The sequence below is a fragment of the Pinus tabuliformis genome, chromosome 4_2 (assembly GCF_031772625.1).
Source record: "Pinus tabuliformis cultivar Carrire ecotype Pingquan chromosome 4_2, CPIR1, whole genome shotgun sequence".
Taxonomy (NCBI): Eukaryota; Viridiplantae; Streptophyta; class Pinopsida; order Pinales; family Pinaceae; genus Pinus; species Pinus tabuliformis.
In genome coordinates this window covers 680,908,771-680,980,859 of record NC_142304.1, presented here as the reverse complement: position 1 = coordinate 680,980,859, position 72,089 = coordinate 680,908,771, and the positions used below count along the sequence as shown (strand labels likewise).

The window sequence follows — 72,089 nt, the reverse complement described above, 5'->3', positions numbered from 1 at the left end:
AAAGATGTTTTCCGTACGGTTAATGTGGGATTAATTTCTTTTAAAAAAATTTAGGATGTTAATTTTTTGATTAGGATGAAGGAAAGTATGATAAAGCGAATATTATGGAATTGTTTTACAACGGGGTGAACGTGGGATTAATTTGTTTTAGAATTTATTGAAAAAAAAAAAAACCAATTCAATTTTTTAGTAAATCTTATATACTTTGACTATTAAAATAATTTAGGTAGAAGTTGTAGTTTACAATTTTAAATTTAATGATTTATTTCATAAAAAGAATTAGTTTACATTTTTCATTAAATTGTAGAATAAAATAATGAAGAGAAATAAATCTCACAAACTTTTAGGAGGGAAATATTTTCGTGAAACTTTTTGGGGGTAAAATTTTTGGAGGGAAAATTTCATTCTCTAAGCTATATAATATCCTTAGGAGACTCTCCATTTGTATGATTCAACATTTTCTATTTGAAAGGGATGGATTGTCCTAATAGTGAAGTTTCTATTTATATAGCATCAACATCTTCATCACGTAACAACTTTATTCATATGGATGAATATAGCAGGAATTCTTCCACTATGAATAGAAAGTCAATTCTTCCACTTAGTCCTGATCCTAAGGACTATGAGAGTAGCACTGTTGAAAGGGGGAATGGAGAATTTCAATTAAATAAAGAGTCACAGATTCCACTTAGTCCTAATTCGAAGGACTATGAAAGCAGCAATGATGATGAGCTTGATTCCAAATTTCAAAAGAATGTAGTGTCACGGTGTCCACTTAGTCCTAATTCTAAGGACTATGAGAGAAACAATGATGAAGAGCATGATGGTGAAGTTCAAAAATATGGAGTGTCATGATGTCCACTTAGTCCTAATTCTTAGGACTATGAGAGCAACAGTGTTGAAGAGCATGATGACAAATTTCAAAATAATGGAGTGTCACGGTGTCCACTTAGTCCTAATTCTAAGGACTATGAGAGCAACAATGATAGAGAGCGTGATAACGAATTTCAAAAGAATGGAGTGTCAAAGTGTCCACTTAGTCTTAATTCTAAGTACTATGAGAGTAGCAGTGATGAAGAGCTTGAGGATGAATTTCAAAAGTATGGAGTGGCACGATGTCCAGTTAGTCCTAATTCTAAGGACTATGAGAGCAGTAGTGATGAAGAGCGGGATAATGAATTTCAAAAGAATGGAGTGTCACGGTGTCCACTTAGTCCCAATTCTAATGACTATGAGAGCAACAGTGATGAGGAGCGTGATGATGAATTTCAAAAGAATGGAGTGTCACAACGTCCTCTTAGTCCTAATTCTAGGGACTATGAGAGTAGCAGTGATGAAGGACATGATGATGCACTTAGTCCTAATTCTAATGAGTATAAAGGTAGCAGTGACAAAGGATAGGATGTAGCATTTTCAGTAAGTAAACAATCACATTTTTGACATAGTCCTAATTGTATGGACTATGAGAGCAGCATTGAAAATGCACATGAGGAAGAATATCCAATAAACATCGAGTCAAATTTTCCATTCAGTTCGAATTCTAAGGACTATGAGAGTCGCACTGAAGAAGGGGAAGATGAAGAACATCCTCCAAGTCAGTATTTGAAAAGCATAGCTGATCATAGTGTGGATAACATTCCTCTTAATGAATATGAAAATCCTTATACAAATGATGATCCAGTGATGGAGATGTTTCCAAGAAATATTGTATCGAGGAGTAGAAGCGGACCTTTTTGTATCAATGCAAGATGTTCTAGTTATACAAGGGGTAGAGCAAAATATTTGACAAGAGGAATTTCTATCAGTGCACTCATTTCAAGTGAATGTTGCCGAAAAGATTGCTTGAAACATATGGATTTCAAATTTGCATTAGAGAGCAGGAAGAGATATTTGTCAATGAATAAAAGCATGCAAAATTCATATTTTGTTGGGTGCATGCAATCTACATTGTTAGGTTATGATTATTATATTAGGACTTTATTTATCTGTAGAAAAGCTTTCAAAATGTTTCATTCGATTGGGAATTTTTGTCTCTCGAGAATTCAAGAAAATTTGGAAAAGGATCCCACATCTTATTCAGAAGTACGTCATAAAAGACAGTTTGGGCCATTATCAAATACTGCAATGTCATGGATGAAAGATTTCTTTTCAAAGAATGGAGAGTGTATGCCAAATAGAGAGACAATACATATTCGAGATAATTTTTCGAGACGAGAAATCTACAACTTATACAAAGAATATGTAGAAGGTGCTGAGGGACATGGTTGGTTTATTATATATCAATATTTTGTGAAGGTATGGAAGAAAGAATTCAACAATGTCTGTATTCCTAAGAAGACAAGGATGGGGATTTGCAATACATGTGCTTCTCTTAAATAAAAAAGGGACAAATGTGAAGGTTCAGAAAGAGGTAAGCATTCATTACTTTAACTTTTAAAATTGTATAGTCATCAACTATGAAAACATATTTCTTAATGGATTTCTTTTATGTTGTGTAGATTCAATTGTCAAAGAACTTCAGGGGCATCGCAAACAACAAACAAATGAAAGGAAAAAGTTGTACAAGCATCGAAAGAAATGTTATGATAATCTGAATAAATATTTGGGTTTGATAATTGATGGTATGGACTAGAAGAAAACACTTTTACCACATTTTGTTCACACACCCAAAAATTTACAGGAGAAAAATTTTATTCAGTATCACTTGGTTAGTTGTATGGTCTTCAATGGGAAAATGTTGCCAAGGGTGTACTTCACAGCTCCAAATATTCATAATGATGAAAATATGACCATAACCTTAATTCATGATGTGGTTTCTCAATGGTTTGGTAATCTTCCTGGAGTTTTGTATCTATAATTGGACAACACTTGCCGTGAAAGCAAAAATCAAGTTGTTTTTGGATATCTAAACATGCTTGCTGAATTGAGAATTTTTCAGAAGGTAAAGGTTGGTTTCTTTCTTGTTGGGCACACTCAAGACCATATTGATCATATGTTCAGTCGTTTTTTCAGTCACATTGAGGAGGAAGGAAGTTGGGAGCTTGCCATCATTAATTGAATGTATTAAGAAATCATACATGCTAGAGCCTACTTTTGATGTGTTGGAAGAAATTATTGACATGCGAAGGTTTATTCTGGGATAATATGGTGAGGGAAATGCATTGAACCAATTAATGACATTAGCTTCCAACATCAATTTCATATCAAAAAAATTGATGGGAAAACACTAATATGGGGCAAGAAGTATTCAACTACTGTAGAATGGGCACCATCATCAGGTTTGCAATTTTTGAAGTTCATTCCAGATCATCCAATATTTGCATCAAAAATATTGTTATTACAATCAGTTGGTGAAGTTCATAATGCACGCAGAAAAAATAGAGATATAAATTATTCTGATTGCCTAGAAAAATTAAGAAATCTATTAGATATACATATGAGTACTTTGACATTGCTGATTCAGTTTGGTGGGACTCATTTTTCAATAATCAAAGTGATATCATTTCAAAAACAACAAATGAAGATATATCTTTGAAAAATCCATTTATTTGGCCAAAAAATGTGTCTAATGAACATGAGGAAATAAACATTGTTGAACAGCAACAACCTCAATGTATTATTAATTCTTCACAGGTAGAGGAAAGAGAGATGTATATTGGTTCCAGAAGATCTCGTGGACAACGTGAAGCCATGGAGGACCTTTACAGGGGTTCAATACAAGATGTTAAGGAGGGTTGCATGATCGTAGTGCTAGAAGATGGAGATCCCAATGGCTATCCATTCTGGATTGCTAAAGTTATACAGGTCTTTACAGAAAATGAGAATGTTACGAGTGTTGAAGTACATTGGTATGCCACAAATACACACCCATTCAATGGTGTGTATAAGCCAAAGATTGTAGTTGAAAAAAAAATGGCGGAAAGAGAAAAAGAAAGGGTACGAATATAAATCGCCGCCACACAGACATATTAAAATTGAAGGATGTTGACATACTTGTTTATGACTTCAATTTAACAAAGAGAGGAACTCTTCGCTTCAAGCGATAGAGATTCTAAAAAGGTTGTTACCAGAATGAACAATGTTGAGATGGGAGTCTACTAAAACCAGTCGTAGATCTAGAAGAATTTTGAAACTTGAAATGGTGGGCATGCATGTGGACTCAAATGGGGCACTAGTTGATGAAAGAGAAGAATATGGAACATCTTCGTCAGCATCCAGTCACCCATCTAAAGATGCGATTTCTCATGGTGTGCAAGAAAATATGAGTGGTTTTGAATAATTGTTTAAGATAGCTTATATAACTGATGTATGCATCGTATCTTGAAATACATTTTTTTATTTCCATATGATGTTAAATGAGAAGTTCTTTTTATAGACATGTTTGGGCACTGCAAGCCCAAACTCATATGTCCATAAACTAAGGGCTCCTTAAGTCCCTAAAAGTGTTTCTTCAAACCCTAAAGGATCATGTTCAACTGATTACATCATTTCCCAGAAGTTACACCTGAAAAACTACTTAGAACTGGCCAAAATTGGACCATATAGACTAGTCCATGGGCAAGGTGCAAAGCATACTGACTGCCTAACTGGCCAGGTGTGATGCATACTCAAATGGCCTTCTATGGGGTGCGATGAGTGAGAATATATGAATGGCAGAGACAATTTGTAAGGTGGATGATCATGGAATCTTCCAGAAACTTCTCCTGTGACACTTGCCTCTCTGAATTCGCCCAGGGATGAGTAAGAGATCATGAAATCTCCAAGTGGAACCAAGAACTATTAGTGGAATGACACTAATCAAAAACCCAAAGTTGACTCACACCCTTGAAAGACATCTATAAATGGATCCCTCATCTGAGATATCTGGAGGCCGGAATTTTGTATTTCATAAGGAAATGTTGTTAGTTTGTTGAGAAGAGACATTGCATTGTTGGGTGATTTTCTTGTTCATGAGGTGAAGAGGGCTTCTACAACTAGGAGGATGATGCTAGATCAGACAACTGGGTTATAATCCTCTCTTACATTACTATTAATAAATTTATTTGAGCTTTCCTCCATATGATCTTGTACTTGTGAATCTTATTGTTTATGGATGCAATTGTATGATCAATGTGTTTTTGGTTCCTCATTGTTTATGATGTTTTAGATAGAGATTCTTTGATAGTTTGCTATTACTTTGACTCTACAGGTACTCTTTGAAGCAGGACAAGTAGGAGAGGAGTGGAAAATTCTATTAAGGAAAGGAGAAATCAAGCCAGGATCAAAGCGGAAGATCCAAGTTGGTCCTCTTTTCTTCTCTTCCATCTATCACACTTAAAGGAACTCTTGAAAAGCTTTCATTGTTTGTTTATAAGATAGCTACCCATCTTAGTGGGACTAGCAGTTTGAATCAACACTAGTTTTCCCTAAAACAAAATGGCGACTCCACTGGGGACTCGAATAGTTTGTTTTGTTTGTTTATTGTTTGCTTTATAAACTACAGATGGAGCATGAAGTTAGCAAGCTAGCCTTCGAAATGCCTTTGTTATGCAATTGTGAAGTAGATAAACACTGCTTCAGTCAATCTCTGGGTTGGTTTATGAACTAAACATCTGACATAAAAGGCATCCTAAGTGCCCTTGTGGTAGCTCAGAACCTCATCAGATCCTACCCTTATTCTTTGTGTTTACTGTCCATCATTACTCAGCCTAAATCACTAAACTTAGATGGAAGTTTTGAGCAAAAACCAAGCTCAGTTTCGCTCCCTGGCCCATCGCACTGTCTGTAACTATGCAACTTGGATTCATCACACCTCCCATGTGTTGCAAGTGAGATGCATCCCTATTTCCCAGTGTTGCAGGTGTGATGATTGAGTGAACTATGTTTTCTTCTCTGAAATTTGGTTTTTTTCTCTCTGTTTTCAGCTTTATTTAGTAGTTTTGTTGTTCATGATTAGTACCTTCTTGTTCTAACCATATTCCTTCACATTATTGCAGCCTCCATCAATTAGGAATTGTAATTGTTTTTGTGTATTTGTCGATCATTTTCAGTCCTCCTTTGTCAAAAGTAGCCTAACCGAACTGTCGTTTTTGATGCAAGTGAAGTAATTATCATTCTGATTCAAAAGAAGAGTGTCGTAAAGTCTTCCTCTTCTAGATAGTTGATTGTACTTTTGTCATTGTATTTGATTTTGAAATTATTAGTATTTCAAGTGTCGAAAATATTTTTTAATTCGAAATCGAAAAGTGTCGTCTTAGTCTTCCTTTCGTTTTGAAAAGAGAAAATTGTTAGTATTGTCGCTTTGAAAGAAAATAGTTTAGATCTGTACTTAGGTTTCTTTTTGTCATTCACACATTAAGAAAGCGGAAAACAAATACATGCATGTGCATCTACATTTTGACTGCTTGCGAAATTTGATTTAGGAAAGTGCATTTAGTGTGTGCTCTATGCTCTCTGCTGAAAGAAAAATCGTTATCTTCTTTCCTTTGTAGCTAGGATTTTCATTTCTAAAAGAACATAAATGATTGTTTATCATTTTAGATTCCATATTTAGGAATTTCACATCTACATCATGAGGTGAACCTTGAAAGACAAACTTCTAAGTAAGATCAACTCTAAAATAAACCTCAATGAACATAAAAATGCTTTGGAATCTAACACAACAAATCTAGAAGTCTAGGCTAGAGACGTGTTCCGGCATCATAAAACCTGGTAACTATCATTTTCATCGAAGGTTGGGTGATTCCTCCTCTTTGATACGACAAGTGCCAGTACGGGCTTCTGCTCCCCATGCTGTCGAGTATATATTGGGAGACCACAATAGGCTGATATCCTTTATCCTTAGGAAGTCATGTCTGCCGCCCTATCGATCGTAATACACTGAACATAGCATTTGGAAAGATTGACTGCGATACATAAGTCCTTAGTAATTTCTCTATCATTTATCACCAAGGCGTATTTTGCATTTTTACGATCGATTTGGTAAAAACAATGTAAACTTTGAAACGGGAACTATAAACTCAAAACGGTAACTCTGGCCAGAAAACCCAAAATAAACATCAAAAACAGTGCTAAAAATGAAAAGTGTGTATACTGGAACGATGATTTATTTTTTAGGGGTCAATTTTGAACATGTTTTAAAAATGGCAGTGACTACGAAATTTACTATGAAATTTTCATGCAAAATATAGCTTAAAAACGAAAGTGATGATACTGGAACAATGACTTTTTTTTAGTGTCAATTATCAAAATTTTAAAAAAATGCTAGTAAAACCAAATTTTTATGTGCCAAACAAAGTTTTTTATAAGGAAAAAAACACATTAATGTTTTTGGTAGGATATCATTTTTCTTTCCTAAGTATAAATTCAACATTTTTTCAACCATAACATGCTAGATACAAAAGAAAAAAGATTCCAGGAATTGCCCAGCCACTATCCGGGTGGATGGGCGGGGCACTGGGGTGGTGCCAGCCTAGCCGCACCACCCAAGCGGCTAGCCTGCCCACTCGGTTGGTGGCTGGGCAATTACGAGAATCGACCAACCACTAGCTGGGTGGGCGGGCAGGCCGCCGGGGTGGCACAACTTGTGACTGGGTGATTCTCGAAATCCCCCAGCCACCAAGCGGGCAACCGGTGTGGCGCCAACCCAAGCCGCACCACCCAGGCGGCCCGCCCGACCAATGGCTGGGTGATTCCCAAAATCATCCATCCACCAGCCGGGCGAGCGGCTGGTGGCCGGGCAATTCCCGAAATCGCCAAGCCACCAGCCAGGTGGGCAGGCGGGCCGTCGGCGTGGCGCCAGCCCAAGCTGTGCCACCCCAGTGGCCTACCCGCCCGCTTAGCTGGTGGTTGGGTGATTCCCGGATTCGCCCAGCCACTCGCTGGGCGGGCGGGCGGGTGGGCCACCAGGGTGGTGCTAGCCTAGGTCGGGCCACCCCAGCGGCCCACCCGCCTGCCTGGTTGGTGGCTGGGTGATTCGCGCCACCCCGCCTGCCCGGCTGGTTGGTGGTTGGGTGATTTCCGGAATCGCCCAGGCACCAGCCGCCTGCGCCCGCCCGACTCGTGGCAGGGTGATTCTGGGAATCACCCAGGCGGTTGGAATCACCCATCCACCAGCAGCCCACCCGGCTGGTGGCTGGGCGATTCCCAGAATCGCCCAGCCACCTGCCAGGCGGGCGGGCGGGCCACCAGGGTGGCACCAGCCCAGGCCGCGCCACCTCGGCGGCCCGCCCGCACGCCTGGTTGGTGGCTGGGAGATTCCCTCCACCCGGCTGGTGCTTGGGTGATTCCCAAAATCACCCAGCCACCAGCCGGGCAAGGGACTGGTGGTTGGGTGATTCCCGGAATCACCCAGCCACCAGCCGGGTGGGTGAGCGGGCCGCTAGGGTGGCACAGCCTAGGGTGGCACCAGAATCACCGAGCCACCAGCCGGGCAGGGGACTGGTGGACTAGCCGGGCGGGCGAGCGGGCCGCTCGGGTGGCGCAGCCTAGGGTGGCACCACCCTGGTGGCCTACACGCCCACCCGGCTAGTGGCTAGGAGATTCCAGGCCGACCAACACCGACCGCCCATCTGGATGGTGGCTACGTGATTCCCGAAATCACCCAGCCACCAGCTAGGCGGGCAGCTGGTGGCTGGTTGATTCTCGGAATCACTCAGCCACTAGCCGGGCGGGTGACTGGTGGCTGGTTGATTCCGGGAGTCACCCAGCCACCAGCTGGGCGGGCGGTTGTGCGATTGGTGGCTGGTTGATTCCCGAAATCACCCAGCCACCAGCCGCCAGTAATCAACCAGCCACCAGCCGCATCCCCGGCTAGTGGCTGGGTGATTCCGGGAATCAACCAGCGACCAGCCGCCCGCTTGGTTGGTGGCTCCGCCCGGCTGGTGGTTGGGTGATTCTGAGAATCAACGAGCCACCAGTCGTGTAGCTAGTGGCTGGTTGATTCCCGGAATCAACCAGCCACAAGTCGGGCGGCCAGCTGGTGGGGGCGGCCAGTGGCTGTTTGATTCCCGGAATCACCCAACCACCAGTCGGGTGGCACGACCGGTCGGTGGCTGGTTGATTCTGGGAATCAACCAGCCATAACCCGCATGCCCGGTTGGTGGCTGGTTGATTCCCGGAATCAACCAGCCATCAGCCGGGTATAGCCACCAGCCAGGCGAGCGAATGGTGGCTGGTGGCTGGTTGATTTCGGAAATCAACCTACCACCAGTTGGCCACCCGGCTAGAGGCTGGTTGATTCCCGAAATCAACCAGCCACCAGTCGCACCAGATGGCCGCTCGGCTGGTGGCTGGTTAATTCCCGTAATCATCTAGCCACCAGCCGCCCGCGCGGCTGGTGGCTGGTTGATTCCCGGAATCAACCAGCCACCAGCCGCCTGCCCGGCCAGTCGCTGGCTGATTCCAGGAATCATCCAACCACCAGCCGTGCGGGGGAATCAATCAGCCGCCCGGTTGGTGGCTGGCTGATTCCGAGAATCAACCAACCGCCAGCAGGCCGCCCGGTTGGTGCCTGGCTGATTCCGGGAATCAACCAGCCACCAGCCAGGCGCAGCCACCAGCCAAGAGGGTGGCTTATGGCTGGTTGATTCCGGCAATCAACCAGCCATCAGGCGGCTAGTTGGTGGATGGTTGATTCCCGGAATCAACCAGCCACCAGCCGCCTGCCCGACTGGCGGCTAGTTGATTCCGGCAATCAACGAGCGACCAGCCACCCACCCGGCCGGTGGCTGGTTGATTCCCGGAATCAATCAACCACCAGTTGGGCGGGTAGCAGGTGGATTGTTGATTCCTAGAATTAACCAGCCACCCGCCCGGCTGGTGGCTGGTTGATTCTCGGAATCAACCAGCCACCAACCGGCCACCCGGTTGCTGGATGGTTGATTCTCGGAATCAACCAGCTACCAACCGGTCATTGTTGATTCCCAGAATTAACCAGCCACCAGCCACCCGCCCGGCTGGTGGCTGGTTGATTCTCGGAATCAACCAGCCACCAACCGGCCATCCGGTTGCTGGATGGTTGATTCTCGGAATCAACCAGCTACCAACCGATCACCCGGTTGGTGGCTGGTTGATTTCGGGATTCAACCAGCCACCAGCTGGCCGTCCGGCTAGTGGCAGGTTCATTCCGGGAATCAACCAGCCATCAGCCGAGCAGAGCCACCAGCCGGGTGGGCGACTCGTGACTGGTTGATTCAGGGAATGAACCAACAGGCTGGCCGCCGGGTTGGTGGCTGGTAGATTCCCGGAATCAACCAGCCACCAGCCGAGTGGGCGGTTTATGGCTGGTTGATTGCTGGAATCAACCAGGCACCAGTCGCCCGCCTGGCTGGTGGCAGGTTGATTCCAGGAATCAACCTGCCACTAGCCGGGTAGCTAGCTGGTGGCTGGTTGATTCCCAAAATTAACCAGCCACCAACCGGTCTAACCAGCCACCAACCAGGCGACCGGTTGGTGGCTGGTTGATTCCGCGAATCAACCATCCACCAGCCGGGCAAAGCCACCAGCCGGGCGGGCGGCTGGTGGCTGGTTGATTCCAGTAATCAACCAGCCACCAGATGGTCGCCCGACTAGTGGTTGGATGATTCCGGGAATCAACCAGCCACCATTGGTTGATTCCCGGAATCAACCAGCCACCAACCGCCCGCCCGGCCGGTGGCTGGTTGTTTCCCGGAATCATCCAGCCACCAGCCGAGCGGGGGAATCAATCAGCCGCCCGGTTGGTGGCTGGTTTATTCCAGGAATCAAACAGCCACTAGCTGGCCGCCCGGCTGGTGCCTGGTTGATTCTGGGAATAAACCAGCCACCAGCTGCCCGGCCGGCTGGTCCACCAGCCGCCCGCCCGACTGGTGGCTGGTTGATTCCGAGAATCACCCAGACACCAGCCGCCCGCTGGCCGGTGCCTGGTTGATTCCGGGAATCACCAAGTCGCCAGTCAGGCGGGTGGCTGGTGGCTTGTTGATTCCGGGAATCAATGAGCCACCAACTGGCTGCCTGGTTGGTGGCTGGTTGATTCTGGCAATCAACGAGCCACCAGCCGCCCACCCGGCCGATGGCTGGTGGCTCGTTGATTCCCGGAATCAACTAGCCACCAGCTGGGCGGCCAGCTGGTCGCTCGTTGGTGGCTGGTTGATTTCGGGAATCAACGAGCCACCTCTTCGCCGCCCGGCTAGTGGCTAGTTGATTCCGGGAATCAACGAGCCTAGCTGGTTAATTCCGAGAATCAACCAGCCACCAACCGATCGCCCAGTTGGTGGTTGGTTGATTTCGAGATTCAACCAGCCACTAGCTGGCCACCCGGTTAGTGGCAGGTTGATTCCGGGAATCAACCAGCCTCCAGCTTGCCGCCCCGCTGGTGGTTAGTTGATTCTGGGAATCAACCAGCCAACAACTGGCCACCCCGCTGATGGCTGGTTGATTCCGGGAATCAACCAGCGACCAGCTGCGCGGGCAGCTGGTGGCTGGTTGATTCCCGGAATCAACCTGCCACTAGCCGGGTGACCAACTGATGGTTGGTTGATTCCCAGAATCAACCAGCGACCAACTGGACGACCGTTTGGTGGCTGGTTGATTCCGGGAATCGATCAGCCATCAATCGGTTGGCTGGTTGGTGGCTAGTTGATTTCGGGAATCAACCAGCCACCTGCCGGGCAGAGCCACCTGCCGGGCAGAGCCACCAGCCGAGCAGGCGGCTGGTGGCTAGTTGATTCTGGGAATCAACCAGCCGGAATCAACCAGCCACCAACCGCCCGCCAGGCCGGTGGCTCATTGATTCCCGGAATCATCCAGCCACCAGCCGTGCAGGGGAATCAACCAGCTGCCCGGTTGGTGGCTGGTTGGGCGGCTGGTTGATTCCGAGAATCAACTAGCCACCAGCTGGCCGCCCGGCCACCAGCCAGGCGGAGCCACCTGCCGCCCGCCCTCCCAGTGGCCGATTGATTTCGGAAATCAACCAGCCACAATTCGAGCGGGAGGCGGATGCACCAGCCGCCCGCCCGGCTAGTGGCTGGGTGATTTGGTTGGTTTATTCCAGGAATCAACGAGCCACCGGCCGGGCGGGCGGTTGTTGTCTCATTGATTCCCGGAATCAACCAACCACCAGCCGGGCGGCCAGCTGGTGGCTCGTTAATTCCCAGAATCAACCAGCCAGCAGCCACCCACCCGGCTGTTCGCTGGTTGATTCCCGGAATCAAACAGCCACCAACAGGCCACCCGGCTGGTGGCTGGTTGATTCCGGGAATCAACCAGCCACCAACCGCTCGCCCAGTTGGTGGCTAGTTGATTCTGGGATTCAACCAGCCACCAGCTGGCCGCCCGGCTAGTGGCAAGTTGATTCCGGGAATCAACCAGCCACCAGCCGGGTGGGCGGCTGGTGGCTGGTTGATTCCGGGAATCAACCAGCCACCAGGGAATCAACCAGCCACCAGCCGCTCGCCCGGATGGTGGCTTGGTGATTCCGGGAATCAACCAGCCACCAGCCGGCCGCCCGGCTGGTGGCTGGTTGATTCCCGGAATCACTGCCCCGCTGGTGGCTGGTTGATTCCCGGAATCAACCAGCCACCAGCCGGGCGGCTAGTTGTTGGCTGGTTGATTCCCGGAATCAACCTCCCACAAGCCGTGCGGCTAGCTAGTGGCTGGTTGATTTCGGGAATCAAGAAGCCACCAACTGGGTGGGGGTTGGTGGCTAGTTGATTCCGGGAACCAACTAGCCACCAGCTAGCTGACCGGCTGGTGGCTGGTTGATTCTGGGAATCAACCAACCACGAGCCGCCCGCCCGGCTGGTGGCTGGGTGTTTCCCCGAATCAACCAGCCACCAGCCGGGCGCCCAGCTGGTTGATTCTCGGAATCAACCAGCCACCAGCCACCCGCCCGACTGGGGGCTCCGCCCAGCTGGTCGCTGGTTGATTCCTGGAATTAACTAGGCACCAGTCAGGCGTCCAGTTGATGGCTGGATGATTCTTGGAATCAACCAGCCACCAACCGGTCACTGGTAGGTGGCTAGGTGATTCCCCCGCCCGGTTGGTGGCTGGGTGATTTCGGAAATCACCCAACCACTAGCCAAATGGCCAGCTGGTGGCTGGTTAATTCCGGGAATCAACCAGCCAGTAGTTGGGCGGCAGCCCCCAGTTAGTCGCCCAACTGGTGGCTGGGTCGATTCCCGGAATCACCGAGCCACCAACCGGGCAGCCGACTAGTGGCTGGTTGATTCCTAGAATCAACCAGCCACTAGCTGGCCGCCCGGCTGGTGGCTGGTTGACTCCCGGAATCATCCAGCCACCAACCGGGCCGGCGGGCTGGCTGCTAGGGTGGCGCAGCCTAGGGTGGCACCACCCTGGTGGCCCACCCGCCCGCCCGGCTGGTGGCTAGGAGATTACGGGCCGCCCCACCTCGGCCGCTCGTCTAGCTGGATGCTGGGAGATTCCGGGCCGCCCCACCCCGGTCGCCCGTCTGGCTGGTGGCTGGGTGATTCCGGGAATCACCCAGCCACCAGCTAGGCGGGCAGCTGGTGGCTGGTTGATTCCCGGAATCACTCAGCCACTAGCCGGGCGGGTGACTGGTGGCTGGTTGATTTCGGAAGTCACCCAGCCACCAGCCGGGCGGGCCACTGTGCGGCTGGTGGCTGTTTGATTCCAGGAATCACCCAGCCACCAGCCACCCGTAATCAACCAGCCACCAACCGCCTGCCCGGCTAGTGGCTAGGTGATTCCGGGAATAAACCAGCGACCAGCCGCCCGCCTGGTTGGTGGCTCCTCCCGGCTGGTGGTTGGGTAATTCTGAGAATCAATGAGCCACGAGGCGGACAGCTAGTGGTTGTTTGATTCTCGGAATCAACCAGCCACAAGATGGGCGGCCAACTGGTGGCTGGATGATTCCCGGAATCAGCGAGGCACCAGTCGGGTGGGCGATCGATGGCTGGTTGATTCCCGGAATCACCCAGCCACCAGTCGGGTGGAGCGACCAGTTGGTGGCTGGCTGATTCCAGGAATCAACCAGCCATCAGTCGGGCGGGCGGCCGGTGGCTGGTTGATTCCCAGAATCATCCAGCCACTAGCCGCACCAGATGGCCGCCCAGCTGGTGGCTGGTTGATTCCCGGAATCATCCAGTCACCAGCCGCCCGCCCGGTCGGTTGCTGGTTGATTCCCGGAATCAACGAACCACCAGCCGCCTGCCCAGTCGGTGGCTAGTTGATCCCCGGAATCATCCAGCCACCAGCCGTGCGGGGGAGTCAATCAGCCGCCCGGTTGGTGGCTGGCTAATTCCGGGAATCAACCAACCACCAGCTGGCCGCCCGGCTGGTGCCTGGTTGATTCCGGGAATCAACCAGCGACCAGCGAGGCGGAGCCGCCAGCCGGGAGGGTGGCTGGTGGCTGGTTGATTCCAGGAATCAACAGCCACCAACCGCCTGCCCGGCCGGTGGCTGGTTGATTCCGGGAATCACCCAGCCACCAGTCGGGCGGGTGGCTGGTGGTTGGATGATTCCCGGAATCAACCAGCCACCGGCCGGGCAGGCGGCTGGTGGCTCGTTAATTCCCGGAATCAACCAGCCACCAGCCGGGCGGGTGGCAGGTGGCTTGTTGATCCTGGAATCAACCAGCCACCAGCCACCCGCCCGGCTGGTGGATTCTCGGAAGAAACCAGCCACCAACCGACCACCCTGTTGCTGGATGGTTGATTCCCAGAATCAACCAGCCGCCAATCGGTCGCCCAGTTGGTCGCTGGTTGATTCCGGGATTCAACCAGCCACCAGCTGGCTGCCCGGCTAGTGGCAGGTTGATTCCGGGAATCAACCAGCCACCAGCCGGGTGGGCGGCTGGTGGCTGGTTGATTCCGGGAATCAACCAGCCACAGGCTGGCCGCCCGGTTGGTGGCTGGTTGATTCTTGGAATCAACTGGCCACCAACCGGGCGGGCGGTTGATGGCTGGTTGATTCTTGGAATCAACCAGGCACCAGCTGCCCACCCGGCAGGTGGCTCCGCCCAGCTGGTGGCTGGTTGATTCCCGGAATCAACCTGCCACTAGCCGGGCGGCCAGCTAGTGGATGGTTGATTCTCGGAATCAACCAGCCACCAACCGGGCAACCAGTTGGTGGCTAGTTGATTCTGGGAATTAACCAGCCACCAGCCGGGCGGGCGGCTAGTGGCTAGTTGATTCCGGGAATCAACCAGCCACCAGATGGCCGCCCGGCCTGTGGCTGGAAGATTCCGAGAATCAACCAGCCGCCGGTGGTTGATTCGTGGAATCAATCAGCCACCAGCCGCCCACCCAGCCGATGGCTGGTTGATTCCCGGAATCATCCAGCCACCAGCCGGGCGGGGGAATCAATCAGCCGCCTGGTTGGTGGTTGGTTGATTCCTGGAATCAACTAGCCACCAGTTGGCCGCCCGGCTGGTGCCTAGTTGATTCCGGGAATAAACCAGCGACTAGCTGGCCGGCTGGCTAGTCCAACAGCCACCCGCTTGGCTGGTGGCTGGTTGATTCCGGGAATCACACAGCCACCAGCCGCCCGCTGGCCGGTGGCTGGTTGATTTCGGGAACCAACGAGCCACCAGCCGCTCGCCCAGCCAGTGGTTGGTTGATTCCGGGTGTTACGCAGTAATTTGTCACTATCTCCCTGTCAGTCTCCCTACTGTGTCATGAAATCAAATGCACCATGCTCATGCTCTCTGAACTGGCCAAATGACCCACTTTGCCAAAGTTTATTTCATCAGCGCGACTGTTATTAAAATAACCGCGCTGACTGGCGGTTGAGAGTGTAACTGATGCGCTACCAGCGCGGAAGCACACGGGTTTTCCGCGCTGGTCGAATTTCATGAGCCAGCGCATCCTATGAAAGTATTAAGCCACGCTGACATAGCCTGCTCCGTTATTAAGATGCGCTGTCAGCGCTACAGTTCAGTTATATACCCGCGCTGATCCAGTTTGGGCGAATTTGTTCCAACAGCCAGCCTTCCAGATGACTCCAGACTTGGTTGTTGGCCTTGTGGGTATCGCCCTCCCTTCTATGGCATGTCTGTTCGTCATTTGAAACCACCTTCCTTGAAGATAAGCTCATCCTCCCACCATTCATGGAGACTCCTTCTCCTATTTAAGCTTCTACCATTGCCATGAGCAGCTAGTTTGGATAGTGTGGAATTCATAGTGCTTAGAGTGCTGCTGCTAGTAGGTAGTTGGTGTGACAAGTGTGGATTTGCTAGAGGAAGCTTAAGAAAGGTTGTGAGTATTGCTTGTGTGAGAGAGAGCTTTGTCTTGGGAGAATCTACCTCCAAGGGTGAATGCTTAAGAGACTTGCTGGCTGGACCCTCTAGAGAAGGACTCAGCGTCAGAACTTTGGTTGTACCTTTCTGTGTTATTGATTAATAATAGATGACTACTGTTATGGTTCCATTATCATTCGTCTTTGTAATGGTTAATGTGAATTACATCATTTCTTACTGATGTATAATTGCTTTTATTAGATTTCACGCTTGTGTTTGTCTTTTTCTTCGTGTGTGCAGGTATCTATTCACGGAGATCGTGGAGGATCTTGACCGGCCTGAGCGAAGGAGCGAGAGCCGCGTCTCTTCATCAAACAATAGTGTTGGAATCCAAGTAGGTGTTCATTGCCTCTCTTTTATTTGCAATTAGGAACTTGCACAGTAGCATTGATTGATTGTTGCTAGACCCATTCTGGGCTAGTAGGGATCGCCTCTATCCGTAGAGGGGATTTACCTCTCCAACAATTTTGCGACTCCGCTGGGGAGCTGGCCTTTGTCTCTTTTCGTTCATTCTTGTTCTTTAGTTTGATTGTTTCTCTCTGTTCAAAAATTGGGGATTTACCTCTCCAACAATTTGGCGACCATACTGGGGATTAGTTCTCTGCTTTTAGACTTCCTGGTTCAGTCTGGGAGGTTTATTAATTGTTTGAAGAGTTCTTGCCTTGGTTTGGGAGTTTTTGGCTTGATTCTGCCTGTTTTTTAGCCTCAGTGCGGTTTATATCAAAACAATCGCACTGATAGCACATAACTGTCTCTTTGATCCCGTTGTCATCGCGTTTTTACGCAAAGCAGTCGCAACGGTTCTGAAATCGAACCAGCGGGCTTAATTCGTGTGCTTCCACGCTGACAGCGCTTTGTTGCTACGCATGACCTCTGGTCAGCGCATTGTTGCTGAGTGTTACCCGCGCTGATCCTGTAAAATTGAATTTGTTTCAATTTTGCCTCCTGAACCTATTGGTTTGACTATCTCCTGCTCTTTCTACTTGGTTTATGACTTGATATTTATTGTTTGAATTGTGAAACACTTGCTTGCGAAGTCTTGTCGGACGAATCTTGTTTTTGTGTCCCGTCACCTAGTGCCATCATCCCGTTTTCACTAGGTTGTCCTTCTTTTATCACTCGTTCACAAAGATTCGTTGCTGCTTGCCTTTGCTTTTGCGAAAACCTTCCTCTTTTTACTTTCCTTGCTTGGTTGTTTAGGTGATTGTCGTTGAACCAGTCCTCGGATTGTTTCACTACCCAGACACAAATCACAGTTGCTTGGGTTCAATCAGCTCTTTTCACGCTTGTTGTGTTTGTCATTGAGTGATTTTATTTCTCTTTACTCGGTGTTGCTGTCTCTCAAAATTCATTTTAAGTGCACGGTGCCATTGAAAAAGAAATTAAACTAATGTCTTTTGCATTCAATAGTTAATGAAAAGAAGAGCATTTCATTGATTTGTGTTCTCAAAAGAAAATTTTCATTTCCTTGTCATTAGCTGCATTAGATTGTTTTATTGATTGAGTTCATTTTGTTTGATTGAAAACTCTTAACCCTCTCATAGTTAGAATTCATCGAACGAAATGGTATTCTTTGGCATGTAGTTTGCATCTAGGTAATTGTGAGAGATCACACGATAAGGCCTGAAACCGAAACTTAATTCAAGATCAACCATAAAATAAACTGAATAAACCTAAAAACGCATTGGAACTTAACGCAAACATCTAGGGGTCTAGGTTAGAGACGTGTTCTGGCGTCTTTAAACATAGTCACTATTGTTTCACATTACGGTTGGGTGATTCCTCCTTCTGTGACTCGATAGTGGTCTAACACGGACTGTGCTCCCACATACCGTCGCGTATATAGGGAGACCCCACTAGGCTTTTATACTTGATCCATAGGAAGCCAAGTTTGCCGCCCTGCGAACCGTAACGCACCGAACACAGCATTCGGGAAGATTGACTGCAGTACGGAAAGTCCTTGGTTCTCATACGATTGCCAAGGTGTATAAGCAGTTTTACGGATTGCTTGGTAAACCCTTTACCTAGAATCTCCAGAGCAGTCACTTTTGATCCTTTTCGGACTCCCTAAAAGAAAAGGTGCCAGTGAGCGTCTTGTCACTTCGTGCTCATTAAACATTCGAAGGAGACTAGAGTCATCTTTTCGTCCTTTTCTCGACTCTTGAAACATGAAAAGGTCAAGTTTAGTTCCTGTGTCCTAAAAATTTATTCGGCCGCGTCAACATTACCTGGTTAAATCTTGTGTTAGTTTGAATAGGTTTCTTTTTGTTTGCCATGGCAACTTTTCCAGGGTTCACCAACCCAAGTTCCCCTCCTGACGGGAATCCTGGTCATTTCCCTCCTCTCGGGAATGTTGGTGCTCCTTATATGGCAACGTTATCCCTTCCAGGGTTAACTGTCGGGTTGCTTGTTTGGTTGTTTTCAACCTCTTTGGTCCCTACCGTGTTGGCTGTTAGTCCATCAGTCCCTCCACCTGAACAACATCATGTTGATCCTAAGGTGGACCCCTCTCCTTCGACACCTACTTCTACGTCTTCCTCTTGTACTTTGCCTGGTGAAAGTCTCGATTCGACTAACCAGGTGGCTAAGAAGAAGAAGAAGAAGACCAAGAAGAAGAAGTCTCCTAAGGGAAAGGCTACAAGTATAACTCTTGCTCCTCCGAGTACGCGTGAAGTCGGGCCACCTTCTGCTCCCCCACGGAACGTTAAGTTTCCTTGTCAATTATGCAAGGAGGACCATCTTCTTCGCGATTGTCCTGGCATTCCCAGGGTATTAGAAATATGGTCTCGCGATCTGGCCCACCCCTCATCGTCCTCTGAAGCTCATGGCGATGCTACCTTATTAGTTGGGAATGGTAAGGGAAAAGGGAAGATTCGAATCCCTTGTAGACTTTGTGAAGGCACTCATCCACTTCACCTTTGTCATCTCATGGATAAAGCCTCCAGTGTCTTGGAAAGTCTCCCAGCTCCCTCACCCCAACTTCCCATTGGATATCAATGTCTTTCTGCAGTTGCAGATCATCCGCCTCCCGACAGTGAGATTGGTTCACATTCTTCTCTTGTCCAGGCCCCTCTTCCTGAACCCGGTTGTGTCCAGACTGTTCCAGACCAACCACTGGTCGGAAAGAGTGTCAACTCGAGTCCGCCGCTCGCTCACTCTGTTTCGGAAGAGAATCATGCTCATGTTCTTCTCGTCTCTTCAGATTCTCCGGAGTCCCGAAATGACTCTCCTAACCCAGCCGCTCCCGAAGGTTCTCCTTCGTTTCCTTTAGCACATGGGGGCAATCATATGATTCCCCCACCAAGTGGTCTGGTCGCTTCCTTTGATTGGAATCGCCTGATCGCCGACCGCCTTCCATCCCATGTGCCTTTCCAGATTACAGTACTTGCCTGTGATAAGGCAGTACCTGGCACTGTTCTGGATGAAGGTGCATCGGTCAGTCTTATGCCGTACACTACTTGGCAAGCTTTAGGTTCCCTGCAGCTTGGGCCGGTCACGCAAAATCTGTTGGCCTTCGACGGAGGAGCCTGTCCATCTCTAGGAGTTCTCCCGAAGTTCCCTATTACTTTGGGAGGAAAAACCATCTATATAGACATCTTGGTTACCCAAGGTGTTTTAGACTTTAGTCTTCTCCTTGGTCGCGACTATGTTTACGCCATGGGGGCACTTGTCTCTTCGCTTTTCCGTGTGGTTTACTTTCCACACGATGGAAGAATTGTGATTATCGATCAATTGTCGTTCGTTAGTCCCCCAATGCCTCCTGCGCAGTTATCGTCCCCTCCTAGTTTTTATCCACCAGTTGTATCTGCCCCACCAAAGGTCAACTACGTGGCCACCTACCCTATGCCTGTATCCAGTGATGACACCGTCGTACATAGTGTCTTGGGGGCATTAGGTCCTAACTTCCAAGATGTGGTCCTTTCACCGGGAGTAACACTCTTGGAAGCACCGAATTCCTATTCATTATGATGCAGTTCGGTCGGAGCATAGTTCCTTTCCGGTGTCAAGCTACTTAAAAAATGAAACTAGGCTTGGTCGGAGCATAGTTCCTTTCCTATGTCAAGCTCCTTAAAAAATGAAACTAGGTTTGGTGGAGCATAGTTCCTTTCCGGTGTCAAGCTCCTTAAAAAATGAAACTAGGTTTGGCGGAGCATAGTTCATTTTCCTATGTCAAGCTCCCTAAAAAATGAAATTGGGTCTGGTTGGAGCACAGTTCCTTGTCTTGTGTCAAGCTCGTTAAAAAATGAAACAAAGTGTCCCGAGCATAGTTCCTGATCTTGTGTCAAGCTCATTAAAAAATGAAACAAGGGTTATGAGGATAATTCTTTTACTGTGTCAACCTCATTAAAAAATGAAACACCTCCCTTTCCAAATCAAGTCTTTCGATTAAGATCTCGTAAAATACAAGTCGATTCCTTCATCGATCTCGAGAGTGAACCTTCATTCCATCCACTTTGTTGAATGCAATGAAGCTTGGGGGGGGCATGTACCTCGATTTGCGTTATTATGCTGGGGGCATGCGAACTTATAACAAGCATAGTTTTTCGTTTCAAGCTTGTGTAAACATGAAACCGAATCCAAGCAGAGTTCTCCATGGTTCAAGCTTGTGTAAAAATGAACCCATACTCGATTTACATCTCGTGATTGCCATTTTTATCTGCTGAATTCTGCTAGATGAGCCTTGGTTGTTTTCATTCCATCGCCACCATCTCTTTGGGCCGATCATATGCTTTCACTTGGTTGTTTATCCTTTCCTAAGGAACCGCAGCGATGAGTGGTTTTATTAGCCAGCCTCTTGACCATTACATGTTTTGAGCAGTTCCACCATTGCTGGAACCAGTTGCTACCCTTTATACCACTCGTTCCTCTAGAACGAGTCGCCTTTAAGCTCTTTTCTGACTCATAAAACGTGAAAAGATTGTCGAGTAATTTTCCCTTTTTGACTCGTTAAAGAGAATAAAAATGGAGGTCTGCTTTCAGCTCTTTTCCGACCATTTAAAGACGAAAAGATAGCCGATTCTCCCTCTCAACTCGTTAAAAAAAGCGAGAGGCGGTCGCCTTTAAAGCTCTTTTTTCAACTGTTTAACTTAAAAAGATTGTCGGGTGTTTGTCGTTTCACACACGTTCTTGGCTCCAAAACGACGTACTTCTAACCGCTTTTTTACTTTTTCGGGTCGAAGTTACTACTTACGAAAAGTACTCCTCGATCATACTGGTCAGGCGGTTCTTTCGAGCATTGTTTTATACTTTTTCAGGCTCGAGAGACACAACTTTACGAAAAAGGACCCCCTGGAGTTTTCTTTTCCGCTGTCTTTTCAGACTCTCTAAATAGGAGAAGACGTCGAGTTCTTCCTTTGTCAGACTCGTTAAAACTTAATGACATCGGACATCGTCGAAATGATGCTTCCCAAGCATATGTTATCCCCGTCAAGCTTGTCCTCCAAAAATAATCAGGGTACCTGCCAGAAATGGTGGGGAAAATGAAACCATAATAATGGTCGTGTCGGCAGTATGTCGCTCTTGAACATGGCACTCGTCTGCATTCGTGTCTGGGTGGGAATTTCTCATCTTGTTTTACACTAGCCTCCATGGGTTCGGGTTATCCTATTTGACCTCTCATCTGCTCATTGCCTTGTCACCATGACCTCTACTCATTTGATGTCAGATACTGCCAAATCCACTGTCGTGTCGCCGGTATGTTCAAGAGAAGTTGGCCTCTGCAAGCTTACCACCTCCCTCTGATGTCTCACACAAAATATTTTATCTCTGTCTCGCGTCGATGATGTGGGAAACATTATGGCCCACCTTCGATCAAGAGGTTACTTCTTGTCGAGTTTAGCTCATTATCCAGGAAAGTGACCTAGAGACTCCCTTTAGATGCGTTAGAGCCTGCATGCCTCAATGGCAGGTTCTTCGTGTTCGACGTGAGGTTTTCATCATTGGCCTCCGCTCGGATGATTCTGCGGGTGTTCGACACCAGCTCATTGATTCACACGCCATAGATTGTACCTATAAGTACCTTGAGGACCATTGTCATTATTGGTGATACCTCTCGCGTCTGTTATCAGTTTTCATTATTGGCTGGTAATCAGACGATGTTCATGCATGTTCGACTTTAGCTCATGTATTCACATGCTTGGACTTGTACTTTGTTCGGATTGGGATGGAGCGCAAGACTCTGGTTTTTGCCTGTTACGAACCAGGCTGCGATTTTGTGGATTATTATTACATGATTCATTGATGGATGACTGCGCCCATACCTGAGTCTTTGGATGGCTGCGACCATACCTTTTTATCATCATGGTCTCTTCAGCTGGGTGGCTGCGTCCATACCACAGACCTTCTTTATATGTCTGCGCCCATGCCTAGACTACATGAAATCGAGATATCAGTTGTACATACGTGTAGGTCCATCCTGGTGGTGTTCCAGTTCAGCAGTTTTGTAAAGCATTTCACCCCTCCCACTCTCTCGGGCTTCATGCTTTAGGGGGCATCTGTTACGCAGTAATTTGTCACTGTCTCCCTGTCAGTCTCCCTACTGTGTCATGAAATCAAATGCACCATGCTCATGCTCTCTGAACTGGCCAAATGACCCACTTTGCCAAAGTTTATTTCATCAACGCGACTGTTATTAAAATAACCGCGCTGACTGGCGGTTGATAGTGTAACTGATGCGCTGCCAGCGCGGAAGCACACGGGTTTTCTGCGCTGGTCTAATTTCATGAGCCAACGCATCCTATGAAAGTATTAAGCCGCGTTGACACAGCCCGCTCTGTTATTAAGATGCGCTGTCAGCGCTACAGTTCAGTTATATATCCGCGCTGATCCAGTTTGGGCGAATTTGTTCCAACAGCCAGCCTTCCAGATGACTCCAGACTTGGTTGTTGGCCTTGTGGGTATCGCCCTCCCTTCTATGGCATGTCTGTTCGTCATTTGAAACCACCTTCCTTGAAGATAAGCTCATCCTCCCACCATTCATGGAGACTCCTTCTCCTATTTAAGCTTCTACCATTGCCATGAGCAGCTAGTTTGGATAGTGTGGAATTCATAGTGCTTAGAGTGTTGCTGCTAGTAGGTAGTTGGTGTGACAAGTGTGGATTTGCTAGAGGAAGCTTAAGGAAGGTTGTGAGTATTGCTTGTGTGAGAGAGAGCTTTGTCTTGGGAGAATCTACCTCCAAGGGTGAATGCTTAAGAGACTTGCTGGCTGGACCCTCTAGAGAAGGACTCAGCATCAGAACTTTGGTTGTACCTTTCTCTGTTATTGATTAATAATAGATGACTACTGTTATGGTTCCATTCTCATTCGTCTTTGTAACGGTTAATGTGAATTACATCCTTTCTGACTGATATATAATTGCTTTTATTAGATTTCACGCTTGTGTTTGTCTTTCTCTTCGTGTGTGTAGGTATCTATTCACGGAGATCGTGGAGGATCGTGACCGGCCAGAGCGAAGGAGCGAGAGCTGTGTTTCTTCATCAAACAATAGCGTTGGAATCCAAGTAGGTGTTCATTGCCTCTCTTTTATTTTCAATTAGGAACTTGCACAGTAGCATTGATTGATTGTTGCTAGACCCATTCTGGGCTAGTAGGGATCGCCTCTATCCGTAGAGGGGATTTAGCTCTCCAACACCGGGAATCACCCAGCCACCAGCCGGGTGGGCGGCTGGTGGCTTGTTGATTCCGGGAATCAACGAGCCACCAACTGGCTGCCCGGATGGTGCCTGGTTGATTCCGGGAATCAACCAGCCACCAGCCGCCCGCCCAGCCAGTGGCTGATGGCTCGTTGATTCCCAGAATCAACCAGCCACCAGCCACCCACCCGGCTGGTGGCTAGTTGATTCCCGGAATCAACCAGCCATCAACTAGCCACCCGGTTGATGGCTGGTTGATTCTCGTAATCAGCCACCCACCAACTGATCGCTCTGTTGGTGGTTGGCTGATTCCGAGATTCAACTAGCCACCAGCTGGCCGCCTGGCTAGTGGCAGGTTGATTCAGGGAATCAACCAGCCACCAGCCGCTCACCCCGCCGGTGGCTGGTTGATTCTGGGAATCAACCAGCCACCAGCCGCCCGCCCCGCTGGTGGCTGGTTGATTCCCGGAATCAACCTGCCACTAGCTGGGTGACCAACTGGTGGTTGGTTGATTCCCAGAATCAACCAGCCACCAACTAGACGACTGTTTGGTGGCTGGTTGATTCCGGGAATCAACCAGCCAACAACCGGGTGGCCGGTTGGTGGCTGGTTGATTCCAGGAATCAACCAGCCACCAACCGACCACTCGGTTGATGGCTGGTTGATTCCGGGAATCAACCAGCCACCAACCGGGTGGCCGGTTGATTCCGGGAATCAACCAGCCACCTGATGGGCAGAGCCACCAGCCAAGCGGGCGGTTGGTGGCTGATTGGTTCCGGGAAACAACCTGCTGGAATCAACCAGCCACCAACCGCTCGCCCGGCCGGTGGCTCATTGATTCCCAGAATCATCCAGCCACCAGCCGGGTGGGGGAATCAATCAGCCGCCTGGTTGGTGGCTGGTTGATTCCAGGAATCAACCAGCCACCAGCTGGCCGCCCGGTTGGTGCCTAGTTGATTCCGGAAATCAACTAGCCACCAGCTGGGCGGGCGGCTGGTTGATTCCGGTAATCAACCAGCCACTAGCCGCCTGCCTAGCTGGTGGCTGGCTGATTCCGAGAATCACCCAGCCAGCAGCCGGGCAGGCACCTGGTGCACCAGTCGCCCGCTCGGCTAGTGGCTAGGTGATTTAGCTGGTCTTTCCAGGAATCAACCAGCCACCGGCCAGGCGGGCGGCTGGTGGCTCGTTGATTCCCAGAATCAACCAACCACCATCCGGTCGCCCGGTTGGTGGCTCGCTGATTCCGGGTTTCAACCAGCCACCAGCTGGCCACCCGGCTAGAGGCAGGTTGATTCCGGGAATCAACCAGCCACCAGCAGGGCGGAGCCACCAGCCGGGTGGGCGGCTGGTGGTTGGCTGATTCCGGGAATCAACCAGCCACCATCTGGCCACCCGGTTGGCGGCTGGCTAATTCCAGGAATCGACCAGCCACCAGCTGCCCGCCCGGCTGGTGGCTGGGTGATTCCGGGAATCAACCAGCCACCAGCCGCGCGGGTGGCTCGTGGTTGGTTGATTCCTGGAATCACTGCCCCCTAGTGGCTGGTTGATTCCGAGAATGAACCAGCCACCAGCCGGGCGGCCAGCTGGTGGCTGGTTGATTCCCGGAATCAACCAGCCGCCCGCTCAGCTGGTGGCTGGTTGATTCCCGGAATCAACCTGCCACCAGTAGTGCGGCTAGCTAGAGGCTGGTTGATTCCCGGAATCAACCACCCACCAACTGGTTGATTCCCGGAATCAACTAACCACCAACCGCCCACCTAGTTGGTGGCTCCGCCCGGCTGCCACCATCTAGGTGTAGGTTGATTCCAGGAATCAACCAGCCACCAGCTGGGTGGGCGGCTCGTGGTTGGCTGATTCCGGGAATCAACCAGCCACCAACTGGCCACCCGGTTGGTGGCTGGCTAATTCCGGGAATCGACCAATCACCAGCTGCCTGCCCGGCTGGTGGCTGGGTGATTCCGGGAATCAACCAGCCACCAGTCGCGCGGGTGGCTCGTGGCTGGTTGATTCCCGGAATCACTGCCCCCTGGTGGCTGGTTGATTCCCGGAATCACTGCCCCCTGGTGGCTGGTTGATTCCGGGAATGAACCAGCCACCAGCCGGGCGGCCAGCCGGTGGCTGGTTGATTCCCGGAATCAACCAGCCGCCCACTCAACTGGTGGCTGGTTGATTCCCGGAATCAACCTGCCACTAGTAGTGTGGCTAGCTAGTGGCTGGTTGATTCCGGGAATCAACCAGCCACCAACCGGTTGATTCTCGGAATCAACTAGCCACCAACCGCCCACCTAGTTGGTGGCTCCGCCCGGCTGGTGGCTGGTTGATTCACGGCCGGTTGGTGGCTGGTTGATTCCCGGAATCAACCAGCCACCAACCGAGCGGAGCCACCAACTAGGTGGGCAGTTGGTGGCTAGTTGATTCCGGGAATCAACTAGCCACCAGCCGTCTGTTCGGCTGGGGGCTCCGCCCGGCTGGTGGCTGGTTGATTCCCGGAATCAACCAGGCACCAGTCGGGCGGCCAGCTGGTGGCTGGTTGATTCCTAGAATCAACCAGCCACCAACCGGCTACCTAGTTGGTGGCTGGGTGATTCCCCCTCCCGGTTGGTGGCTGGGTGATTCCGGGAATCGCCCAGCCACCATCCGGACGGCCAGCTGGTGGCTGGTTGATTCCGAGAATCAACCAGCCACTAGTTGGGCTGCAGCCACCAGCTATTCGCCCAACTGGTGGCTGGTTGATTCCTGAAATCACCCAGCCACAAGCTGGGCAGCTGACTGGTGTCTGGTTGATTCCGGGAATCAACCAGCCACTAGCCGGCCGTCCGGATGGTGGCTAGTTGATTCCCAGAATCACCCAGCCACCAGCCGGGCGGGCGGGTGGTGGCTGGTGCGGCCGGCTGGTGGCTGGTTGATTCCGGGATTCAACCAGCCAGCAGTTGAGTGGCCAACTGGTGGTGGTGGCTAGTTGATTCCTGAATAAACCTGTCACCAGCTGGCCGCCCGGCTGGTGGCTGGTTGATTCCCGGAATCACCCAACTACCAGCCGCCAGCGGGCTGGCGGCTAGTCCCTGGTTGATTTCCAGAATCATCCAGCCGCTGGGCTGGTGGCTGGTTGATTCCCAGAATTACCCAGCCACCTGCCAGGCGGCTGGTGGCTAATTGATTCTGGGAATCAACCAACCACCAGCTGGCCGCTTGGCTGGTGGCTGGTTGATTCCCGGAATCATCCAGCCACCAGCCGGGCAGGCGGCTGGTGGGTGGTTGATTCCGGAAATGAACGAGCCACCAGCCGCCCGCCCAGCTGGTGGCTGGGTGATTCCGGGAATCAACCACCCACTAGCCGAGCGGGCGGCTGGTGGGTGGTTGATTCCCGGCTGGCTGGTGGCTGGTTGATTCCCGGAATCAACCAGTGTCCGGTTGGTGGCTGGTTAATTCCTGGAATCGCCCAGCCACTAGCCGCCGGCCCTGCTGGTGGCTAGATGATTATGGGAATGAACCAACCACCAGCCGCCCGCTCGGCTGGTGGGAATCACCCAGCGACCATTCGCCTGCCCGGCTGGTGACTGGTTGATTGCCGGAATCAAAAGCAAAAGTAGAGATAGTTAACATTTATCAAAAACCACAATTATTGATTAACTATCTGATAGACATTTGTTAGATGAAGAAGATTGGGTTCTGGATTTATTTTCTGGCTCAGGTCAGTTTTATTATATGGAATTGAATTTCAATATGTTATTTTTTAATTAATATGTTATTGTACTAATTTAGTTCATTATTTCTTTTGTGCTTGATAATTAGGTATAACGCTAGCATGTTGCCTTCAAAAAGGAAGAAATTGCATTGCAATTGAAAAAGATCCAGTACAGTGCAATTTCATTCAGCAAAGAATTAATGTTCTTCAATTTCTTCCAGATGCAATGCAAGAAATTGGGTTGAATAAAGGGGACTTTAGTGAATCACGTGTGGCAAAAAAGGCAAATGAACCCCAACCACCATTACATGGAATGTTTGGAAAGACATACATTGAGAGATTCGCAGACATCAAAGACCCATTAGAAGAGGAAAGTGAGCAAAAGGAAACAGAAAATATTGTGGAAGAAGACAATGATGAAACTCTAGAGGACGAAGAGTTTGGATTACGTGAAATTGTTGATTAAATTTAAGTTATGCTTGTAAATGAAGCTTTGCAATGTTTTGACTTTGACATTTTATGAGAATAATAAACACTCAATTAGGGTTGTTATACGTTCAATATTTGTAATATGTGATTTTCACATTGATTTTTAAGTTAATCATTATTTTTTGAAAAAAAAAGTGATAAATATTATTTTTTGGACATGAAATTCATAAAAAAAGCTATTATTTAACTGTTTTTGGTTAAAATTATCGTATAAAAATTGTGATTTTGACATGTCAATTCTAGCAAAAAATTATCAAAACATGTAATTTTTTAGTTATATTTATGTTAAAAATGGTTATTTTTATGTCCATTGTTAAAAAATATTGTTTTTTAGAAACAATTATTTCATGTGAATTCAAAAATTAATTAAGGATGTATAAATATGTAGAATATCGAAAATTTTAAATATCGACCTCCTAATTTAAAAATGCAAAACAATAAAAACCTCACTAAAAAAAAAGTTAAAATTAAAATAAAAACAAGAAAATGTGAAGAAAATGGCCACATCAAAAATGATCAAATTTACAAAATAATTATTTACATTTTATACATTAGAAAATTTAAAGCCAAAACACAGGTCTTTTAAAAAAAGGTGGTGATGCAGAATATTCGCTTTTTAAAATCAGCATAAAAATCACTACCATTCTAAAACGATTCTAAAACGTAATGTACATAAAAAAATTAAAGTGCCAAAAAGTATGTTCTAAAAAAGACATGTTCGTTCTGCATCACCCCTTTTCAAAATCAGGTCGCTTTTTTGCTATCTCTACGAAACGGGTAACAGTATCAGTTCCCATTTCAAATTTTACATTGTTTAAACCCTTTGTCTAGACTTCCGGAGCAGTGACTTTCATTCCTTTTGGACTCCTTAAAAGAAAAGGTCTATCTGAGCACTTGTCACTTTAGGCTCATTAAAAATTGAAGGCGACTACAGTCACCTATAGCTTTTTCTCGACTCTTGAAAATTCAAAAAGAAAATTGCATCCAAGTGTCTTTAAAATTTATTTTAAATGGGATAACATCATTGTTCCTACGTTGATCTGAGATTGAGATAATGGAGTCTACCAATCAAGGAATCCCCCTTGGAGGGAATCCTAGTCCTTTCTCCTCTTTGGGAGATATTGGTTCTCCATATATGGCTACATTGTCCCTTCCAGGAATCACAATCGGCCTACCGGTAATTCCTCAATAATGTAATCAACAACCAGATGATAGTAAAGTTACCTCTTCACCTTCTACTTCGTTTGTTTCTCCTTCCCCTTCTTCCTCTTCGCTTGGTGAAACTAGTGACACTAAAAACCAAGTAACTGAGAAGAAAAAGAAAGGGAAGGAGAAGAAGAAGAAGCTAGATAAATAAGGGAACACCAAAGCATCGTCTGGAAAAAATCCAAACACTAAAGTTTCCAAACCAAAAATTCCATGTGAAATTTGCAAGGAAAACCATTACCATCGAGATTTCCCTTGCATCCCGCAGATCTTGAGAGAATGGTCTCCCTGGTTGCACCATTTAGTGTCATCAACTCCTGACACTCAGGTTTACAGTGCAACATCAACTAGTGAAAATGAAGTCAATCAACAGAAAGGAAAAGCTAGAGTTCCATGTTGGTTATGTGAGGGTGATCATACTCTTCACCGTGGTCCTTTTCTAGACAAAGCCAAAAGCATTTTGGATAAACACCCTGCTTCACCATGACAGCTTCCACCTAGATACAAGAAACTCTTGCCAAGTCCTTCACTAGTTGAAAACCCGATTGACATAACTCAATTGTCGATCGAATCACCTATCATTGAAAGTGAACCTTCTGAGTCCATACCGGATCAAAGTCAACTGGTCAAGATGGCAGTCGACCCAGTCTTACCTTCAGAAAATCCACCTTCAGATGATATAGTTTCCAAAGAGGATGAGAACGACACCGTTCAAATTATTTTTGTCGATATGGAGTCTAATGAACTTGGGGACAATTCGGCCATTCCTTCTGTTATCACTCAGGTTCTTCCCTTTGACTCCCAAGGGAATACGGCCGAGGTAACCACTAACCAATCTTTGGGTCATAGGTTCTAGCCTACCTATGACCAGAGAGGGCTCTCTCTTTATGTTTTAACTTTGTTTGTTTAATATGTTAGGCTAGCTATGATGCTCAAGGTTTTGTTTTATGGAATTCGCTGGATGATGACTTCAGTGAAGATTTATATGTGTTTACCAGAGTGTTCTAGGCCATTGGGCATGGAGTCAGTGGTCCTTTAGCTATTTGATATGCTGTGTCGATATAGTAGTGATGTTGTAGAGCTAGATAAATGTCTGAGAAACAATGCTTTGAAACTAAGATTAAGTGTGATGTAACCAGGCTATGAAAGGAAATTAAGAATCTTCCAACGAACTGGTATGGAGAAACAGTGAGAATATTATTTAGAAGCAATGAAGAATTTCTACATAACATTCATACTTGTAGAATTAATGAAAACATGATAAATTAAGAATTCATGTCCATGATTAACTCTGAAGAAAACATTTACAGCAGTAAAGATTGAGCACAAGGTGTAACCAAACATATCCTGCACTATTCCTTTTCTCTACTGCTAGATTAATGAGATATGTGTATGATTCAATAAACATGAGAAGACAAAACAGAGATTGAGAAAAACTTATTATTTCATCAGACAACACAAGAATTCTGCAACAGCACGCATGGATCAGCAAGACATCAAAGTTTCAGGAAATCATTGAGCTATTCCAGCCCTTTGCATTAGATAATCTGAAAGTATACAATACATTTGCCTCAGAGTGAAAATCACCAACCCCTCATACATTATTAGGGGAGGTATATATACATAATTTACATAAGAAAATATCCTGCTGATGAGTAAATGCTTCATTAATGTTATGCCAACTCCTGGAGCGTTGCAGCTGAGGGAGTAAATGCTGTAGTAACTCCTCAATGCCTTAGCTGTCAGAATGGTCAGAAGATATTGACTTTGTGGCTGCTGGAGTTTGTTGAGGATACGCTGTCAAAAATTGCGTATATCTTATCTTTTGTTGGCTGCCTTTATCTTTGTCCATATGGCGAGTCACCTTTCGGCTGCCTTTAATGCTGCTTATAATGCTACCTTTATTCTGCTGCTTGACTTTTGCTGAGCTGTAGCTGACTGGGATGGAGCAACTGAGGCTATTGTGGCAAAATTTGAAGCATTGCCTGCCACCAATCCTCCTTGGGCATTTGGTGTCTTCGAATCTTCACTAAAGTTTCATCTGCCTCTGTATATCTGTAAAAATCTGGAGGAATTTCAAAAAGGTGGTTTACTTCATTTGCAATAAAAAACAGACCTTCAAGTTTATTGTATAGGCTTTGTCCTGTTGGAGGCCCTGTTTCCTCAGAGGTACTGCCAGATGCAGTAATTTGATTTTCCACAAAGGTGGACATCCTGTTTGCATATTGCTCACGGGAGAGCATTCTTCCTGTGCTGTTTAATAGGCTGGGCAGTCCCTTTGTTTGCAGTACTCCCATTTTGGCCTTGTACTCATCCACCTCAGCCTGAATTTCATAACACTTCCTCTCCACAGTTTGCACATAATTTCTGAGAGTGAGTACCTTTTTAGCTGTAAGGCCAACCTCTGTTATGTTAACAATATTGATGGCTGCCAGTTCTTCCTTTGTTTGCCTATTCAAAAAATCTATCATTCTATTTGCGAGCTCAGGCCTATTTCCCAACACTATTCTGGCCCTTTGGATCTCTGTTTGTGCTTGGCCAGTTAAGTCCATCTGCTCATGTACAGTTTTAATTGACTTCCATTGTTTAGTGATGGATTGGTCAATTTTGGCCCACAAGATTCTTTTTATTTCAGCCATGGTACTTTCTAGATTCAGCTCCTTCTCCAAGGCCTTTATCTTTTCTTTGAGGGCCTTTGTTTCTCTTCCTTGCTCTGCCACAGTCATTTTTGATTTGTCATATTTGGCATCTAAATCTGCCAACTTTTCCTTGGCCTGTTTTATCTCATTGACCTGGAGCTCCATTTCTTTAATGGCCTTAGTCAATTCTTCCATGCTTGTGCTGGGATCTGGAGCTGTTGTTTTTGCAGGGGCCATTGCTGCCTCTGTAGTTGTTGCAGTGGTTGAAGTGGTTGGAGGAGCCTGGGATATGGATTCTCCCTGCTTATCTTGTAGTAAGCCATCAAGCTCTTTCTCCAAATCAAGGACCTTTTGGTTGAGTTGCATTATAAGTTCCAGCTGCTCATCAGCCTGCTTTTCCTTCTGTAGTTCTACTGTCTGAGGGTGCTCTGTGGGCAGCAGCTTCAACCTTTTCTTCAGTGCATTGAGGTCATCTTTGTTTTTCTTCAGGAGGGCCCTTACGCCCTTTGGATCCTTAGGATCATGTCCTAGGTCGACAATGATGTCCTCCAGTGATTTTATTCTGTTGTCCTTGGCCATGGAGGACATTCTTTCAAAATCCAACTGAATGTTGGTATTTTTCAGTGATTCTTTCAATTCATGGGCCATGGTTGCCCTGTCCACCAATGTGGCATAGACCATTTCTCCAGTTTGCTTGTGGAGTTCTATTTGGTCCATGGGATGGATGTCTTTGGCCATGACCTCCACCCTAGTCCTCACAAAACCTGCAGCTGATTTTGGATGTGGCACTGTAGGCTTGAAATGACTGAGGATCATTTTCTCCTCTTTCAGGTCATAAACCGACATCAATATTTCTTGTTGGGCAGGTGTTGCATTCAGAAACTGTTTATAGAATTCCACCCTCAGCAAGTCATTTTGTGCCTTTATTTGCTTGAAAGAAGCCTTAGTGCTTTTGGGCTTCTTGCTCTGCTGAGTGGAGGATGACACCTCCAAGCCAAGTGGTAAACCCTGCTCCTGCTGAAAGGAGCTTGTACCTGTATGCTGGCTGCCTTCTCCATCTTTCCTTGAGCTGTCAAGGACTTCTTCACTGACCTCTTCCACCTCCGGAGAATCAACCCTTTGCCTCTTGGACTCCGGTTGCTGGGAGGATCCACTTGCAGGAGTGGACTCTTCTCTTTCTCTCTTCTTACCCCTCTCCTCATGTGCCGGAGTCTGCAAGACTGGAGCTGTTGGTGGCTCAGTTTGTGGAGGGGGGGTCTGCTCTTGTTGCTGCTCACTAGAAGGGGCAGGCTGTTCTTTTGGTGCTTCCTCTCCAACACCCATTATTCCCTTACCTTTACCTGTATCTGGGGCTGCTATAAAAGGTGCCTGTTTGGTCGGTGCAGCTGTTGAGGCCGAGGTCCCTTCTCCTACTGGCTGTGGTCGCTTGAAGGGTACCTGCTGCACAGAATCTAGGTCAAGAGTCTTTTCCAAATCCTTTACATTCTTTTGCATTAACTCTTCTTCAGTCAATTTTTCAACTAATGTATTTGGCAGCCATTCTTGTTGATTGGCATATTTTTCAATATTTTTCAATATGTGGGTACTTGCAGTGCTCATAACCTAGCAGTCTGTACTTGACTCTCCTAGCAGTGATGAAGCCTTCAGGGTCATAGGGGACCCACCGGAAGCTTTTTGAGAGCGTGTACTTATCTTTAAGGATTAGCTCAGCATCTTTCCATCCCTCTTTCTTATTCATGATGAAGGGGCCCAGGTGGTATTTGAACTTGAGATGGGATTTTTTTTTGGAGCTGTGAAAGTGAGTGAGATCCGAGTGAATGAGCTGCATATAATACTCCAAGGCAAATAGCCTTATGCGCACATATTTTGGGAGCCTGTATGGACAGTGCTCACAACCATAGATTCTGATGACTGTATGATCTTCATATAGGTACCAATCACCTATTTTATAATTCTTGGAGAGCTGCAGGACTTTCTGCATATCAAATGATATTCTGGGAGGAGGGGACTTCATTAATAAGCAAGAGACTGGGTAAACAAACTGATCAATAAATTCACAATATGAATATGGTGACTTTTGCACTTGATGGAAGACAAATGTCCAGAAGATAACAGATCTTCTTTCCCCTTTAGAATCCAGCTTTTTAATGTAGCATGGAAAGGCCTCGGACTGATAGTACATGAAAAGGTGATAGATATAAGATGAATACTTGAAGATGCCCTCTCTGTCTACTTTGTACAGCTGATCATGGATCTTGTTAGCTATGAACTTGGCAAAATTATATTTGCGGGCAGGGGGTTGGCCTGGGCTATAAGCAGCCAAAAATACCAGCATTGTTTCATCCACATGCTCACTGGTTCTGTATCCCAGCACCTAAGCAATCATGTCCAACAAAAGTCTGCCTATATCAGTAAAATAGACGTCCAAGTAGGGAGGTGGCCCTGTGGGCTGGTGGTCAGGCCTCATAAATGTTTTGGTGACTTTCTGAATGTCCTCACTGGACATCTTGGCACCTGTGTCCAGCAAATAGTTCATGGAGAAAGGGAACAACAACTCAGTTTGATTGAAGTTGAGCATTTGGTTAATGGACTCAGCATTAATGTAAAAGAGGATGCTCCCAGATGGAGACTTAACAGCTCTGTGTTGCACATCATAATTCTCAGCACATAGGCGAATAATCTCTGGAAAAATATTGACAGAGTGGAGACAGTAGTGTGGCAGATTTGACTCCCATATGCCATAGGTATCCTTGCCATTCAGGTAGTCATCTCTCAATTGCCTGAAGGTCTGTAAATGGTCCCTGTTACCCACAAAGTCTTGGATGAGGTAGTCCCTGTCAGCAAGAGGCAAGGACTCCAAGTCTTTATTTGGTGCATTTATGGGAGCAACACTGAGGGTTGTGGGTGCAGGAGCAGCCATTATGTAGTCCGAATTTGAACAAGGCAAGTATAGTAGCTAGGAAGGATCCTCCAAATTTCAGTGACAGACTCAATGTAGAAAATGCTAGAAATTCTCTCCAAATGGAATAGGCAGGCTATGCAGGACTGTCTCTGCTTTGCTTGGGTAATTTCGCAGAGATTGTGAATTGATGAGGATGAATTGCAGAGGATATGTAGGATTCAAATTGGAGAAATGCAGCTTTGGGCCTGCACATGGAAAAAGGGAACAATGCCGGTGTTATCACAAAACCTGTACTAGGGGCTGCAACCAAGCAAGATTTCATGTAACTGTTTCAGACCAGACTTTAGACTAGGAATTAGCCTTCCTAATCAGAGAGGGCTCTCTCACAGGCTTTTGATAGAGAATTAATCACAACAACAGAGGGCTAACTCTTCACACACTTATGAAAATATAGCTGGTTGGACACATATGAAATAAGTCTTCATTGGGCTATGGAGTCTCTCACATTTAATAGACAAAATCACAGTCATCTCATGGAAGTCAAGGCTCTCTGCATCAGATGTTCAAACATATTTTACCTAAACCAAAGCTTGCTAAACATACAGGAAGTCAGAGCATTAAAAATGAATTCTGAGTGATGTTCAGACATGCTTCACCAAAACCCACAGCTTGCCAAACACACAGGAAGTCAGAGCATATAATATGAATTCTGAGTGATTGTGCTATAACAAGGCTGTAAAAAGAACATTAAGAAACTAAACCACTATCACACTTGAACAACATAATCCATAGAGAATCTTGAGAAGAAACAACCTGTTTTATCATTACTGTAACAGTCTTTACATAGGCTCAAAAAACTCTGTTTTTGTATATAGTATCCAACCCCCATTACATCTTAATTTCCTCTATTTATATGAATACATTCCTCCCTTTCTAGAGGGAGCTCGAAAGCCCTATTAACTACTCCTACATGCTACTAACTAATGCATTAATTACAAACATGCTGGGCTGTAATTACATAAAGTCCTAATCAAACTAAAACACTAATTCTTTCCTCCTCGCAGGCTTGATGCTTTCTTGAATGTTGTGACAGCTGTCCTCCTTTAGTTAAGTTGAGATGGTTGAGCTTACAGATGCGATGAATGCTGACTTGGGATGCTTGAAAGCGCTGATGGCTCATTTAATGACCAGAAGGTGTGCTTCTATTTATCGGTTTCTGTCTCCCAACATTCTCCTAAAATATAGCAGCCTGCTCCCAAATCTTTTAATAACCCCAAGTATGGAATGATGCCAGGTTTCTGATATGCTGCAGGTGGTATTTGATAGACAGCTGTTCCTCTTCCTCAACTCCCGCTCATCGTGTCAAACTAGCTGCTCACAGTATCACACTAGCTGCCCTGCGCTTTAAATCATCACCTACAGCAGTTTCGTAGCGCGCTACGAAACTGCTGTGTGATTTAAAAAACACAGTCCTCCTTTAAACTTCTCACAAAATTGAATAGCTGATGTTGCCAATCTTCGGTTTCACCTTTGCTATGCTGAGATTCAGAATCACATTCCCTGTAACATGAACCTTCATCAGATGAACCAACTGCAATTGATGAAACCACCATGATTTTACCATCCCACTGACTCAACACAGTGTCATATAAGCCAAAACAGAGCAAGTTTGCTAGAGATATGCTATCTGCATAAGTGTGATGGGGAGGTATCTGAAACCCATCAAGCAAAGGATGTAATCCATTGTTTTCAGCCCGGGCTATTTGGATGGGTACAAGACAAATAAGTTGACAGATCCAGTTTCCAGAAACATCAATGTTAAACAGATGGTACAAACCATGGTTGCCATGACGAGCAATGGCATTATCTTTCCCAAATTGCATGGTATCAAAATGTGGTTTATATATATTTGCATCATTGAATCGAACCTGAATGGCTGCATTGGTTGATGATGCAATTGCTAATCGAAGCTTATAAAGACTGTTTTGTTCCACACCTCTTAGCTGGAATTTTATTTGCCTGAACATCCTCAACAGCATATTTATCATGTACTAACAGTTGTCCAGTAATATATCCTCGTTCTGGTTTCTTTCTAAATAATGGAGATTCAGGCCACCCATAAGGCCAACTTTGTACCTCCTTTATCATCTGTAACTTTGCATCTTGCCACAAGGAGAATGGGTGAGCCTCTCTTGATGAAGAATTAAGATAAATGAAGACTGGGCCAAAAACCTTTTGCCACGCTTCTCCAGAACGAAACTTAGGACATAGCTCTTCACCCGCATAATGAGCACTATGAAACATTGCAAGCGATGTTGGCCCAACATGGGATGTCAAGTTTTGTTTTATTGGACCTCCATTACGAAATTCATTGCTAGGAGTGATGACCCAGAACCCAACCATGGGATCAAAGCTGATCCATCCATGGACTCTGTTCTCCCTATTGTCACATGAGTACTGGTACTTATCATCTACCTCGCCTTGAAGGCTAGGGTTCCCAGGATTTGAGAGAAAAACTGCTTCAGGATATGTAAGTATGTTGCATCTGTTTGGCATCCGATCATCCAGGGATGGCATCAATATTTGCTTGTTATCAGCAATTGCCATGTAGTGAAATCTGTCTTTCCTCAATTTGAATGTAACACGAGTTTGATTGAGATTGAAATCTGGCCACCCCGTTGGACGCTCATATATCGCATAGGTGTAAAACCCACTGCTCCCTCGAAGCAAAACAAACCTTTTGTCTATATTTAATGGCACCATCTTCCAACTGCTTGAAGGATTGTATGGCCTGAGGAAAGAGACTTCAACCTTATCCTTGTTAGCCTCGACCACTTTAAAAAATATCGCACTTGGCACATCAAACGTATCCTTCCCTCCTGGCTCGTTCCAATTGAGATCCCAGTATCCTCTGTTCGTTTCTTTGTTGAGAATTTCGAGCAAATTGTCAAGCCCTCCATAACGTATGCTTGTAATTATCCCCGCTGGTTTTGATATGGTGACTCGCACAATTCCATTATCTAATGCAATGTGAGCACCCTGATCCACAAAATACACATCGCCCCCCTAACACTTCCGCTACAGAGTGCAGAACTAATAGCATACTTATCAAAAGTGTGATAACTGTAATCTAATGTAGCACAAGTCTTCGGAGAGCCATGGTTCTTGGAATATTTACAATCTCCCTCTGAATTTAACTTGTGCTTTGGTAATTCTTTAAACTCCAAAAATTCTGTGGCTGGAAATCACCAACATCTTCAGCGATATTATCCAAGGAAATGTTCTTCAAAAAGGACATGGCATCACCTAGCATGTAACTTTGAGCTGAAATTCTGATGAAGCCTGGCTTACAGCTTGAGAAGTTTCTTGGTCGCCAGCTGGAGCATGTAACCGGCACGTTACCACGTTTGTAGAAGATAATATCTAAATAATACCATCCACCTTGACAAAGGAAATTCATCTATTTCGAACTCTGCCATTTGCGCCATCCTTCTTTTATTTCTATTTAATGCGCACTCACCCTTTTAACGACACCAGTTAACCTAAAACCAGCTCTTGTGCCACTAATAATGGCGGCCTTGTAGCATATAAAACTACTCGACACTTGGCATTAATCACCGCATTTGAAAAGAGCACTTTCATGTCTTCAATATATGCATTAATAATGAACCAACGTGCTCGATAATACTCAAGACATTTTCATTTATATCAGTCATTTTAAAAACCCCTGTATTTCTTAGATCCATCCATGGTGCCATCATGTTCTCCAGAAAGCAGGGCGGAATTAATAACTCCATTGGTGCTAGCCAATATCAAAGGCTTCTTTCTTCCATCCATTGTCAATGCCTCAGCCAGATTTAGACTCGATATGCCCATTTCTTAATAAACCACCCCAAATTATACTAAGCAACAACATAGCAGCTATCTGCTTTTAGAGCTTCAAAGTATTTCTGAATTCCTTCATGGACAATTTCTACAAGTTTGAAACTGGTCCCAAGGTCTGTCAAAACAATTACCAAGTACTCCGCAGCATGAACAAGGTGTGAACATGAACTTTATCATAAATATTTTTCAAATCTTTCAATCCATTGTGGCGCCCTACTTTGTGAAAGAAGTTACAGATTGTGAAAAGACAATCCCAAATGTCAAACACTCTATGACTTATAAAATTTAATAGATTCTTTGTCTAGAGGATTCAACACAAAATCTCCTGCAAGTCTCCCACATTAGTATGTACATCTTTCACAATCACCCATGAGCCAGAATTCAGAGATAACTCCCTTAATGTATTTGATGGCAATCCTACAATAGCTGCATCATCATAAGGTGTCTCCTTGAACATACTGTCACTGCTCTCATCAACATTCCTGGAGGGAAGTAGAACTCTGTACAATAAGCATGCTAGGATTTGGACCTTCACTGAAAACTCAAACAAATCCCCAGTTTCGTAGCACGCTACGAAACCACTCAAACAGGTAGCGCTGCGAAACTGCTAAAAAGAATTCTGGCGCTGCGAAAATACCCTGACTTTAAGCTAGACTAAAAAATTTTGACAACAGCATTTTCAGTGATAACAGTGGCTCCACTTGGGATAGTGTGCCCTTGTGGTGCGCTAAGAACATGCAGCTCCAGTGCCTCGTCCATTTGTGACAGACAGAAATTTGCTTGACCAGCATGACTGTAGGAGAAAGAAAGCTACATCTACTGAAAAATAAATGCTCAGTCAACCTTGAGCTTATTTGCAATTTACCTACCTACCTACCCTAACCATTTCAACTTCTTCAGCTCAATCAATATGAAACTTCCAATGCAGCCAATCATTAGCCTCATCTGATATTTGATTTCTTTGACTGTCCTGGAGTTCAGGGTCAATGTGATAGTGTGATGACCGCTGCCACTGAAATCTTATCTGACTGTATCGGATTTCAGATCCAATGTGATAGTGTAAAGACCATTGCCACTGAAATAGTCTCTGATCTTCATATGAAAACTGAAACACTGGAGAGTAAAACTCTTCCATGTAATCAGCTATAGGGTCCCAAAACACATGATCAGCTTGTCCTTCCTTGAAACTTTCCAGCTGTGCAAACTGATCTTCAACCACAGTATTCAGTTCCTCAATCGTGAAAGAGAGAGGGACCAGCATAGTCTCCATGCGTTCAGCCATAAAAAATTTCTGAGAATAATAATCATGATCAGGAAAACTGTATGCCTGAATTTTTCCTTCTAAACCTTCAATTTCTTTCTCAATATCTTTGGCAATTTCATCAAAAAATTTCATCTTATCCTCTGACTTGCAGTCAAAGGATTTCAGATATGAAGATAAAGACAAAGAAAAAGATTCATTTGTTTCTTCTGTACTATGATCACTATTCCATTGTTTAAAACCTTCAACTGAGGGAGAGTCTGCCACCTCCTCTGTCCTATCTGTCCATTCCTCCAAAAACATAAGCCAAAGGTCTTGAAATGACTTAATGGATTCGGCAGGCAAGCATTCAACCCACTGTTTGCATTTCCCTTTAAGTGAATCATAAAATAACATAATGCAAACATCTTCATGTTTAACTCTAAGAAGCTGTGTAAATTCACAAAAATCTGATATATGATTCAAGGTTAAACTTAAATCCTCTCCGTTGAATTTTGGACCATTCCTTAGAAAGTATGCATCCTTGGGAAAATGATTTGGGAAACCATGAATTCCTGAGAAATCAATGCATGCATACCTTGAACAAAGATGAGCAGCTTCTGGGTCTTTCATAACTCCAGTGGAATCACCATGAATATATAACTTTGAATTCTTCAACAATGGAGTCGCCAAGGTAGTTTTGCAGCCTTGAAAATCATTTGAACTCCTGCTACCTTCAGAAATTCAATCTTAAGCTCCCGGCAGACGCACCAAAATGTTATCACAAAACCTGTACTAGGGGCTGCAACCAAGCAAGATTTCATGTAACTGTTTCAGACCAGACTTTAGACTAGGAATTAGCCTTCCTAATCAGAGAGGGCTCTCTCACAGGCTTTTGATAGAGAATTAATCACAACAACAGAGGGCTAACTCTTCACACACTTATGAAAATATAGCTGGTTGGACACATATGAAATAAGTCTTCATTGGGCTATGGAGTCTCTCACATTTAATAGACAAAATCACAGTCATCTCATGGAAGTCAAGGCTCTCTGCATCAGATGTTCAAACATATTTTACCTAAACCAAAGCTTTCTAAACATACAGGAAGTTAGAGCATTAAAAATGAATTCTGAGTGATGTTCAGACATGCTTCACCAAAACCCACAGCTTGCCAAACACACAGGAAGTCAGAGCATATAATATGAATTCTGAGTGATTGTGCTATAACAAGGCTGTAAAAAGAACATTAAGAAACTAAACCACTATCACACTTGAACAACATAATCCATAGAGAATCTTGAGAAGAAACAACCTGTTTTATCATTACTGTAACAGTCTTTACATAGGCTCAAAAAACTCTGTTTTTGTATATAGTATCCAACCCCCATTACATCCTAATTTCCTCTATTTATATGAATACATTCCTCCCTTTCTAGAGGGAGCTCGAAAGCCCTATTAACTACTCCTACATGCTACTAACTAATGCATTAATTACAAACATGCTGGGCTGTAATTACATAAAGTCCTAATCAAACTAAAACACTAATTCTTTTCTCCTCGCAGGCTTGATGCTTTCTTGAATGCTGTGACAGCTGTCCTCCTTTAGTTAAGTTGAGATGGTTGAGCTTACAGATGCGATGAATGCTGACTTGGGATGCTTGAAAGCGCTGATGGCTCATTTAATGACCAGAAGGTGTGCTCCTATTTATCGGTTTCTGTCTCCCAACATTCTCCTAAAATATAGCAGCCTGCTCCCAAATCTTTTAATAACCCCAAGTATGGAATGATGCCAGGTTTCTGATGTGCTGCAGGTGGTATTTGATAGACAGCTGTTCCTCTTCCTCAACTCCCGCTCACCGTGTCAAACTAGCTGCTCACAGTATCACACTAGCTGCCCTGCGCTTTAAATCATCACCTACACCAGTTTCGTAGCGCGCTACGAAACTGCTGTGTGATTTAAAAAACACAGTCCTCCTTTAAACTTCTCACAAAATTGAATAGCTGATGTTGCCAATCTTCGGTTTCACCTTTGCTATGCTGAGATTCAGAATCACATTCCCTGTAACATGAACCTTCATCAGATGAACCAACTGCAATTGATGAAACCACCATGATTTTACCATCCCACTGACTCAACACAGCGTCATATAAGCCAAAACAGAGCAAGTTTGCTAGAGATATGCTATCTGCATAAGTGTGATGGGGAGGTATCTGAAACCCATCAAGCAAAGGATGTAATCCATTGTTTTCAGCCCGGGCTATTTGGATGGGTACAAGACAAATAAGTTGACAGATCCAGTTTCCAGAAACATCAATGTTAAACAGATGGTACAAACCATGGTTGCCATGACGAGCAATGGCATTATCTTTCCCAAATTGCATGGTATCAAAATGTGGTTTATATATATTTGCATCATTGAATCGAACCTGAATGGCTGCATTGGTTGATGATGCAATTGCTAATCGAAGCTTATAAAGACTGTTTTGTTCCACACCTCTTAGCTGGAATTTTATTTGCCTGAACATCCTCAACAGCATATTTATCATGTACTAACAGTTGTCCAGTAATATATCCTCGTTCTGGTTTCTTTCTAAATAATGGAGATTCAGGCCACCCATAAGGCCAACTTTGTACCTCCTTTATCATCTGTAACTTTGCATCTTGCCACAAGGAGAATGGGTGAGCCTCTCTTGATGAAGAATTAAGATAAATGAAGACTGAGCCAAAAACCTTTTGCCACGCTTCTCCAGAACGAAACTTAGGACATAGCTCTTCACCCGCATAATGAGCACTATGAAACATTGCAAGCGATGTTGGCCCAACATGGGATGTCAAGTTTTGTTTTATTGGACCTCCATTACGAAATTCATCGCTAGGAGTGATGACCCAGAACCCAACCATGGGATCAAAGCTGATCCATCCATGGACTCTGTTCTCCCTATTGTCACATGAGTACTGGTACTTATCATCTACCTCGCCTTGAAGGCTAGGGTTCCCAGGATTTGAGAGAAAAACTGCTTCAGGATATGTATGTTGCATCTGTTTGGCATCCGATCATCCGGGGATGGCATCAATCTTTGCTTGTTATCAGCAATTGCCATGTAGTGAAATCTGTCTTTCCTCAATTTGAATGTAACACGAGTTTGATTGAGATTGAAATCTGGCCACCCCGTTGGACGCTCATATATCGCATAGGTGTAAAACCCACTGCTCCCTCGAAGCAAAACAAACCTTTTGTCTATATTTAATGGCACCATCTTCCAACTGCTTGAAGGATTGTATGGCCTGAGGAAAGAGACTTCAACCTTATCCTTGTTAGCCTCGACCACTTTAAAAAATATCGCACTTGGCACATCAAACGTATCCTTCCCTCCTGGCTCGTTCCAATTGAGATCCCAGTATCCTCTGTTCGTTTCTTTGTTGAGAATTTCGAGCAAATTGTCAAGCCCTCCATAACGTATGCCTGTAATTATCCCCGCTGGTTTTGATATGGTGACTCGCACAATTCCATTATCTAATGCAATGTGAGCACCCTGATCCACAAAATACACATCGCCCCCCTAACACTTCCGCTACAGAGTGCAGAACTAATAGCATACTTATCAAAAGTGTGATAACTGTAATCTAATGTAGCGCAAGTCTTCGGAGAGCCATGGTTCTTGGAATATTTACAATCTCCCTCTGAATTTAACTTGTGCTTTGGTAATTCTTTAAACTCCAAAACTTCTGTGGCTGGAAATCACCAACATCTTCAGCGATATTATCCAAGGAAATGTTCTTCAAAAAGGACATGGCATCACCTAGCATGTAACTTTGAGCTCAAATTCTGATGAAGCCTGGCTTACAGCTTGAGAAGTTTCTTGGTCGCCAGCTGGAGCATGTAACCGGCACGTTACCACGTTTGTAGAAGACAATATCTAAATAATACCATCCACCTTGACAAAGGAAATTCATCTATTTCGAACTCTGCCATTTGCGCCATCCTTCTTTTATTTCTATTTAATGCGCACTCACCCTTTTAACGACACCAGTTAACCTAAAACCAGCTCTTGTGCCACTAATAATGGCGGCCTTGTAGCACATAAAACTACTCGACACTTGGCATTAATCACCGCATTTGAAAAGAGCACTTTCATGTCTTCAATATATGCATTAATAATGAACCAACGTGCTCGATAATACTCAAGACATTTTCATTTATATCAGTCATTTTAAAAACCCCTGTATTTCTTAGATCCATCCATGGTGCCATCATGTTCTCCAGAAAGCAGGGCGGAATTAATAACTCCATTGGTGCTAGCCAATATCAAAGGCTTCTTTCTTCCATCCATTGTCAATGCCTCAGCCAGATTTAGACTCGATATGCCCATTTCTTAATAAACCACCCCAAATTATACTAAGCAACAACATAGCAGCTATCTGCTTTTAGAGCTTCAGAGTATTTCTGAATTCCTTCATGGACAATTTCTACAAGTTTGAAACTGGTCCCAAGGTCTGTCAAAACAATTACCAAGTACTCCGCAGCATGAACAAGGTGTGAACATGAACTTTATCATAAATATTTTTCAAATCTTTCAATCCATTGTGGCGCCCTGCTTTGTGAAAGAAGTTACAGATTGTGAAAAGACAATCCCAAATGTCAAACACTCTATGACTTATAAAATTTAATAGATTCTTTGTCTAGAGGATTCAACACAAAATCTCCTGCAAGTCTCCCACATTAGTATGTACATCTTTCACAATCACCCATGAGCCAGAATTCAGAGATAACTCCCTTAATGTATTTGATGGAAATCCTACAATAGCTGCATCATCATAAGGTGTCTCCTTGAACATACTGTCACTGCTCTCATCAACATTCCTGGAGGGAAGTAGAACTCTGTACAATAAGCATGCTAGGATTTGGACCTTCACTGAAAACTCAAACAAATCCCCAGTTTCGTAGCACGCTACGAAACCACTCAAACAGGTAGCGCTGCGAAACTGCTAAAAAGAATTCTGGCGCTGCGAAAATACCCTGACTTTAAGCTAGACTAAAAAATTTTGACAACAACATTTTCAGTGATAACAGTCGGGTAGCTCGAGAATGAATTTGTAACTTAAGGCCGTGAGTTTATTGCTTAATATCAAATTTATGGAGCTGGGGCAATGTGGGTTGATTTAATTCCAAATTAATATGTAGACAGTGTTTAATTTGGGATTAGACAGGTGCTTTAATGGTGAACTTGCAGAGAAATGGTATGCATGGGACAAAACAAGAGAATTATGGTGAATACCTGGATGAACAGCCGGAAAACCTTCGGTTCGAACTGTGGGGGCTCAATGCAGCTGAATTGACGAGTTCTGGTGGTTGCAATTTCGAATTTGGAGGTTCGGAGGCAATGTCGCGATGCAGATGGTTGCAACGGCTCAGTCACTTTCGCTTGAAAATGACATAAAACGGCCAAAAACGTTTGTTTTAACAACAAATTCGGAAAAAAAAGGGTGATTGGCGCTTTTCCGCCGATGACGTCAGCATGACGTCATGGCGGGCCCGGGGTATGGAGGGTGACGTGGACGCTGAGCTGGAGGCCAGCGCGGATGGACATGGTGGCGGATGGAGAACGGTGGCAGGGCTACGTGGAGGGCCACGAGGCGCGGGGGCGGGCAGAGGTAGTACAACGTCATGATGACGTGCGGGTGACGTAGCAAGGGAGGTGGTAAGCGGTCTCCCCACACCACCTTTGGGCAAAGGCGGTATCGGGGAGGGGGGCTCCGAACAACCCCGCTGATCACCACGTGTCCCGTGTACGAGCACCAATACCGCCCTCTCCCTGGACGTTAAAGGGAGACGGGTTCAGATTTGATACTGACTGCCCACCATTGGATCGGGGGCGGCGGATAACGGACGGCTGGCGGGCGCCCCAACCGGTTGTGCATGTTGGGGGGACCCGCTGGCCCAATAAAATATTCGTTTAAATATTTTGGGCGTGGAACTTTGGGTTTTGGGGTTTTTGTGGGTTTTGAATTAATCTGTCGGGGGGGATAAAGGGTTAGAGTTAGGTTTGAGTAAAGGGAAAGGGGTTTTTCATGAAATTTTTGGAAAAGAGGGGAAATGAGGGTGTAGTGTAGGTTATTATTCTGACCAGAGGTCAGAGCAATCCCAAAGCAGGGTTGACCATAGTCCCTGGTGGACTAATGTCTCCCTTAGATAAACTTAGTTAGCTATAGTGCTAAAAAGGGGGATATTTATACAGTGCTTGGGGTTTTATACACCATGGTGTTATAATAGTAGGGGAAAAAGGGAACATAGGGGATTTAATGTAAATACAGTTAGTAGTTAGTATTGGGGGGATGAGAATGGGAAGTGGTAGTTACTAAGCTTTTCAGGAATAAAACTTAGTTAGGAAGTAGATCAAAATGAAAAGAGTTTTTACACAAGAAATGTGGCTTCTTTTCAAAGAAAGGAGTCATTTATGACATGAAGTTTGTACAAGTGAAAAGTATAAAGAGGACTGACGAGGTAGATCCTGCAGTGCTCATGGGAAGTTAGTGAGAAATTTTGAAGGGGATGAGGGAAGTTAGTGATGATTTGGCACTTTGCCACATAGGCCACTGCTCTTGTCTTTCCTGCTGATGGCCACTTTGATTTGGTCCAAGTGATGTGCTTGGACTTTGCTTTCTGCAGCCTTCAACTGCCTACCCTGCCTATTATGCCTAACATTTTTTTATTTTGTATGGGTGCACTTGGTCTTGCAAACCCTGAGAATTTTCTTTTCTTTTTTCTGCCCTCCTATCTAAGTCTACCCTTATGACCTCCAAGGGCCCAGATTAAACAGTTGGGCACCTTTCTTTCTCTATCCACCTAGTCATCTGTCAAGCTTGAGCTGTTTGAATAGGTACTTCCTTTCTAGTCTACAACATGCAATTTAAAACATGGTGAGGCCCAGCTTGAGCTGTTGGACCACCCATCAAACTAGTAGTGGCAATTTGGACTAGCCACTTTCATGGTCTTTGTTTGGGGCTCATTTATTTTATTTTTTCATTGACCAATTCCTTTTCACAAAAATGGAACCTTAGCAGCATGGAAGGTAGACATTTTTGGCACTTCCACTGTCAATCATGAGAGATGAAAACCTATTGGTATAGGAGGCTAATAGTGGCTCCACTTGGGGATGGCTTTTCCAGGTGAAAAGCGAAGAACATCAGGTCAGATTGCCTGAATTTGCTTCCCTGTTGCTGGCTGAATTTCTGTGTTTGTTGGAGACCAATGCTTAGGATCCTGGATGTTTGCAGGCAGCACCCACTGAGCTGATTTGCTGTGAAATTTCAGATCTATTTTTCATCTGTTTCTCAAGCTTTCTCTTCATGATTTGATAACTGCGATGTGCTTACATTGCTGCCCAGATGCCAGGATCCATATCTCCAAAAATATCATAGTATATCATCCTGGTCTTCTCAAAAATGTGATGCAGTTGCTGTTTTATTTATCTTCTGTAATTGGAAATACTGGAAAATACAAATATCTATGTACAATACATGCCTGTTTAGTGTTTAATCAAAGGAGTCAAAATAACGCTTGAGCATTCTCCCATTAACTGGGCCTTCCTCAGTGTCTGAACCATCCACACTTCTCAAAAAATAGGTATTGTTTCCTTGTATAGCATAACTGACATAGGGTCCCTTCCATAGAAAATTAAACTTACCATGTTTGCCGTTGTCCTCTCTTCTGGAATCCCATCTTAACACTTTATTCCAATAAAGAAATCTTCAGCTTTGGTTCTTTTGTCGAATATTCTTTTGATCTCTTCTTGTAGAACTTGGGTTCTTTGATAGACTTCTTCTCTTGTTTGCTGTAAGTGAATTGTCTGATTAATTCTCCTTTGGCTTTCATTGGGCTCAGCTTGTATTTCTTGCAGCAACTTAATCACAGGAATTCCTAGAGATGTAGGAAACTTTGCTTCTAGCCCATAAACCAGTTCATATGGACTCATGCCAATTGATCTCTTGGTGGTCAATCTATCTGCCCACAGTGCATTTACCAGCTTCTTATGCCAATTCTTTTTGTTTTCTTCCAAAACTTTTTTAATGATGTTGATGAGACTTTTATTAGAAGATTCAGCTAGGCCATTGCCTTGGGGATAATAGGCAGTGGAATGACCTAGGGTCATGTGATATTTGTGACAAAAGTTGATCATTTTCTTGGACTTGAAAGCTGCAGCATTGTCTGTGATAATTTTGTCTGGACAGCCAAACCTGGACAAGATATTGGTTTCTAGAAATTGTATGATAATGGAGTCATTGGCTTGCCTACAAGGGATGGCCTCTATCCATTTGGTAAAATAGTCTGTGGCAGTGAGAATCCACCTATGCTGGCCAGAGGATGAAGGGTGAATTTCACCAATGAAGTCTAAACCCCATTGCTGAAATGGTCTCTCAGTTGAAATTGGTTTGAGTGGTAAAGGTAGCAGCTTCCTCTTGCCCTCAAAAATTTGGCATTTGTGGCAAGACATGACAAATTTCCTTACATCAGCAAACAAGGAGGGCCAATAAAATCCAGCCCTTAGGATTTTATCAGCTGTGGACTTCCAGTACAAGTGTCCTCCGCAGTCACCTGCATGAAATTCTTTGAGGACATTGTCAGTTTCTTCTAAGGTTAAGCAATTGAGTAATATTCCCTCCTGATTTCTCCAAAACAAAACATTGTCAATAATACAAAACTTTGATGCTTTCATTTTCAAGAATCTTTTCTTAGTTCTCGACAACCCTGGAGGAGCTTGCAGGTTTAGTAATACAAAACATATATCAGCATACCATGGGGATTGCATAAAGGCTTGGTTGATCTGTGGAGTCGCCATCTCCTGTTCGTCGTCCAGTTCATTAATGTCAAGGGCTTGGAAATTGGTTTCAGTCATTAATTTGGCTAGGCCTTGGCCTTTTATCAGTTTGGTCGATTTGATCTCAATGTCATATTCTAGGATGTTAGTAATCCATTTGCCTCTCTTGCCTTCAAGGCCCTCTTGGGTTAGAATATCTTTGACCACTGCATTAGGAACATAGGCAATTATATGAGAGTACAAGATGTAGATTCTGAAATCCTTGATGGCTTTTATCAATGCATAAGCTTGTTTTTCCATGATCTGATATTTCAGGGGAGCATCCCTAAGTGCTCTGCTGAAAAATGTAATGGGTTTTTCACAGCCTTGGTCATCTTTTTGTAGCAAAACAACAGCAATTGTATGCTTAGAAGCAAAAGAGAATATGATGAAATCTTGATCAAATCTACGGCTTGTCAGAACTGGTGTGTTTGTCAATGTTCTTTTGATATCCTCAAAGGCTTGTTTAGCTTCCATAGTCCATTTGACCTTGGAATCCTTTTTCAGCATATTGTTTAGCAGTCTAATGAGTTCAGCCAGATTGGGAATGAATCTCCTCAAGAAGTTGATCTTCCATAGAAAGCTTTGTAATTCTTTGATATTTCTTGGATGAGGTACTTGTAGGCTAGCTTGAATTCTGTCAGGATCAATCCTAATACCATCTTTTGAGATTATATGTCCCAGGAGTTTGCCTTCCTCCAATCCAAACAGTGATTTCTTTGGGTTTAGGGATATGCCATATTTTCTACAAATTGTGAAAACTTGCCTCAAGTGTTCTAAGTGTTCTTGATCTGATTTCGAAAAAGCAATTAAATCATCAAGGTAGACAACTAGAAAATCATGAAGTTCCTTGGCAAAGGCAATATCCATCGCTCTTTGGAATGTAGCCCCTGCATTTTTAATCCCAAAAGGCATCTTAACATATTTGAATGTTCCCCAAGGTGTTGTGAAGGCAGTTTTGTCTTGGTCATCCGGGTGTACTAGAATCTGGTTGAATCCTGAGAAACCATCTAGTAAGGAGATCCTTGAGGCTCCCACCACTCTTTGGAGAATGTGATCCATCTTAGGTAAGGGATAATTATCCTTGAGGGATACTTGGTTCAAATTCCTTAGATCAACACAAAGTCTTATCTCACCAGTTTTCTTTCTTGTGGGCACCAAATTTGAAATCCAGTCTGAGAATCTGATTGGGGCAATGATCCCTGCTTCATACATACGTTTGACTTCTTTTTCAATGAGGGGGAGGAGGACTGGATTGATTCTCCTGAGTTTCTACTTAAAAGGCTTCTGATTTTCTTTCAACGGTATTGTGTGCTGGATAACTGATGTATCATACGACTTAAGGTCCTCATAGCTCCAGGCAAAGACATCTTGAAATTCTTTAAATAACTCAATATATTTCAGCTTCTGTTCAGGAGGTAATGCTTTGGATAATTTGACCATTTTGGGATGTTCATGGGTCCCAATGTTGCAATCCTCTATTTCAGCATTGAGTGGTTGGATTTTTGGTTTTCTTGAGATATCATTTGAGTCAAATAGATCCTCCAAAGGGGTTAGACCTATGGGTAGAAAATTATCCTTTAGCTCAATTACCTCATCTTCTGCTTCAGCCATTTCCTCTGCGTTTTCTGATTGTCTCAACTGCCGTATAGTTTCACTGTCAAAGGTGGTCGGATGTAAAAACAGATCAGCTGTTTCAGCTGATATGTTCTGTGTAACTGTGCATATTTGTGGTTGATCATCTCTAGTGCTAGTGTCAATACTCATCCTAGAGAATTCTTCTTTTAAAGTGAGGAAGTTTTTTATCTGTTTGTTACTCTCAAAGACTTGCCAATTCTTGATGTTATCTGGAACTGAAGGTCTGTGTTTGATTTCAGCTGTGAAAGTATGATTGGTTTTGAAAGGTAACTTACAAGTGCTGGCAAAAGTTGCCAAGCTGTGAGCATGTAGGTTGAGTTCTCTGGAAATCTTGGTCAGTTGTGATTGTGAGAAGCACTCCAATATTTGAACAGCTGCCCCCTTGTATGATCTCAACCTTAGATCATTTGTGGTGAAATTTCCCTTCAATTGTTGTATGACCAAGTCTGAATCTCCTAAAATTGAGACGTTGGTTGCACCTAGATTTTTTAGGAGTTTCAATCCTAACAGAAGGGCTTCATATTCAGCCATGTTGTTTGTGCATCGGAAGTTTAGTCTATATGCATCCCCCTCAGCTTGGTCATTATGCATATTGTGGATCCATACTCCTGCCCCAGCTCCTAGCTTGCTTACAGAGCCATCAAATTCTAGATACCATAAAGTTTCATGATCAAGTTCCGGATTAAAATTTTTAGTGACTTGGATGATGGGAAAATTTGTTTTTTGCAAGTTGTTGGGCACATCATTTCCTTCTATCTTGTTAACAGCCATCACCATGGTCCCTTGGTCTTTGAAAGTAGATTGTTCATCTGATTCCTTAGTCTCTACTGTCATTAAAAGTTCAGAATAAGCTTTGTGACATATGTCAGCATTGTAGAGAATGAATGAATCCATGTCCGAGTGTATGGAATAGATTGGAAAGTTTTGGAGCTTATCTTGACTTCTTACCACATATTTCATCAGAGTTTCCCGGTACAATCTCTTTGGCTGACCAAAGACTGAAATAGTTGCATAGGACATGTCCAATTGCAGAGATCCTTGAAGTTTGGCCCCCCAGGATCTGGACAAGAGCATGCCATACTTAGGGGGTATGTCAGCTACCACTACATCCATTAAGATAGTTTTGGTTGGATATTGGACTAGGGAGACACATAAGTCTTTGATCAGGCCTAAACATCTGACTTGGCTTGAATCAAATGAAAATAGATCCTTGTAAGGTCTTGTGATGTCTAAGTCAAGTTTTTCCATTACAGATTTGGGCATTAAGTTGTGTGAGGCCCCAGAGTCAAACATTGCATTATGTAGGACCTTGTCATGAATATTCAGGCTGACATAAAAGGGTGGTATCCCTCCATTCTCTGTTTTTCCATTAACCTCAGGTCTGAACAGCAACTCTGGTTGGTCATCTAGAACATTCACAGCATCTTTATTGTCTGATATTTGGAGTGATCTATTGATCTGCTGTCTATAAATGTCATGTTTGGCTAATTCTGAAAGAGGCACTGATATTTTTAGCTTACTAATTTCTGTTTCCAAGTTGAAAGGTTTTTCTATTTGAATTTTGGCATTCATTGCAACCATTTTTTCCTTTTCAGCTGTATTATCAGGGGTCCTTTGTTCATAATTGGGTCTATTTTGAGTAAAGTTGATGCCATGTTTGTTTTCTAGGGGAGCGTCGGCCTTTGTCTTTAATAGATGAGGTGTACTTGGCTGATTTTGGGAGGACTGTTGTTCTGAAATATCTTCCACAGTCACTTCTTTGTTAGGTGGGTTCGAGCTGCCAGCTGATTGTGGAGGAGTGGCATTTTCATTGATCTTTTTTGGTTGTTTGTTGTCCTTTGGTTTAGGAGGCAGAGGTACATCTATGGTTCTGGTTCTGAGTTTATATTGTTTATGTACTTCATACACAGCTGCATCATAACCTTCTTTAAAATCAAATGATTCACCTGTCTTAGTGTGGAATTGACTGTCATTGTAAACCTCTTGGTCTTCTTGTGTCAAAAAGATTTGATTTTCACCATCCAAACCCATTAGATTGATGTGAGGGTCCTCACTAGGTTCACTAGATGTTGAAGTCTCAGCATAATTCTCTTGAAAAGGAGGTCTGACATGCTGGTCAGGATCAGTCCTTCCAACATTGGGATTTTGATTCTTTCTGAAGTTTGTGTTTCTTATATTACTTGTCTGCCCTTCCCATGATGACTTTCTTTCTATGGTTTCCACTCTGTCCCCAGGTCTATCCATACCTTTGATGATTGCATCTAGCTTTTGCTCAAATGATGAGGGTTCTTCTTTGAAAGTAGTTCTCCGTTCAGTTCTTGCCCGATTTCTTTTGGCAATTAGATTTGCCTCTACACTCACAGCTATGTTTTGCATGTCTGCTAGAGTTGCAGGGGCTCTTTCTCTTAGCTGATATGCCATATCAGCATCAAATCCATCAGGGAACTTAATCAATGCTAAATCAGGTGGAGGTCTAAGATTTTGAGGAATGGCATTGTAAATGGTGTTAAATCTGGTGCAATAGTCCAAGACAGTTTCTTGTGGACCTCTTTTTATGGTGTCATATTCAGATAGGATATGTAGAGGGTCCTTTTTCTTTTCCCATCTGTTCAGGAAGGACTGATACAGGGCACCCGAATTAGCTATAGAGTTTGCAGCCAGTGCCCTGAACCATGTTCTCACTTCACCTGTCAGACTTTGGACAAAGATTTTCATCCTTACATCATCATCATCTATCTCATAGTTCTCGAAGTAGTCTTGCATTTTCTTAGTATGTTGTAAGGTAGCGTATGTACTCGTTCCATCAAAATAAGTTATTTTACCTTGGTAATCCTGAGGCATGGCCCCAGGATTGTTAGGCAACTGAAGGGGTGCATAACGATTAGCCATATTGGATGGGATAAGTGGGACAACTGGAACAACGGGAATAATAATAGCAGTTTGTGTGTTGGGTGTTGACAATAGGTTTTGTGAAGTGGATGATGAAGAGGGGGGAGAATGAGTAGTATGAAGGTGAACGGTTGGCTTAGAAGGGGTGGGAATAAAACTATGCTGAACTGCCTCAGGGCTAGATTCAGGAGATTGCTCTGGTTCCTTTTGGCTCTTATGAGTTTTATGGATCAAGTTGGGGTTATCGAAAACAGGAGGAGGATTTGGGTCAGGATTTGACCTGGTATGCCTAGTTTTCTTCTTAGGAGCCAGCTTCAGAACTTCTTTTTAGTATTTTTTGAGGATATTTTTAGAACTATTTCAAGGGACTGCTCAAGCTTTTGGAACCACTGTCTAAAGACAGACAGCAGTTGAAAAATACGCTCGTCCCCAGTGGAGTCAACAATTATGTTATCACTCAGGTTGTTCCCTTTGACTCCCAAGGGAATACGGCCGAGGTAACCACTAACCAATCTTTGGGTCACGGGTTCTAGCCTACCTATGACCAGAGAGGGCTCTCTCTTTATGTTTTAACTTTGTTTGTTTAATATGTTAGGCTAGCTATGATGCTCAAGGTTTTGTTTTATGGAATTCACTGGATGATGACTTCAGTGAAGATTTATATGTGTTTATGAGAGTGTTCTAGGCCATTGGGCATGGAGTCGGTGGTCATTTAGTTGTTTGATATGCTGTGTTGATACAGTAGTGATGTTGTAGAGCTAGATAAATGTCTGAGAAACAATGCTTTGAAACTGAGATTAAGTGTGATGTAACCAGGCTATGAAAGGCAATTAAGAATCTTCCAACGATCTGGTATGGAGAAACAATGAGAATATTGTTTAGATAATCTTCGGCAAAATCACATAACCAAACTTGTCCTGACGATGAACCACACTGGTTGGTTCGAAACGCGTCGACAAAAGATTGGTTATGTGATTTTGCCGAAGATTATCTAAACAATGTTATGGATCACAGAAGTCTAAATTCCTTAGTGAGAATATTATTTAGAAGCAATGAAGAATTTCTACATAACATTCATACTTGTAGAATTAATGAAAACATGAGCAATTAAGAATTCATGTCCATAATTAACTCTGAAGAAAACATTTACAGCAGTAAAGATTGAGCACAAGGTGTAACCAAACATATCCTGCACTACTCCTTTTCTCTACTGCTAGATTAATGAGATATGTGTATGATTCAATAAACATGAGAAGACAAAATAGAGATTGAGAAAAACTTATTATTCCATCAGACAGCACAAGAATTCTGCAACAGAACGCATGGATCAGCAAGACATCAAAGTTTCAGGAAATCACTGAGCTATTCCAGCCCTTTGCATTAGATAATCTGAAAGTATACAATACATTTCCCTCAGAGTGAAAATCACCAACCCCTCATACATTATTAGGGGAGGTATATATACATAATTTACATAAGAAAATATCCTGCTGATGAGTAAATGCTTCATTAATGTTATGCCAACTGCTGGAGCGTTGCAGCTGAGGGAGTAAATGTCGTAGTAACTCCTCAATGCCTTAGCTGTCAGAATGGTCAGAAGATATTGACTTTGTGGCTGCTGGAGTCGGTTGAGGATACGCTGTCAAAAATTGCGTATATCTTATCTTTTGCTGGCTGCCTTTATCTTTGTCCATATGCTGAGTCACCTTTCGGCTGCCTTTAATGCTGCTTATAATGCTACCTTTATTTTGCTGCTTGACTTTTGCTGAGCTGTAGCTGACTGGGATGGAGAAACTGAGGCTATTGTGGCAAAATTTGAAGCATTGCCAGCCACCAATCCTCCTTGGGCATTTGGTGTCTTCGAATCTTCACTAAAGTTTCATCTGCCTCTATATATCTGTAAAAATCTGGAGGAATTTCAAAAAGGTGGTTTACTTCATTTGCAATAAAAACAGACCTTCAAGTTTATTGTATAGGCTTTGTCCTGTTGGAGGCCCTGTTTCCTCAGAGGTACTGCCGGATGCAGTAATTTGATTTTCCACAAAGGTGGACATCTTGTTTGCATATTGCTCACGGGAGAGCAGTCTTCCTGTGCTGTTTAATAGGCTGGGCAGTCCATTTGCTTGCAGTGCTCCCATTTTGGCCTTGTACTCATCCACCTCAGCCTAAATTTCATAACACTTCCTCTCCACAGTTTGCACATAATTTCTGAGAGTGAGTACCTTTTTAGCTGTAAGGACAGCCTCTATTCTGTTAACAATATTGATGGCTACCAGTTCTTCCTTTGTTTGCCTATTCAAAAAATCTATCATTCTATTTGCGAGCTCAGGCCTCTTTCCCAGCACTATTCTGGCCCTTTGGATCTCTGTTTGTGCTTGGCCAATTAAGTCCATCTGCTCATGTACAGTTTTAATTGACTTCCATTGTTTAGTGATGGATTGGTCAATTTTGGCCCACAGGATTCTTTTTATTTCAGCCATGGTACTTTCTAGATTCAGCTCCTTCTCCAAGGCCTTTATCTTTTCTTTGAGGGCCTTTGTTTCTCTTCCTTCCTCTGCCACAGTCATTTTCGATTTGTCATATTTGGCATCTAAATCTGCCAACTTTTCCTTGGCCTGTTTTATCTCATTGGCCTGGAGCTCCATTTCTTTAATGGCCTTAGTCAATTCTTCCATGCTTGTGCTGGAATCTGGAGCTGTTGTTTTTGCAGGGGCCATTGCTGCCTCTGTAGTTGTTGCAGTGGTTGAAGTGGTTGGAGGAGCCTGGGATGTGGATTCTCCCTGCTTATCTTGTAGTAAGCCTTCAAGCTCTTTCTCCAAATCAAGGACCTTTTGGTTGAGCTGCATTATAAGGTCCAGCTGCTCATCGGCCTGCTTTTCCTTCTGTAGTTCTGCTGTCTGAGGGTGCTCTGTGGGCAGCAGCTTCAACCTTTTCTTCAGTGCATTGAGGTCATCTTCTTTTTTCTTTAGGAGGGCCCTTACGCCCTTTGGATCCTTAGGATCATGTCCTAGGTCGACAATGATGTCCTCCAGTGATTTTATTCTGTTGTCCTTGGCCATGGAGGACATTCTTTCAAAATCCAACTGAATGTTGGTATTTTTCAGTGATTCTTTCAATTCATGGGCCATGGTTGCCCTGTCCACCAATGTGGCATAGACCATTTCTCCAGTTTTCTTGTGGAGTTCTATTTGGTCCATGGGATGGATGTCTTTGGCCATGACCTCCACCCTAGTCCTCACAAAATCTACAGCTGATTTTGGATGTGGCATTGTAGGCTTGAAATGACTGAGGATCATTTTCTCCTCTTTCAGGTCATAAACCGACATCAATCTTTCTTGTTGGGCAGGTGTTGCATTAAGAAACTGTTTATAGACTTCCACCCTCAGCAAGTCATTTTGTGCCTTTATTTGCTTGAAAGAAGCCTTAGTGCTTTTGGGCTTATTGCTCTTCTGAGTGGAGGATGACACCTCCAAGCCAAGTGGTAAACCCTGCTCCTGCTGAAAGGAGCTTGTACCTGTATGCTGGCTGCCTTCTCCATCTTTCAATGAGTTGTCAAGGACTTCTTCACTGACCTATTCCACCTTCGGAGAATCAACCCTTTGCCTCTTGGACTCTGGTTGCTGGGAGGATCCACTTGCAGGAGTGGACTCTTCTCTTTCTCTCTTCTTACCCCTCTCCTCATGTGCCGGAGTCTGCAAGACTGGAGCTGTTGGTGGCTCAATTTGTGGAGGGGGGGTCTGCTCTTGTTGCTGCTCACTAGAAGGGGTAGGTTGTTCTTTTGGTGCTTCCTCTCCAACACCCATTATTCCCTTACCTTTACCTGTATCTGGGGCTGCTATAAAAGGTGCCTGTTTGGTCGGTGCAGCTGTTGAGGCCGAGGTCCCTTCTCCTACTGGCTGTGGTCGCTTGAAGGGTACCTGCTGCACAGAATCTAGGTCAAGAGTATTTTCCAAATCCTTTACATTCTTTTGCATTAACTCTTCTTCAGTCAATTTTTCAACTAATGTATCTGGCAACCATTCTTGCTGATTGGCATATTTTTCAATATGTGGGTACTTGCAGTGCTCATAACCTAGCAGTCTGTACTTGACTCTCCTAGCAGTGATGAAGCCTTCAGGGTCATAGGGGACCCACCGGAAGCTTTTTGAGAGCGTGTACTTGTATTTAAGGATTAGCTCAGCATCTTGCCATCCCTCTTTCTTATTCATGATGAAGGGCCCAGGTGGTGTTTGAACTTGAGATGGGCTTTCTTTTTGGAGTTGTGAAAGTGAGTGAGATCAGAGTGAATGAGCTGCCTATAATACTCCAAGGCAAATAGCCTCATGGGCACATATTTTGGGAGCCTGTATGGACAGAGCTCACAGCCATAGATTCTGATGACTGTATGATCTTCATATAGGTACCAATCACCTATTTTATAATTCTTGGAGAGCTGTTGGAATTTTTGCATATCAAATGATATTCTGGGAGGAGGGGACTTCATTAATAAGCAAGAGACTGGGTAAACAAACTGATCAATAAATTCACAATATGAATATGGTGACTTTTGCACTTGATGGAAGACAGATGTCCAGAAGATAACAGATCTTCTTTCCCCTTTAGAATCCATCTTTTTAATGTAGCATGGAAAGGCCTCGGACTGATAGTACATTTAAAGGTGATAGATATAAGATGAATACTTGAAGATGCCCTCTCTGTCTACTTTGATCAGCTGATCTTGGATCTTGTTAGCTATGAACTTGGCAAAATTATATTTGTGGGCAGGGGGTTGGCCTGGGCTGTAAGCAGCCAAAAATACCAGCATTGCTTCATCCACATGCTCACTGGTTCTGTACCCCAGCACATAAGCAATCATGTCCAACAAAAGTCTGCCTATATCAGTAAAATAGACATCCAAGTAGGGAGGTGGCCCTGTGGGCTGGTGGTCAGGCCTCATAAATGTTTTGGTGACTTTCTGAATGTCCTCACTGGACATCTTGGCACCTGTGTCCAGCAAATAGTTCATGGAGAAAGGGAACAACAACTCAGTTTGATTGAAGTTGAGCATTTGGTTAATGGACTCAGCATTAATGTAAAAGAGGATGCTCCTAGATAGAGACTTAACAACTCTGTGTTGCACATCATAATTCTCAGCACATAGGCGAATAATCTCTGGAAAAATATTGACAGAGGGGAGACAGTAGTGTGGAAAATTTGACTCCCATATGCCATAGGTATCCTTGCCATTCAGGTAGTCATCTCTCAATTGCCTGAAGGTCTGCAAATGGTCCCTGTTACCCACAAAGTCTTGGATGAGGTAGTCCCTGTCAGCAAGAGGCAAGGATTCCAGGTCTTTATTTGGTGCATTTATGGGAGCAACACTGAGGTCTGTGGGTGCAGGAGCAGCCATTATGTAGTCTGAATTTGAACAAGGCAAGTATAGTAGCTAGGAAGGATCCTCCAAATTTCAGTGACAGACTCAATGTAGAAAATGCTAGAAATTCTCTCCAAATGGAATAGGCAGGCTATGCAGGACTGTCTCTGCTTTGCTTGGGTAATTTCACAGAGATTGTGAATTGATGAGGATGAATTGCAGAGGGTATGTAGGATTCAAATTGGAGAAATGCAGCTTTGGGCCTGCACACGGCAAAAGGGAACAATGCCGGGCAGCTCGAGAATGAATTTGTAACTTTAGGCCGTGAGTTTATCGCTTAATATCAAATTTATGGAGCTGGGGCAATGTGGGTTGATTTAATTCCAAATTAATATGTAGACAGTGTTTAATTTGGGATTAGACAGGTGCTTTAATGGTGAACTTGCAGAGAAATGGTATGCATGGGGCAAAACAAGAGAATTATGGTGAATACCTGGATGAACAGCCGGAAAACCTTCGGGTCGAACTGTGGGGGCTCAATGCAGCTGAATTGACGAGTTCTGGTGGTTGCAATTTCGAATTTGGAGGTTCGGAGGCAATGTCGCGATGCGGATGCTTGCAACGGCTCGGTCACTTTCGCTTGAAAATGACATAAAACGGCCAAAAACGCGCGTTTTAACAACAAATTCGGAAAAAAAAAGGTGATTGGCGCTTTTCCGCCGATGATGTCAGCATGACGTCATGGCAGGCCCGGGGTACGGAGGGTGACGTGGACGCTGAGCTGGAGGCCAGCATGGCTGGACATGGTGGCGGGCGGAGAACGGTGGCAGGGCTACGTGGAGGGCCACGAGGCATGGGGGCAGGTGGAGGTAGTACAACGTCATGATGACGTGCGGGTGACGTAGAAAGGGAGGTGGTATGAGGGAGGTGGTAAGCAGTCTCCCCGCACCACCTTTGGGCAAAGGCGGTATCGGGGAGGGGGGCTCCGAACAACCCTGTTGATCGCCATGTGTCCCGTGTACGAGCACCAATACCGCCCTCTCCCCGGACGTTAAAGGGAGACGGGTTCAGATTTGATAATGACCGCCCACCGTTGGATCGGGGGCGGCGGATAACGGACGGCTGGCGGGCGCTCCGACCGGTCGCGCATGTTGGGGGGACCCGCTGGCCCAATAAAATATTCGTTTAAATATTTTGGGCACGGAACTTTGGGTTTTGGGGTTTTTGTGGGTTTTGAATTAATCTGTCGGGGGGGGATAAAGGGTTAGAGTTAGGTTTGAGTAAAGGGAAAGGGGTTTTTCATGAAATTTTTGGAAAAGAGGGGAAATGAGGGTGTAGTTTAGGTTATTATTCTGACCAGAGGTCAGAGCAATCCCAAAGCAGGGTTGACCATAGTCCCTGGTGGACTAATGTCTCCCTTAGATAAACTTAGTTAGCTATAGTGCTAAAAAGGGGGATATTTATACAGTGCTTGGGGTTTTATACACCATGGTGTTATAATAGTAGGGGAAAAAGGGAACATAGGGGATTTAATGTAAATACAGTTAGTAGTTAGTACTAGGGGGATGAGAATGGGAAGTGGTAGTTACTAAGATTTTCAAGAATAAAACTTAGTTAGGAAGTAGATCAAAATGAAAAGAATTTTTACACAAGAAATGTGGCTTCTTTTCAAAGAAAGGAGTCATTTATGACATGAAGTTTGTACAAGTGAAAATTATAAAGAGGACTGACCAGGCAGATCCTGCAGTGCTCATGGGAAGTTAGTGAGAAATTTTGAAGGGGATGAGGGAAGTTAGTGATGATTTGGCACTTTTCCACATAGGCCACTGCTCTTGTCTTTCCTGCTGATGACCACTTTGATTTGGTCCAAGTGATGTGCTTGGACTTTGCTTTCTGCAGCCTTCAACTGCCTACCCTGCCTATTATGCCTAATTTTTTTTTAATTTTGTATGGGTGCACTTGGTCTTGCAAACCCTGAGAATTTTCTTTTCTTTTTTCTGCCCTCCTATCTAAGTCTACCATTATGACCTCCAAGGGCCCAGATTAAACAGTTGGGCACCTTTGTTTCTCTATCCACCTAGTCATCTGTCAAGCTTGAGATGTTTGAACAGGTACTTCCTTTCTAGTCTACAACATGAAATTTAAAACATGGTGAGGCCCAGCTTGAGCTGTTGGACCACCCATCAAACTAGTAGTGGCAATTTGGACTAGCCACTTTCATGGTCTTTGTTTGGGGCTCATTTATTTTATTTTTTCATTGACCAATTCCTTTTCCTGCCCTTTGATTTTTCTTTTAAGGCATACCCTCTTTACATTTTTTAAACTGTCTGTTTCTTTCACAAAAATGGAACCTTAGCAGCATGGAAGGTAGACATTTTTGGCACTTCCACTGTCAATCATGAGAGATGAAAACCTATTGGTATAGGAGGCTAACACCTTCACAAGAGGAAGAGACCCCCCCAGTCATGAAACTTATCCAGACATTTATCCAGTACTTCCTCCAAGCAGTCTATTTGTTTTCTTTGATTGGAATCAACTAGTGAAACCTCTCCTTCTATCTAATGTACCATTCCAAATCATAGTACAAGTTTACAAAATGATCATGTCATAGATGCAGGGGCTTCAGTGAGTATCCTTTCCTCAAGTGCTTGGAAAGCGCTTGGTTCACCATCGCTTTTGCCTGATAAACAAAATTTGCGAGGCTTCAACAAAGGAACCAGTCGACCATTAGGGATCCTTCCAAAGTTAGCAATAACTTTGAGAAAGAAATCTGTTTATGTGAACGTGATGGTAGTCCAAGGTCCACTAGATTACAATCTACTCCTTGGATGTGATTATATATATAGCATGGAAGCCCTTGTTTCCACATTCTTCCGAGTGATGTGTTTTCCACATCAAGGCAGATTGGTGCAACTTGTTGACCAACTTTCATTTCTTGGTTCAAACACAGCTATAAATCAACCATCATCCCTAAATGGCCTCTTCGCATCAACAATGTCTCTTCCATCTTCATCCCATCCACCTAATTATCGTGAGTAGTTTGGTGAGTGTGATGAAGATTAGGGGGCATGCACCCTACTCTGCTTTGGCAGGCAAACCTAGAGGAAAAGAGAGATTTTATTGAAAGGTCATAATACTTAGACCAAATAACATTCCCATATAGGTTATGTGATCAGTCTGACGTGATTATTTACTTTGTACGATTGTGAATGGAAGCTCACAGCATTCACCTTCGTACGTTATGTGATCGGAGGCTCACAAGAATCACCTTTGTCTATTTCGATGGAAAAAGCAAAGGAAGAGTTTTGTCAGCCAACAGAAACAATCCTTCCTAACCGCAGGAACTTCCATTTGGTAACCTAGAGACTCTCCTTTTAATGAAAGACCTGGGGGCATGCAAACCTTTGCATGCAAGTGAAAAGTGACCCTTGATTTCTTTTAGTTTGTAGGTTCTTAACCCTTTAACCTCGTTGCTTGGTCATTTGTAGCTTACATAAAAAGTTCATGAGCACATGTTATAGTAGTGATCAAGCACATTAAAAAATAAATGTCCCAAGAGACATTATCAAAAGACTAGCAAGAGAAATGTTCCCGCAAGGTTCAAGCTTGTTAAAAAATCAACCCACACTAAGCACATGTTGGCACAAGGTTCAAGTTCATTAAAAAATAAATCAACCTCTGGTAAATAACCTTTTGTGATTGCTTTGCTATCTGCCCTTTTCAACTTTGGTTGTGCTCCTTCCATCACCTCCATTTCATATGTCCAACCATACACTTCCACTTGATTGTTTACCCTTTTGAGGAACATCTGCAATGAGTGATTTTGATTGCCACCCTCTTCACACTGACATGTTTTGAGAAGTTCCAAACTTACCTGGAACCAACTGATACCCAAAAATATCACTCGTTCCTCAAAAAACAAGCCTCTTTTAAACTCTTTTTAGACTCGTTAAAAATAAAAAGATCATTGAGCTATTAGCCTTCCCAGCTCGTTAAAGTAAGGGGAACGCTATCCCTCTCATATATTTTAATCTTTTTGGACTTGAGGGATTATTAAACGAAAAGATCGAGCACTTGTCTTTGTCGGCTCGTTAAAACTATCGAAAAGTCATCCCTTTCGTATTATTTTACACTTTTTCGGACTTAAGGGATTATGACATGAAAAAGGAATGTTGGAGTCTCCCTCTTGTCCATTTTCAGACTCTCTAAACAAGAAAAGGACCGAGTTATCTTTTTCATTAAACTCATTAAAACAATAGCGACAAACTTGTCCACCCAGACAAGAACAAGTCTCAATGACGCTAGGCTCGTTAAACACAAAGTGACAGGTTTGCCTGAAGGGCAAATTATAGACCAAGCATATGTTATCCTCCTCAAGCTTGTCAAAAATAAAGAGGTACTGGTCAGCAATGACTGGGGAAAGATGGGAAGAAAACATGAATAACTCTATTGGCAGCAAGTCGCTCTTGAACATGACACTTTCGCTCCATCACCGTGATTGAGTTGGGTTGGGTTTCTGTTCACCATCACCATTGGTCCACCATGCCATCCATGGGGTTAACGCTACTAGTCCATATCAATGTCACCAATATGTTCAAGGGAATTCATTCAAAGAATTCACCATCCAGCAAATTCCTCATCCACTGCATTACATCCACGCTTCATTTTTCATGATCGTCGTTCCTGAACCTCATATTATCAGATCGTTTTCACCTCCACAAAAAACGTTTGCTCCGTCTCATGTCGTAGATGTGGGATACATCAAGGCCCTCCTACAACAGGTCACTTCTTGTTGACATTAGCTCATTATCCAAGAAGATGACTTAGAAACAACCCTTTCAGTACTTTGAAGATTGCATGCCTCAATGGCAAGTTTCTCACTTCCGGTGATAGGTATACGTCAATGACCTTTGACCGAAAGACTTTGCATGGTGTTCGACATCAACTCATATGTTCAAACCACGTGAATTGTACTGTAGTAACTTGAGGGTCATCATCATTATCGGTGATTCCTCTCATGGCTGTTAACAACTTACATCATTGGTTGGTAATTAGGCGATGTCTTTCCATGTTTGACTTCAGAACATCTTTTCACATGGATCGACTTGTACATTGGGCAAAGATTGCATGAGTTTTGAAGACCTCGGATCTAGTTTCATCCATCCGAGCTATGATATATTCGGGAAAATAAAGACATTTCACACAGAAGCTGCACAGATAGTCATCTAGCCAGGGAAGATTACTCTTCATGCAAAGAATCACAAGTCTGCAACAGTAGACGATTGTCTATCCTATGTACATGAAAATGAATTTATAAAGCTGAGCATGGGAATGCCCACCTCAGCTAGATCATGAAAATAATATGATTATGACGTATTGTATTGTATCTTATACAGGTCACATTCTAGTTTGAATACCTTGGATCTTAATGAATAAAGCATTTCACCTAACATCAGAAGATTTATGACCAAATGCTTTAGGGGGTAGTTGTTATAGACATATTTGGGAACTGCAAGCCCAAACTCAAATGTCCATAAACTAAGTTCTCCTTAAGTCCCTAAAAGTGTTGCTTCACACCCTAAAGGATCATGGTCAACTGATTACATCATTTCCCAAAAGCTCCACCTAAAAAACTACTCAGAATTGGCCAAAACTGGACCATATAGACTACTCCATGGGAAAGGTGCAATGAATACTGACTGCCTAACTAGCCAGGTGCGACGCATACTCAAATTGCCTTCTGTGGGGTGCGATGAGCAAGAATAGACAAATGGCAGAGACAATTTGCAAGGTGGATGATCATGGAATCTTCCAAAAACTTCTCCTGTGACACTTGCCTCTCTGAATTCGCCCAGGGATGAGTAAGAGATCATGAAATCTCCAAGTGGAACCAAGAACTATCAGTGGAATGACACTAATCAAAAACCCAGATTTGACTCACACCCTTGCAAGATAGCTATAAATGGATCCCTCATCTGAGAGATCTGGAGGCTAGAATTTTGTATTTCATAAGTGTTGTTGGTTTGTTGAGAAGAGACATTGCATTGTTGGGTGATTTTCTTGTTCATGAGGTGAAGAGGGCTTCTACAACTAGGAGGATGATGCTGGATCAGATAGCTGGGTTGTAATCCGCTCTTACATTACTATTAATAAAGTTCTTTGAGTTTTCCTCTATATGATCTTGTATTTGTGAATCTTATTGTTTATGAATGCAATTGTATGGTCAATATGTTTATGATTCCTCATTGTTTATGATGTTTTAGATAGAGATGTTTGATAGTTTGTTGTTACTTTGACTCTACAGGTACTCTTTGAAGCGGGACAAGTAGGAGAGGAGTGGCAAATTCTATCAAGGAAAGGAGAAATCAAGCCAGGATCAAAGCGGAAGATCCAAGTTGGTCTTATTTTCTTCTCTTCCATCTATCACACTTAAAGGAACTCTTGAAAAGCTTTCATTGTTTGTTTCTAAGATAGCTACCTGTCTTAGTGGGACTAGCATTTCGAATCGACACTAGTTTTCCTTCAAACAGTTATGAGTCATTTTTATGTTGTTGGATTATATGTCTTAACTATGAAAATTTTTATTGCTTAGAATATCTACATTGAAACATTAAATTAGAGATATAATGTATGTTTCATTCAATATACAAATAATGACTTTTGAATTCATTTAGTGATGTAATTTGTTCATAATGTCATGGTTTTTTTATTTTATGGTTGAAAAAATTTCAATTTCTTTTGTATCTAGCATGTTATCGTTGAGAACATGTTGAATTTATACTTAGGAAAGAAAAATGTTATTCTACCAAAAAAATTAGTGTGTTTTTTTCCTCATAAACAACTTTGTTATCCACACTAAAAATTTGGTTTTACTAGCATTTTTTTAAAATTTTGAAGATTGACCCTAAAAAAAAATCAATGTTCCAGTATCATCACTTTTTTGTTTCCAAGCTGTATTTTGCACGAAAATTTCATTTTCACTGCCATTTATAAAACAGGTTGAAAATTGCTCCTAAAAAGAAAACCATCATTCTAGTATACACACTTTTCATTTTTAGCACTATTTTTGATGTTTTTTTAGCGCTTTTTGGCTAGAGTTCCCATTTTGAGTTTATAGTTCCCATTTCAAAGTTTACATAGTTTAAGCCTTTGTCACCTTTGTTATGACATCTTCTATTGATTTTCTGCCCTTGCATGGCTTCGACGTGCTCAACCCCTTATCTTTCCTCGGTGTTAGGCCTCTGCTGCTGTGCCCATCACCTCACACAATATGAGCCATAAGATGTTGTCTTAAGCACTGATGACATCCAAAGTGAGTTAGATTAAAACACATAATTGAAGTTATGCACCACCTCACCCATTCATTGTTATTTGCAGTAGGGTACCTCTTGCCTTGCATCTCCTCTTCACCAATTGTCCCCACAGTCATGTTGGGATGGGTCAGAGCTCGCAGCCCCCAATGGGAAAGGCCATGACCCCAACCCCTTGAAGTGCCCTTTCCCCCTCTCGAGTTCTCTCATTTGTATATAGGTCTACCAACCCATGCCCTTGCCAAGCTCGCTGACCCACCTTGTGTCTTATTATATGCCTGTTGTATTTCAGGTACCATTCCCCCTCTACCTGAGACTTAGTGCTTTTGCCTCTCAAGTCCCCCTAGTTGGATCTCCACCCAGAGTTTCTGGCCTTGCCATCACTCTGACAAGGGTTCCAGGTAGCCTAGCACTCACGTTGCGAGTTGCGAGTATGATTGCATCCCAAGCCTGCTACCAGTTGCTTTCCCTTGCCCCCATCAATGATCAATTGCCCCTCCTGCATTACCCTGTCACAGTCAAGCTTCCCACTATCCTTGTTTACTTAACGTGGAGCTTCCCATCTATTGTACTATGTAACAACTACCCCCCACCATTTGTAAGAATAATAGCTGATATTTGACATATAAATGGGGACCCTTTTAAAAAAATTTAGTCTTTCAAAAATAAATCCTAACTCTAAGAAATTGCCTTGAGAGCTCTTAGAAAACAACCCAAGTTTAGGATCTTTATGGAAAAATGCATTTCAAATTTTTGCCATGTAATAATTATAAACATCTTTAAGTAAATCCAAAATTGCGATATGCAATGATACCCCATGCTGCGATATACCAATCATACTTCCTTTAGAAAACATGATCGAACTTCACAGAGTCACAAATAAATAAGCCATGTCATTGTGTCATCCTTGAAGATTTTGTGAAATGCGATATTGCAATTTTAACAATTGCATTTCACATTATAAGTAGACAACACTATATTACAATTCTTAAAAGTTGCGATGCACGAATAAAGCACCAAGCATGGGAAGTTACTGTGTTTTAATATAATAATGAATGGTTTGACAGGGTAATTAATGTTTAGCAGCCTGAGGAGAAGTAATGATGTTTCAAGTTATGGCTATTTAATGCTGAACATCTCATTTGAAATACTCCCACGGTACAAAGTCATTCTAGAGAGCTTTTAGCCTTAATTTCTCTATATCGTCTACATAGATATATCTCTTCCATTTTAGGTGACCTTCAAAAAACATTTCATTGCGGAAGGTGATGCAAAGGCAGAAAAAACAGAGCATTATAGAGTCTGAGCTATCAGAAATGTCTCCAACACAATGCCGATGGACGTGCAACAACATCGGAGGTCATATACACTAGGTTGAGGATGAGCGTCCGAAAATCACTGTGGTAAAGGAAACAACCAATTCAATAAAACTTTCGGGAGTCCAATTCAAAGATGTTGCATGTTCTTTCCTTCACATAATAGGAGCGAGAGCGAAGATCCTCCCCTATGCCAATATGATTACGTGGGTGGTGGAAAATCTCACTATTGAAGACAGGAAATTCAAGAAATCGAGGATGGAGCCCATGGGGTCATTCAAAGCTGAAGACCTAAAGCAAATGTACCATATACTTGATCCTCATGACATATATGACAAGTCATACCTAGCCAACCTTGCAAAGAAAAACGAAGAACCTTTCAAGATGATCCACGGCTAGAGGGTACTGGAGAAAAAGTTCAAATTTGACAAAATAGGTATGTATCATGTAGCCTCCTTGGAAAATCTCTACAACTATGCAACTGTTATGTTATGTAGTTTATATGGATTACTTAACAATGCTATGTTCTCCATAGAGTGGATTCCTTTGATTGATGTCTGTGTCAATTCCCACATTATGAACTGGGCCACTATCCTATCTAATAACGTAACCACTCACATCACTGGATGCCATTTGTTTTGACAATAAATTTCGAATGATGGGTTGGAAATGGACCTTGCAGGATCCCTACCCTATCCATCTTAGCCATAAAAAGATTTGGGAATCCCATTATATACCCCATTTTTTAAAAATATGCCATGCTTTTATTTTTCCATGGCATCAATTAATTTTTAATAAGAAAGCTCCCAAGTTTTCCAAAGAAGTTGCTACAGACCTTCTCGTAGTGGGAAAGTATTTTGTTGAAGAATGGTTTACATACATCATGGTTTTTCGCAGTACAATGAACCCACATGTCCTCCCTTTGTATGTCTCTGATAAATTATTAGCAAGAGAAATAGCCCGCGACACTGTGGGAAAAGTCTTGACCAAGACCCTAAAAGAGACTAAAAAGTCATTATGGTCATGTTTTCCTATTCGGTGTGGTTCTTTCTCATCAGTGAATTCTAACCATGAAACCAAGGAGTCAGTGAGCCTATAAAGCCTCAGGCTCCATACTTTGCTGAAAATGAAATCTGATCGAGACAAAATAGCACATAACATTACTATTTTAGTAAAGATCAAGCATTATAACCATGAAGCTAATAATTTTGAAGACCTTTTATAGTTACCTGAATCCTTTGAACAACCATTCGAGTGGGCAAAGGAAAATCTAACTCCTGAAGATTTTGAAAGCTTTCAGGAGTTTAGAAACAAAAGGCTCAAAATAATTCCACTGCATTTGTTAAAAATCGAGGACAAGCCTACACCAAATGTGACAGTCAACAATGAGGGACCTAATTCTAGCATAGAGTTTCAAGTGGATACAAGGAAAGCACCGGATATAGGGAGGGCCCAAGACACCGAGAATACAACAGAATCTAGTAGGAGGTCAGCCAAAAAGTAGGGAATGAGAAACCAAACTAAATATATCAGTTATGATATCAAAAGTAGTAGTTTGGAGCAGGAATTTGATCAACACAATAAAAACTACAAGACACTCCTAACAAAACAAATGTTCAAGAAACCAAAGAATATCACACTCCCCTGCATACCCATAATATTACATTGTTTGAGTCGATGGATGAGCAAGGGACAAGTTCGCAGTAGACCAAAAACATTCTTGCTTTGCCCACCTCAGAAATTGTCCTTAAGGTGACTAAAATTCCTCCTTTAGATGTTTTCCATAGCCCACTTCATAAGGCTATAGTGACGAGAGAGAGGAAAAGAGGGACGATAGAGACAGCCGAGATCCCACCTAGGAATGAGCCAATGGACATAGTATGGAAGGATATTCCTTCCAATCTAGCTAAAAGCTTGACAAGGCTATCGCAATTTACAGGGAATATGTAACTGCCACCATGGATAAAGATACAGGGATATCTACCTTGTTAAGGGAAAAGGACGAGAAGATAATGCAGTTCGAGCAATAGCTGCAAGTTGAAAAAGCCAATGTGAACCAACAAGCTACTAAACAAATCACTCAATTACAACAGAATATCGAACTGTTAAAGATGCGCTGTGAAGAATTTTTTTTTGCAAAGAACCTACAAGTTCAAGAATTGCAAGAGGCCATGGAAAAATATGAATAAGTCCCTACTATCAAGGAATTCATCAAAGAGGCACTAGAGCTAAATTCCCTCCTATTAAAACAACAAGAACAATTTTTCCAAAAGATGTCACATATCGCTCCTTACCTGATCACCAGTGATGAGCTAACGGATAAGGCGATTGACCAAAGAACTCAGTTTACTCATGTAAACACAAGAATCTCATAATTCATTGAGTGGCAAGAAACAAAAGAGGAAAGGAGGGCTAATCTACCTAAGATCGAGGAGACACATAAGGACATTCTAATCACAGATTGGGATACGAGGATCAAACAACATGAATTAGTAGTGGTAAGAGTAGCCGAGGTGTTGAAGAAAATAGTAAAAGCGGTAAACCAAACTTTGTATGCCACCAACTTGGTGATAGAAGGAAACCCGAAAATACTGCACAATTTAAATGACTTGCATAAAATTGGAAGGAAAGAGCGAAAATTCAAAGGGAAGCGATCATAAAGTTAGCAAAGACGGACTGGTAGGCGTATTGGTAATACTTGTCAAGCCACATGGCCAAATCATGACCCTCAACTTCTCACTCCATTCAACTCAGCGGATGCTACCACCTCTAACAGATGTTATTTTCATGGGATAGGTTAGAATACAATTTGGAGCACCTCCTCAAGTTAAACCAATGGCCGATATATGTGATTTAAAAGAGAAGTTGGTAGACAACAAATCATCGTTATAACCTCTTCTCATCAAGTCACCTTTATTTTTTGAGTTAGTTAACTAGTTAGGAGGAAGGTTGTTTGAAACCTCCTGAAATTTTTGTATAATCTATTTTTGAACATTAGCTAGAATAGTATTTATACCCTTCTCATGCATTTAGAGAAGGGTCCAAAATTTTATTAGAAACATTTGCAAAGAATGCACGTCTGTAAGTTTGTCAATGCTTTGATGAAATTATGGAACATGATCATTTCTTTTAAATATCAGACTACTTTCCTTCGTTGATGCACTATTGTATACCTGGAAGATAATTTGATCTGAAGAAAGGAGTTAATCTATGTCATTAGTAAAATGAGAAGAACTCCACACATATGGTACTTCTATCTTGTATGATTAGTTTTGTTTCCATTTAATTGGTGATAACACTTCATTTTCATGAATTGTATATGAGATATGTTCTTTCTATTAAGCATTAATTGCGCTACTGTATGATGCCTAGCTAAAATTTTTTATTTTCATATATAATCATAAGATATATGTGATATAGTTTATACATTTCTTTTACCAACTATTTAGTCAAATAAATTATCTTTACAGGTTATCACCTCTGTTTAATGTGTGATTGATCTTTATTGTCATATGTCAAATAGATATCTTTTTAGATCGCATATCACACAGAAATACCTAGGTTTATATTAGATTAAGTTAGCTAGGGACTCACATGATATAATAGGCCATTTATTTATCACTATCCTTATTTCAATCACTTGAAAAGCACAAACTATCTTTTTAAAACCCACACTGGGAAACTAGTCCCATCATCCCCATTCGGAGCCACCACTTCAAACGGAAAAATAGTTGTCTTAAGGTCTGGATCGGGTGGTTATCCCCCATTTTGGAGGAGCAGAAATCTGACTCTTTAACATTTTGGCATTAGAAGGAGGGCCATCTGACTATGAATGACATATAAACCTAAAGATCAATTGAAAAACATTCATAAGAGTCAAAACCCCTCCACAACTTCTACACCTTCTAAATCTCATTCAAAATCTTCCGATTAGAAATCTAAAGTTGTAGAAACATATCTCTCATCTCCTGAAGTAGTAAGAAAACCACCTCCATCAAATTACACTCCTGAGTCTCCTGAAGTTCACTCTTTGATACACAAATTGGAACAAATATCCATTTCTTCCGAGAAACCAGAGAGGCATGAAGCTTCTGAAGAAAGTTTTACTTCCTTATGACAAGAAACTAGTGCATTAACTAGATTGCAAAGTGAAAGGATTGGAGTAAATCCTTTTGAGTTTCCCATCCCTCCACGACATAAGAAAGTTATCACATCAATATCTGAATTGTATACTAGTGAGATCACATCACCCTTCCATCCATTCACTTCTCCATTCACTTCTACTCAATCCACCTCTTCTCAACAATCCACTTCTCCAGCTAGTGTTTCTACTAGTAGTACTAACCTAGTAGTAAGTTCTTTGCCATCTATACCTACTTCTGGACCGGTCTTCCCACCTTCCCAGTCTCTGACTCAAGTTATGGCCAATCAACCTACTCAACCTTGGACAAATACTGGTGTTGTTCTAGTTTCTAACCCACATGCTCTCCCAACAAAACCCAGAAAAATGGTTACCTAAGTACAATCCTAATGATGGTCTTCCTGCTGAAGAACATCGAAATAACTTTATGCTAGCCATGAATCTTGATGGATTTGCACATGAGATGTTGTAATCAGACTGTTACCTTACACTTTCCAAGCATCTACTAGATCTTGGTATTTCTCCCTTCTAGCAAACTCAATAAGAGACTGGGGATACTTTGCAGGATGTATTTCTTGCAAAATTTGGTGATGACAGGACAATAACATCCTTAATCAATGATCATTCAAACCTAAAAGAAAATTCGGATGAAAGGATCAAAGACTTCAAT

At 43.7% G+C, this 72,089-nt stretch overlaps 1 protein-coding gene and 1 pseudogene across 1 annotated transcript; both read right to left on the bottom strand.

Annotated features, from left to right (window-relative positions):
• Positions 1 to 36,759: 36,759 nt before the first annotated feature.
• LOC149171265 (uncharacterized) lies at positions 36,760 to 42,298 on the bottom strand. Its single transcript, XM_089425905.1, has 3 exons — positions 41,944 to 42,298; positions 38,703 to 38,788; positions 36,760 to 37,854 (listed from the first exon to the last, which is right to left on the bottom strand). The coding sequence occupies exons 1-3, from the start codon at positions 42,296 to 42,298 to the stop codon at positions 36,760 to 36,762; spliced, it is 1,536 nt and encodes a 511-aa protein (XP_089282031.1).
• An 88-nt stretch (positions 42,299 to 42,386) lies between these two features.
• LOC149171264 (uncharacterized) lies at positions 42,387 to 57,273 on the bottom strand (annotated as a pseudogene).
• Positions 57,274 to 72,089: the final 14,816 nt, after the last annotated feature.

Excerpts from the sequence above, each read along its gene's own strand:
- LOC149171265 (XM_089425905.1), bottom strand. The coding sequence starts at position 42,298 with ATGCAATTTGGGAAAGATAATGCCATTGCTCGTCATGGCAACCATGGT. Across the intron at positions 38,789-41,943 it reads TGAATCTCAGCATAGCAAAG|ACCTTGGGACCAGTTTCAAA; the intron begins GTGAAACCGAAG and ends TTGTTTTGACAG. Across the intron at positions 37,855-38,702 it reads TAAAAGCAGATAGCTGCTAT|GGGGGCGATGTGTATTTTGT; the intron begins GTTGTTGCTTAG and ends CGGAAGTGTTAG.